Below are 60,948 nucleotides of genomic sequence, written 5' to 3' on the forward strand. Positions count from 1 at the left end.
TGAACGAAAATACGTGGAGAAGACGGTGAACTATGAGCCACTGGCTCGGGAAATCAAAGAAATTTGGCATCTTGAGCGGGTGGTGGTAGTTACCATAATATTGTCACCTACAAGTATTATACCTAAATCCCTCACGGCTTCCCTTGATGTCCTAGGACTTTCGCACAGTCTGGTTCAAACCATGCAGAAGGACACCATTCTGCATACGTGCTCGGTGTTGTGGGGAGTTCTCGACGGATTCAAAGCATGTGTTTCAAAGCATTTTTATAGGATTATCATCAATTATTGACGATGTAAAATTAGTATTTTTTTTAACTATATTTCGAGAGTGAATTTATACAGGGTGCGGCAGCATAACTTCCTTTTTTAAAATGCGCGCCACTCAGTTAGTTGATGTCATAGCGGAGCGCTAGTGGTCTCGTTCAAGAGGCGATACTGTAAAGTTTTGTCCCGACACGGTTCAGTGGCCATCATGCATTGGAATAGTAAGGAGCGTGCCTTTGCCGTTGAGGTTTACTTTTCAAGCGGATGTTCGGTTATTGCAACACAGGGTGCATTTCGGAATCGCTTTAATTTAGCCCCGTTGGCTCCCGTCAGACAAACTGCAAGTGCGATAAAAGGAACAACTGGAGTCCCTCGGCCCGTTAGATCACCTGAGAACATTGAAGCAGTGAGAGCGTCAATGTTGCGATCGCCACGGCGTTCTGCGCGCAAACATGCATCTGCCCTTGGACTATCCAATCGTTCTGTGAGAAGAATTCTTCGTGATGATCTTCATTTTCATCCCTATAAGATGGCGATAGTGCAGGAACTTTCAGAACGTGACTTCAATTCTCGGATGAACGCGTGTGAGCTTCTTCTTGATGTCGTTCCCGAGGGTGCTATTGTTTTTTTTAGCGATGAAGCCCATTTTCATTTGTGTGGGTCGGTTAGCAAACAAAACATGCGCTACTGGGCTGACACCAACCCTCGAGAATTGCATCAAAAGCCTTTGCATTCACCCAAAGTCACAGTGTGGTGTGCAATTTCCTCAGCTGGAATTATTGGTCCCTGGTTTTTTGAGGAAAATGAGGTTACAGTGACAGTGAATTCGGACCGGTATGTAAACATGCTACAGAATGGGGGACACTTGGTTCCAACAAGACGGTGCAACAGCACACACTTCAAGAGCATCGATGGCTGTTTTGAGGGAACACTTTCCAGAGCGCCTTATCTCAATTAGAGGCGATTTGGAATGGCCGGCACGCTCTCTCGATCTGTCCCCTTGTGATTTTTTTCTATGGGGTTTTATTGAAATCCCGTGTTTATGTGAACCGTCCAAGAGGCCTACAAGATTTGAAGACCAACATCCAAGAAGAAATTGCCAACATAACACCTGCTATGCTAACAAGAGTCATGACAAACGTCAGAAATCGGTTTACACAATGCATGGAGAATGGGGGACGTCATCTAACAGATTTGATCTTCAAAACAATGTAAATAAAAACTTTAGACATGTACCTACATTATAAAAAATAAATAAATATTTTCCGATGCATACAATAGTTTTTATTGAGTTTTGAAAAAAGGAAGTTATGCTGCCGCACCCTGTATAACATCTTTCATACACGTCACACATTTTTTGCAACCATAATAAATGAAATACACCTTCCTCCCCACCACCGGCCCCGCTATCAAGATAAACACTTTATTCACAGTGATAGCTTTACAACTCAAACAATCTTTTTAACTGGCACAATGCTCAGATACAGCTGTGCAATCTTAATTGAAAGATCTACTTCCAGATATTGACTCGTCCGAAAATACCAAGCCATTAAAACGCTGATACTCTCCACCTCAGACGGTTCAAGAATCAACCCGTTCCAAATCGAAACGCTCATTTCTACTGGAATCTCTGTATTCTGTCCAAAAGACTGATATCATTCTGAAATGTAATGAGATCGATAAGAACCGAGAGTCAAACGGTTATCAAAGCTGCACATTCATAAATTTGTCCGTCAAGAGTTATCGCAAATGAAAGAACAGAACAAAAAGAAGCAAAAATGTTGGCAAAATTATATTTGAACGGAAAATGATAAATACCACAGAATTTTTACATTCGCCTTACACACGTCTATACAAAAGAAAAAAGATAGCACAGTATTCGTTGTTGGCGGAGATATGCGTCCATTGGGCAAGTTGCAGGATGATGGCATTGTTGTTTGATGTTGGATAAAAACTACGAAAGTATTCTACACGATAGAAATGTTACTTTAATATTGAATTTGTTTTTCACTTAATAAAGAAAAAATCTAAATCAATTGTCATCCCTCGTTCTCGTGGGCGCACGTCCCTAGATTTTATCTGTTGTCTTATCGCTTCGTTTCGGGTGTCTTTTTGTTCTGTTGAATTTTTGGATGTGTGCTCAGTTTCCCCCGTCTCCCATAAAATCTCAATAATTATTCTTTCCGTTGTTCGCCATTCACCCTCAAGCCAATATAGCAAGACGAAGGACGCGATGAAATAGATCCTTAAGGTGAAATGAACCCATACGAAACCCGTTCCCTACTCCAGGCCTAAAGCCCAATTGATTCCTTGAACTAGAAAGAAAATTAGAGGTATCCACGCGACTAGCCAAAGGATCCAATCCAAAAGGCGGCCATACAGCACGTGGGGCCGCTCCCATCTGAAATATAAAGTACATTTGAGAGTTAAAGCTACTGAACCGTGTCCTAGATGGTCTTGCTGACAACTTACGGATTCTTGAACATCTTCTTCAAGTCAACCTTCTCCTTACAGTACGGGCAGGTTTGCTTCTTGCCCACTATGCACCAGCCACGAATGCAGAACTCATGAAAAACATGATTGCAGGACAATTTGTAAGTATTCTCTATGACTCCTTCCTCGTTTTCACTAACTATGATGTGGTTCCCACACACCGCGCATATATTACTCTCTAAGCTTCGTGTCGGCATTCCTTGCGGCGAATAATACTGGAACGAAGCAAACGTACTGAACACGATCAAGTAAAAATTCAATAATAAAATCTACCCCTATGTGGGCTGCCATCTTATCTGTACAAATTGCGGACACATCGCGGCCGAGAACGCCAAAATACAACCCGTAGAACACGAACAAGCCGCCGACGTCCATCCAAACGTTCGGCGCCTGATTGAAAATGAAATTCAAGCCGGAAAATGTCGCCATCATTATGATGTAGCCGATTATCCCTAATCCGTAACTTAATTTATAAATAAGGTAGAACCATTTGTAGACTAGTCTGGAAGCGGAGAAAGGACAGACAATGAAGGATCACAGCCAGGATAAAGTTGCTCGTGGGGACTTACCTCGGAGTCGTACCCTTTATAGGTTTCTCACTCGCTTTCCACATCACAAATGCCGTAATGACTGTCAAAATAGCCCAGCAAAACACGAACCTGAACCAGTAGTTTTTCACAGCGATTATTAATGGAATGATCCAGAGGGCGATCAGTGAGGTCATCTGGAAGGAAAGTCGAGGTTTCACTTAAAGATTGTCGGTTGTAACTTAAAAAGCGTTCGCTGCGCGCATTCCTACCGAGTATGATTTGTAGTGACGCTTCTTCCACTCGACTAGAACTATTTGAGCGACAATGAGGGTGACCAGAAGGACCAGGACCATCTCCGAGTGCATCGCCTCATGACCTTTGTGCTTCTCGTGCAGCTTCTGGTGCTCGTACCTGAAAGGAAACGGGATTTCAATTGGCTACCCCTGCAACTGGGAACCAGATGTAGTCATCCGAGTGATTACCTCATCCGCTCCTCAGGAGTCATATCCGCTAACGTCTGTGAAGATATTTATAATCTAATTAGACCCAACTCGACAAAGCCGCCCAAGAAATACCCACGAATTACCCACCTTGTTCGGATTAACCGGTTCGTGCAAATCATGCTGCATTTCCATGGCGCAGTCTGCTCCTTTGTCACTGTCCTTTCGTTAGAGAAATCGATGCTATGGAAACTGATCGGCAAAATTCCTTATCACTGTCATGCCGCAATCAAAACACTGCCCTGACCATCATTCTGCTGCCACCGTGATCGGTCTTGGACGTCAAATTGACAGTTCATGTGCCGTCAGCTTACCAATGGCAGGGGGAGAGTTTTCTTGTTCTCTTTTTCCAAATATTTTCGTTGAGTTCTGTGGCTTGGATTCTAGTGGTGGAAGAGCGGGAAGCCTATTTAAAATATAGTTTGAAAGGTTTTACCAGAAGGGTCGTTGAGCTATAAATGCGTACGAGCTTTCTTCGGCGAAGAGGCTTTTTGGAGTTAACTTTTTTCCCCTGCTCCGTATTCCCGCGTTCCCCCCTACCTCATGTTTAGGAGGCGTCACCTGTACCTCTCGTGTCCCACGTACTCGAGGAGGGCGATCAGACCCGAGTCTGCAAGGGACTCATCTGAAGTGGCCTCGAAGCCTCACCGGAGGTTATCTGGTACCATGGGAACCGGGATGGCCCTCTGAGAGCATATGCTCCAGGAGAATTCCTGGAGGATGTGTTCTCGGCCCGGTTATTTGCGGTTGGCCCCCTACTGGGAGTTTCATGGTGGTTGTGGTTATGCCTACATCGCGGGCAGAGCTCCTCGGAGCTCAAGCGTGGAGTTGCGCTGTACAACTCGGGTGCCGTACCCCTTAGTTGCGGCAGAGGTGTTAGATAGGCCTCGCATCCACTGGTATGAATGCTGAGCCTGCACTCAGTATAAACCAGGACATGCAAGCACAGCGGGGCTCTGATGGTGGTCCTAAAATCAATCTGTGTCCGAAGAGGACCATGGGATTATGCCTACACGGCAGGTACTCACGTTAAACCCCCAGGACTTTCATGTATCTCTCGCGTAATTTTGCCACATGACGTTTGGAAGTTTTTCTCCTCCACCGCCCTAACTTAATTCCCCGTATCAGAGCTCTGACCTTTTGGTGGATATTCCGCCTCTCCCTGATGAACCCGCAGAGTTCATTTATGCGTTCCCCCAATGAAACAAACGCTGTTGCAGTTTGCTGCCTTCCACGCTCGTTCTTTACGGCATCGGCATTATGTTAATCCCGAGACTATCCAAGTTCCTCTCCCGGTCCCGCGACGAATCTCGGGGTAATGTTGGCCTTCCAAACTCTGAGCTCTTGCGAAGAGGATTCCGTGTTGATATCACTTCTACTCCACTAAGATCTCCAGCCAAGCTTCCTACTATAAGGCATTGCGGTCGCTGGATATCGACGGCCAGTAACCCGCTTGCCCACATCCAAAAAACCACCGGTACTAAGCTTTCGAAACTCTGCACCGTAAAAAAACTATGTTTCCTGTCTTCCATATCTGGTTTGATTTCTGGGTGTCCTTCCCATAGCCAATTTTTATCCAAGGGTGAGCGTTTGCTCCCACCTACCCTGCCTGTCACATCCTGTGAAATTCCATCTCTTATGGATGATATGCAAATATGGATTGCTCCTCCGAGTAGAAACGAAATTATATTTACCCTCATCATTCTAAAATGGAGGAAAGCTGCCGCCCTTGGCAGTCTCCTTCCGGAAATATTACTCACTGCAAGCTCTACCTGTCGCAAAGAGTGAAAAGAGAGAATAGTCATTAAGATTCCAAACATGGACAATTGCCCAGGGGATGAGGTACCACCTGCCAATGATAGAATCATGAAAATATTGTAAGAAGAATACGATTATCAGGTGGATCCTGCCTGGTAGCGACACGCCCATTGATGTAATTTATTCGTTGCTCATCGATTGGTTTTCCCTCAACACAATCGTGGGCAGTAGAACATAAGACTAATGGGAGAATCATCCAACCCGAATCAGTACAGATACTTCCTGTAACTACCAAACCCTGACATGAATTGGATCCCGTAGTAATTAACCTCGGCGTGTCCGTTAAATTCACTGTCCAATACGAGGGGTCGATCTGTGAGCCCAACCACTGCTCTCCCACTGTTGTTGCCATTTTTCCAGCGACTCTTTTCCTACGATTGGTAGGCAAGACCGCCTTCGTCGGAGCATGAGAAACTTCAGTAAAGTGCTCATTCCGTTGAAACTGAGCAGTCAACAACGGGCAACCCAAGACAAAATTAACTAAGGAAGAGGGTAAATCAGTCGACATACCTATTCTGTTTGTGAATTTTGTATAGGTTAAAATGCAGAAACTGCGTTAGTAGTGATGAGCAATTCCGTGAAGGGACCGTCCAACCCGCCGGAACTCCACTTCTCGCTTCGTAGAGTTATTACTTCCACTTCTACTTATCGACATAATCCATGTCAAGAAAAAACGGGAGTGGGGAGCGAGCGAGTACCTCCTACACTTCAATTCTCTGGCACTTCGTACAGTCACAGAACATACCAGGTGACATTATGAGGCATACGGACAAACACCTTCTCTAGATCGAAGTCTTTGGGACTGGAAGCCAACACAAGGATATAGATGAAATGTGTCGTCTAAGGGGGGAGCAGGTGGCATTGAAGTCGCGCTTTAAATGCCTTGGCTTCGGCCACATTGCGGATGCATGCATCTGTTCGAATTAGAGATCGAAGCAATGCAGGAGGTGTGGAGTGGAAGTTCATATTACAGGAAAATTGGTTACTGCGCAAAGGAATGGAGGGTGTGGACTGACACGTTATGGGCTGCAGCAGGAGCACGAGCTACAGGAGAGCTCTCAGTGAAAATCGCAAATAAAGTTAATGCAAAACAACCTCAACCATTGCCAGGCGGCGCAAGATCTGCTTCCACAAACCATTTGCGAGAAAGCCATTGATGTGACCATAACTAGGCAACCATATCAAAATCACATTGTTCGTATTTGGGATAAAGACCAAAAAGATTAAACAGCGCTACGGGCTTGCGGAAAACAAACCCTCTAGAAAATAATGTAGCATCTGGAGGGGGGATTCATCAGAGAGAAGGTGAAAGCAGTTCAAATATAAGACTGCTATGTTTCACCCAGCGCTACACTTGCCAAATATGAATAGATTCGGAGCGTTTTGATTCTGAACGTGAGAGGATGATCACTAAAAATTGTAGTACCAGATTTTGACTCGTGGGCTCTTGAATGGGGCAGTTCTACAACGAATGTGAAAGGATGTGTTCTGACCAAATCATTTGCGGAGCCAGACGTGGTACTCGCGAATGTCGGGACCTCATACACTTTATACACTTTCAGAGGAAGGAACCTGTTACGAGTAAAGTATGGCGTTGCGGCGTTCACATTGGCACCAACAGGGACACCATGTCGTCTGGCCCCCTGTCCTAAGAGGGAAGCAATATTCGAAAACCAAGAACCTCGGCCCTCACCTTGTCGAACTGCTAGCATTCGGGTTAGCTCCAGCAGGCGCAATCGGTATTCACAACTGGCAAACGTGTTAGTGGAGTTTGGTAAAGTACTGGCTAGAGAGCCGGGCTGGCTTGGCGGATAAGAAAACGAAAGCAGCCTTAATGACGAACCGTAGAAAGACGATGTACATACGGTCGTCTTGAAGCCGGCTATCCGAAACCTGAGGATGACGATTGACACCAAGTTGAGTTTTATGGAACATCGAGAATATGTATGACCAAAAGCAGGTAGCGACACTGTAGCACTTGCAAAAATGTTGTTGAAACACTGTTGGAGATTGCTTCTAACTGCAATGGTGCATCACCTGTGTGGTGGTCAGAGACACTTACAAACTCTCAAAGAAAAAGACAGATGAATTTCTTTTGCCGGTCGACGGATCCACTTGAACAACAACATTAACGTACTCCTCACTGGACACAGTGGTTGCTACAGGCAGTATCTACATCGTTTTGGGTTAGACGATTCGCCTAATTGTCCTGGATAATGTTGCATAATGGAGGATGGTGTTTTACTGCCCAAAGATCATGCCATAAAAAAGGAATCTGAACCAAGCCCTGGGAAGGAGCGTGAGCCCGGAGAATATAGTCGTGGAGTTGCTGAAGTTAATGGAGAACTATTTACTCTTCCCGACAATCGTAAAAATACACGACGAGCTGTTCCATGTGGTAACAAAGAAGAAAGCAGAAAGGAGCAAAACCACAAGTGCCTAAAGGAAAATTCATTATATCTCAATTGCGTCTTACTAACTAGGTAACTAATGTTTAGCGTATATGCAAAGATTTTTGTGGCTCAGACTAACTTGTTTACGTTCTGATTCGGTCTATACATGGAGCAACCCCGCTTATTCCACGATAAGGCCATGACCAGCTCTAACACGCCGATTGAAAGTGAAAATGGTAGTAAAAAAGTGAAACATTAAGAAAAAGTTGCAACTCTACTACAGATTATGCCATGCAATGGAATCCATTATCCCAGTATTGCCTTCAAGGGTGTCGCTATTGAACCGTGGGGCGCAGAACACTTGAGGAAGAGTATAGTCCAACAATTGAGGGAGAGTGAAGCCTGCAGGCATACAAACTGCCTTCATCCAGATCGAGTAGGTGGCCCGAGATCTGCCTAAGATGGAACGATGCAATAGGCTAGGGCGCCAGGCAGCTTTTAGGAAAGTAGAGTGGGTGGATCTCGGCGCAAAACCGGGATATCTGGAGTTCCTCATTAATGCAGTCCTAGACCAGATACCGGTTGTTGAGCCGTTGACGATGATCAAGCATATTACTAAAAACCATTGGAGGGTGTCGGACAAACCCTCAATGTCTGATCACAGGATAATCAGATTCGACATTGAGGGTAACTCCGAAATAAAAAGAATAATAAGGAATCCCAACAGAACGGATTGGGAATCCTACACAACGCACTTGAGCAACAACATTGCCCACCTTCAAGGGGGCGGTGACATCAGGAGCGAATTGGAATTAGAAACGGTGGTGGAAAACCTCAACACAATCGTCATTGACGCATATGAGGCCAGCTGTTCGGCCAAGACAGTCAAGTCATCAAGGGATGTACCATGGTGGAACAAGAACCTAGTCAGAATGAGAACAGAGGCACGAAAACTCTTTAACCGGGCAAAACAAACCGGGGACTGGCAGAGGTATAAAAATGCACTGACTGCGTATAGATAGCAACGCGGTTAGGGAAGCGAAACGGAACAGCTTCAGGGAATTCTGTGAAGGGATCGAACAAATCACAGAAGCAACCAGGCTGTACAAGGCTGTAGTCAAAGACGAAGGAATATCCTCTGTCTGCTTGAAAAAGGAAGATGGGACATTTACCGAGAATGAGGAGGACAGGAGGAAACAGGTATGCTCAGAAGCTAGGCTAAGATGGGCAGTGGAAACTTTTAAACCACTGAAATCGCCCGGAGTAGATGGCATTTTCCCAGCACTTATCCAGAGAGGACTAGGAATTATCTTAGAGTCTCTTCTGAGGGTGGTAAGGGGGAGCATAGCACTGGGTTACATACCAAGGGCATGGAGACGGGCAAAAGTGGTCTTTATTCCGAAAGCGGGTAAAAAGGATCCTTTTTACCCTAAATCTTTCAGACCAATCTGCCTAACATCGTTCGTACTCAAAACGGTGGAGAAGGTCATAGACAATTATATTAGAACTAACGTTCTAAAGCGTAATCCCCTACATCACTGTCAACACGCTTACCCGGCAGGACGGTCAACTGAAACTGCTCTGTTTTTGGATATCGAAGGAGCATTCGACAACACATCGCACACAGAGATACAGGATGCCCTGAGCCGCAAAGGAGTGGGAAACACCCTGGCACTCTGGATGGGCAAAATGCTAGAAAGCAGACAAATAGAAGTACAAACAGGTACAAATTCTATTATCATGAACACCACTCAAGGCTGTCCACAGGGTGGAGTACTATCGCCGCTGATGTAGAGTATGGTAGTGGATGAACTCCTGGACGTGTTAACTAATACTGGAATACAAGTCCAGGGCTACGCGGACGACATTGTTTTAATCTGTATGGGCAAATATGAAGATACCCTATGTGATAGAATCCAAACTGGATTAAGAGTTACTAGTGCCTGGTGCAGGAAGGTGGGACTGCGGATCAACCCAACCAAAACCACCATAGTACCATTCACTAGGAGGCGTAAGCTGGATCACCTCAAAACCATAACATTACATGATATGGAGGTGAAACGAGAAGCAGAGGTCAAATTTGTGGGAATCACGCTAGACCAAAAATTACTCTGGAAGATACATGTTGGAAACACTTGTCGGAAAGCTACGAGGGCTCTGATGACTTGCAGATCCATCGCAGGAAAAAAATGGGGTTGCAGCCCGAAGATACTACTTTGCATATATACTGCAATAGTAAGGCGAATGATTACCTATGGAGCGGTAATCGGCAGAAAGAACCCAACTCAGCACACAAGCCAGGGAATTACATAAGCTCCAAAAGCTGGCTTGCGTGTGTATCAGTGGGGCAATGAGGACATGCCCAACGGCATCCCTGGAGATCCTTCTGGGATTAACCCCTCTCTATCTGCACATACAGATGTAGGCAAGGAGATCAATATACAGGATGGCTGGTAGTATGAGTGAGGTGGGGAGCTGCCTAAATCGATGGAAGATTGATATCCTTTCTAGGCGGTATCCCGAATTACTGATACCGAGGGACAACATGCCAACGAGGTTTCACTTCGATAAGAAGTTTGAAACACGTTGGAGTAACAAGGCAAACTGGGAGAGCGTGGCTCCGACATACGGCTTAAACCAGCTACTGATTACTTGGTACACTGACGGATCCCTCACAGCAGAGCGAGCGGGTGCCGGTGTCATTGGTCCAAGGAAAATGTACTTTGAGCCAATGGGCAGATACACTAGCATATTCCAGGCGGAAATATACGCCATAGACAAATGTGCCTCTTTTAATCTGCAAAGGAACTACAGGGGGCAGAACATAGCTATTCTCACCGATAGCCAAGCAGCGATCAAGGCACTTAGGTCCAACCAGGAGAACTCTAAACTGGTGTGGGAATGCCTTGAGAGACTGAATACACTCGGCTCATCCAACAAGGTCTGGATACTTTGGGTTCCAGGTCATCCTGGGTTGGAAGGCAATGAGGCAGGGGATGAACTAACCACGAAGGGAGCAGGGATGCCTTTACACGGGCCAGAACCCTTCTGTGGAATCGGAAACGGTTTCATGGCTATGAATCTAAGAAATGAAGAGAAACGGTTGAGGGAACTATATTGGGCGGGCCTACCAGGGATGGAGCAGTCCAGGGTGCTTATTGGGGGATACGAACCCATGCGTACAAAGGATTGCTTAAACCTCACCAAAAAGAACCTCCGAATCATAGTGGGAATATTCACTGGTCATTGTCGGCTGAACTATCACCTAGGGAAGCTAGGGATATCTACGGACACTGCCTGCAAGTTTTGTGAGGAGGAGGACGAAACCTCTATGCACGTCCTGGGACAGTGTCCAGCACTTGTGCAAAGTAGGTCGATACATCTTTTTTTTTTTTTTTTTTTTTTTTTTTTTTGTTGAGGAGGTGGAAATCTTCAAAAAGACACTGGTCTGGACACACCAGCGTGTGGGATTTTTACCCACTAAAACCACCCCCGACTCCCTCCCTGCCCCGCGGAACCACCATAAGGTATTACATCACGGGGCGGAGTCAGCTCACTCTAGCTTTGTCACCTTTCTTCTATACGCGGCGCACGTGACCGCGTTTTTCTCCTCTCCTCTGCTTTTCGCAATTTATTTTGGATAGATGCGATCATGGAGTTTACCGCATCCCAATTCTCTTGATGTGCTAGCATTTTCGGCACCAGATTTTCTGGTACCAGCACCTCCCCTAGAGTCTCCTCTAGATTCCTCCTTTCTTCCACAAATCTCGGACAGTGGAAGAATACATGCTCTGGGTCCTCTGGGACTCCATTGCAATTTGGACAATCGGGTGAGGTCTCCAATTTAAACCTGTGAAGGTATTGGAGATATCCTCCGTGCCCCGTGAGAAACTGGGTGAGATTATAATTAATCTCACCGTGTCGTCTCTCCAACCACTCCCTGATGGCAGGAATGAGCCTGTGCGTCCACCGGCCCTTTCCCGAGCGTTCCCACCGCTCTTGCCATCTATTTATGGATCTCTCCCTTTCAGTCTTCCTCGTCCGCGATGAGGAAGAGGTTGGCTTTGCATTGTATATGTTCGCCATCTCATCTGCCAAGATGTCAATCGGCATCATTCCAGAGATGACGAATGCTGCATCATCTGAGACAGTCCTGAAGGCAGAGCATACCCTCAGGGCTGCCCTCCTGTAGACTGAACTCAGTTTGGTAGCGTTCCCTGACATCCACAACGCCTCCCTCCAAACTGGGGTCGCATAGAGCATGATCGAGGTCACCACCCTGGCTATAAGCAACCTAGAGGTATGCCGTGGCCCTCCAATGTTCGGCATCATCCTTGCCAGGGCCATGCTTGCAGTGGATGATTTGTCGCAAACATACCGCACATGTTGCTTATAGCTAAGCTTCCTGTCTATCACCACTCCCAAGTATTTGATGGTCGGCTTGGAAGTGACGATATGATTCCCGATTCTAATACAGGCGTAATCTCTCTTCCGGCGCTTAGTGATAAGGACCGCTTCCGTTTTTTCCTCCGCAAGTGTCAGACCAGAGCTCTTTAGCCAACTTTTAACAGCACCGATTGCCTCACTTGAGTATAACTCAGCATCTTCAAGATGCTTTGCGACAACAACCAGCGCTATGTCGTCAGCGTAACCCACTACTGTGGCTTCCCCCGGAAGGGGAAGATTAAATACATCGTTGTACATGATGTTCCACAGTAGTGGGCCCAATACGGAGCCCTGCGGGACACCCGCGGATCGATACATCTGGGAGAACACTTAATACCAGATGCAAAGCTGAAACATCTGGAAGTGGGAAACATACTAAAGTTCCTAACGGTTACAGGCCTGCTTGAGATACTATGATCAATAGGTACACTATTACCAGTAAAAGGGGCACAATAGTTCTTCAAGGACGCGGTGCGACTTTCCCTTAACAGAATAATAATAATAAAAACCACATATACATATAAGTTCAAAATCAAAATTCAACAAGTATTAATTCCTTGGCATTAGCTCTAAGTACAAAAAAAACTGTAAACAATCGAGCTTGCATGTAGGATCGGAGTGAAGTAGATTTTTGAAGTGCCTAGGGGAAAACGCAAAGGCTCCCCCCAGCTCCGATCAGAACGACATTTGATTAAAAATATTTTTCCCCAAGTCATACATCATAAAATTGCCGCTCACGAGAAATATATCCCCAAGAAGAAGTATATTTTCTTAGAAACAGTCGGCGTACAAAATTTTCTTACTAAACACATAAACTCGACAAATAAGTTTGTGCAAAATTTTATTGAGGAACAAACGGAAAATCAATTCGAATCAGGCATCCAACATTCAAACCGGAAACGAACACCCGCCAAGTAACGTGTGTACGCGCTGCGAACCGGTTTGCCCGCTACTACGCCGAACGAAGAGGCCAACGAGGGGAGCGATAGGCGTACGAGAAGGTCAAAGCCGAATCTACGATGACAGCTCGACTCCGAACAAAATAATCTCGCGCGAAGTGATCACACAGAGGAAAACACGACAAAAATAGCGAAAAGCAGCAAAGGAGCACGCACGTCGGAACCGAGGGACACACAACACTTCAAATTTAACCTATGAATTGATTTTTTATTTATTTATTAATTAGTTTTATAAAGTAAGCGCGTTTGGAAGAGTGTCGCGACCCTCAAGCGAGGACGGTGGATTCGAAATCAGTTGGGAACACCCGTGAAGATGATCACAGTGCTACAATGTAGGCAGAATTGGCGAATATTCCGGTGCGTGAATTACGCAAATCGACAAATTTTCTCAGGTGAGTGCCGGCGGAATGTGTTCTTTGTAGGTTAGATGCGGACTTGGGCTGGTTTTGCGGAATTTCGTGGGAATTTGCGAGGATGCAGCCATGGGACTACGTGATTAGCTGCACCAACTTGCAACCCGATGGAGGTGGTAGCGAAATGCAACCTCGCTTGGGAACTACTGGCTCTGAGCCGTTGTTTGCTGAGATGTGACTCTTATCTATGCAGAGGTATTTAGGCTGACGGAGCTGTTATGAAATATGGAATGTTCGAGGGATTTGGAGTAATATTTTAAGGCCTCGAATTTGGCCTTGAAGTTGTGTGGAAAGTAAATATTCGGTTAAGGAAGTTGGTAGCATGCATCTGGGACAACAGGATTGAGAAGTGAAATTACGCCTGTTTTCCGTTATATCCGTAATAATAGACTTCCCTCCATTCACTAACTACACTTACCAATCGTAACTTAACGCCTCCTTTGCCTCGTACTATTATTGAAACTATGTGGATTGCCTAGAGTGTCTTTTCGGATGCCTCCAGGCATTCTCTGTTTGTACGGAGCTGGAAAGGTTGGCTATTAGTCTAGGGTTCCTCCTCCTTGATAACTACCCAATTGTCTATGGAAATCCTGGGGATTTGAAGGCACAGGGATTGGACGAGCTTGTCGTTTTCCATGGTGATCTTCGGCAACCAGATGCAAGCGGCCGGTCTCCTGGGATCGTCACCGTAGGGAATAACTTTGAGCTTTACTCCCTCTTAAGTGCCACTGACCTTAGCGATGCACGAAACGAGGATGTCCTTGGAGAATTGGTCCTCGCAAGCAATAACGTGGAAACCACGGACCTCCTAAGAGGAATCAAAGCAGGGGATGGATCCCGTGTGTTCGTGAATATACATGGCTTTCTGGTACTGGCTCTCGAGCAGGACTTCAGTGGACCTTCGCTTCTTAGCGGGTTTCCGGTGGCCGACGTTCTTGTCAGTCTTTGCTTTTGAGGCGTCCCCCAATGTCGACATGTTTGAGTTAGGAGTACTATGGCTGGTATTCACTACACCCTTCTTGACGTCAGTGGATTTCGAGCTCAAAACCACTCGTCTGTCTGCCGGCTCGCTCCGGGAGGTCCGTGCGGTTGGTTTCAGCACAGTGGTGCTAAAGCTGGCACCAATTGTATTCCTCTCGATGGCTACTATCTCTTTGGTGGATGCCGGCGGCTCGTCCTCCGATGATGCACCTGGCATCCTCTTCTTCTCCCGTCGGTTCTTTATTTTTATTTTTGTTAATTGAGTCCTTCTGTCTAGCCCGTTCACCAGAACCCCTGGGGGACATCCTCTAAATAATGGCCTAAGGATGTCAAGGATGGTAGGGAACCTCAGAGGGGACACGCCTGAATAACTATCTGAGGCAGAATAAACAATGATCGGGACTATGATCCGTCGTGGATCTTCCCTCTCGACCGTGGCACTCGGGTCTGGAGACCTACGGCTCCACGCGCGCGTTCGATCCGTATTTTTTCATTTTCCAGTTTTAGCTCGCGTTCTGGTATTTATCGTTAGGCCGTCGCGAATGTCTTTTCTTGTGGTGTATTTCTAAATCCGGTGCGGACGGCGAAAGGCTAGTCTATTGCTTTGACAGACTTTTCCAAAGTAAGTCAGATCTCTTTCGACCTTATGATCGCCACAAGTATATTCATAGGACTCACGATTCTTTCAAGAACTTGGTTCAGATTTCTTCTTTCCGTCGTGAATCTTAGGCAGTGAAACGTCAAATGCTTTGCAGCCTTTTTTTCTCTCCATGCCTACAATAGTTTGAGTGCTGCCTCCACTTGTAGGCTAATAATGGCAGTTTATGTTCCATCGTAGGCTTTTCTTAGCGTTTTTACTGCCACCTCTTAAAGTCTGCTAAGCTTGAACTTCTTTTCCAAAGTCTGGCAAGTTCCTGTCTTAAAAAAAACTTCGAATTTGCCTCAGCAATTTGGGCGCATGGTCGCCGTCCACCTTACTTACTGCGCTTTCTTGGGAGCTGAATCTTTTTTAAGGTTCTATATGAAGCAAAACCTTTTTATAATCGAAGCAATGCCTGTTTGTCACACCCGATTTACACGGAAACGAGTGACGCTGAAATTTGATGAAGGCGTGTGGACTATGAATCTCTTTACTTCCAACGAATGCCATCATTTTGTGGCGAATTTAAGAACATGGTCATGTTGGGTTTCAAATGAAAGGGCTCGATTAGTACCTTTGAAACTTAAACCAAGCGATTTCTGGAGATGGGTGAAACACAGGGAAGAGAGGGCCTAAAATGTGGGCCAGCCAATGTGATTAACGCAATTTATCCTATTTTTTCTGAATGATTTTCTCTATATTCTCCACTACTATTTCTGATTGATTCTATTCTACATGGTACTATAGGCATATTGTAGCTAACAATATTTTTACCCTGTTTGACGGTGTTTATCGTTGCCAATGTGGCATCTATTCACGGTTCTAACAATACATCATTGTTCCGGGTACAAATCTACATATGCATATGTATGTAGGTCATATTCGCTTGCAAAATATTTCTAAAAACAGTATGGAAGATGGATGGAGCTCAAAGTGGATCATTTTCTCGCCCATACTTCAACCATCTCACTTCAGAATATCATCCCCCCCCCTCCTTATCAGACAGCCAGTCTTCGCAAGCCTCTTTTCAGGCAAACTTAGTAGCACCAAGAACGTTTTGCATGGACCGGAAGAGATGGTAATCACTTGGTGCCAGGTCCGGACTATACGGTGGGTGCGATAGGACATCCCATCCGAGCTCCCGTACCTTCTGGCAGATCATCAAAAATGTGTGAGGCCGAGCGTTGTCCTGGTGGAACAGAACACCATTCCTATTGACCAATGCTGGCCACTTCTCGTCAATCGTCTGCTTCAAACGGTCGAGTTGCTCACAGTAGAGGACCGAATTGAGGGTCTGGCCATAGTTGAGCAGCTCATAGTGGATGACTCCCTTCCAATTCCCCCAAACACACAGCAAAATCTTTCTGGCCGTCAATTCGGGCTTGGCGATGGTTTGAGCCGGCTCGCCGCGCTTCGACCATGATCTTTTTCGCTTGAGATTTCCGTACGTGATCCACTTTTCATCACCAGTCACCATCCGTTTCAAAAATAGGTCGAATTCGTTCCGTTTCAGCAGTACGTCGCAGGCGTTGATTGGGTCCAAGAGATTTTTTTTGCGTCAACTCGTGTGGCACCCAAACATCCAGCTTTTTTTGGAATCCAATCTTCTGCAAATGGTTCCAAACGGTTTTATGGTTCTCACCCAATTCCAGGCCAATCGAGCGAATGCACACATGCCAGTCTACTTGGATGATTTCGACGATTTTATCGGTTTCTACGACGATTGGCCTACCAGTACGGGGTGTATCTTCGACATCCACTACACCAGAACGAAATCGATCGTATCGATCGATCGGACCCATAAATTTCACAAATTTGTTTGCCCGCCTTCGTTGCATTTTTACCTCTCAGGTAGTAAAAATGTAATATATGAATAATTTCTTCCTTGGGGGACTCCATCTTTGACACGCTATAACTTGAGACTGAAACGTACGATCATAAAACTGTCAAAGAGACACCTGTAGCCCAGATTGTCGTCTTCAAATCGCCGTATAGTATGACCCGATGCGATAAGTACAACACAAGATATGTTTAAGTGTCGCCATCTAGTGACAAAATACGACATTACTTTTTCCCCAACCTAATATTTTGTCGGACTTGTGCCGATGATGCATTCTTCATTTTTGAATCTAGCTTTTAGTTCGCCGACAGAGACTACTTTGCTTCGGCTTCCCAGAGATAATATTCTTTCCAAGTTATCGACCTATCTTTAGGTCGGAGTTGCAATTAGTTGGGCTTTGTCAATACACATTAGGTAGTTCCTATTTTTTGGGCTTAATTTTATTCCTATTCATGTCAGCGACAGGAAGGAACGATCAACGACAAATATGGAAAGACATAGTCGGCTTTAAAGGAAGTGATGTAGGTAACGGATGCAGACTTACCTTAATCCTTGTGAAGACGTTCTGGAAATGTCAGCATGTAACTCTTGTCTCATTATCTGGGATTCGTTCTCATTTTCAAGCATTAGAACGTTTAGAATTGAACTTCATGTCACTGGTGCTAGTGACATCTTCTGGTGCTTTGTTCAGATTGAAAGCTGAAAACCGCTAGCATTTCTCTGGCAGGAACACGAAAAAGGCGAATCAGCTACGCGAAAGGTTAGACCCCCCTTCGAAACCTTATACCCAAATGTTACTTTATGCTAGGAGATGATGGGAATATATCAAATGTAGCTAAAAGTTAATCAAAACTCATGTTTCTTACAAATTGAAAGCCGAGATAGCGTCGTTTTTGTTAGGACAAACATTCTGATTCGCATGTTTTTCACTTACTGGAAGTACAACTTTGCATGATGAAATGCAGTTAAAAATTGTGTTTAAGTGCTTCACAAAGACTTCTTGCTTATCGTCAAGGATAATCCCACCCAAACCTGCAAATGGCCAATCATGGCACATCAACCCCACTCGTAATCATCATTTGACCTTATGTGCCTTATGTGCTGTACAGGATATGCTAGCTGCTGGATCGTATGAATAGAGCACAAGACGTGGTGGACTACATTCAGGCAGCTTAATGTTTCCAGTTCAACTTTTCGGCCATTTGGTTATTCAGCAAAACGCGATATTGCTAAATGTTAGCTTTGTTTCGGCTCCTGCTGAATTGTTAAAAAATACGTCTTTATCTAAAAATTTACTGAAAAATGAGAAATGTTTTATGAGATGGGGCTTAAGAAAATCCTCAAAGGCGTCCTGCTGTCGTGAGAGACGCCTACAAAGGATAGAAGCTTGTGGGCTATCAAACTTGAAACTTTTTTTGCTACCAAAACCTCAATAGTGCCTCAGATAGAGACTGATCTCCCGGCTACGACCTTTGGCTATCGAAAACGAACTATGATTGGTTTCTGAAATGTGTGTACGCTCCTCGATAACGGTAGCGACGGTTTTCAAAGTGCTTGCTCTCTCCAATTCGAGCGGGAATTCCGGCTGGGCATTCATGATGGGACTCTGGAGAGTACTCCTCTCCTTCTTGCGGCAATGTGCTTTTGTACTCTCGAAAGTCGGTTTCTGACAGCTACCGCAGGAAGCAATTTTTGACAGACTTCTGACTGCAAGTCCAAGTTAAGGGGCACTACAACAGTACAATGCTGTGCACTAACGCGGCTTTCGAAATAGTGGAGAAGGATGCTTTCTACGAGCAATTACATGCAGGTTAGGGGAGATTATTTGACGTTGTCATTGTGATGCGTGATCTGAATCCCAAGGTGGGCTTTGACAGCCCCGTCGATGACGAACAACTGAAGAGGTGAAAAGAACATTTTACCACGGTTCTTAATTGTATTAAATCCGATGAGATTCCCCCTCTTGACCAGCCACCGTAACATGCGGATACGGATTGTTCCTCCAAGAAGAAAAAAATCATTTCGACTATCAATGCACTCAAACGGAATAAAGCCGCTGGGCTTAATAGTCTCCTCGCATAGTTATTTATCCCTACAACTGCATATCTGCTACTTCCACTCATACGGAAATCTTAGAAATCCTAGATCTTTTCCAGAGAGTGGAAGAAGGGGATGGTCATTAAGATACTAGAGAAGGGCACCCGTTTTGACAATAGACTCCCCGCCCAATTTTAATGACGGAAATCACTTCTATGGTGCAATCTAACAAATCTCCCAAAGACCTTTTTTGAAATTATCAGCATTTTAAATTTCAACAAAATTCCACCAGACTGAAAAGCCCGCGTTATCTTGTGTGACGTCATAACTTGGGCCAAGAAATTTTAGTAGCCCGGCAACTGCCAAGTATTCATAAAAATATAAAACTGAATATTAATTTCCCGCGTGAAATGCTAAGGAGGACGATGAAATATTGTTTCGTGCCTTGCTACACAAATAGCTCCACAAAAACTCGGCAGAAAGGTTTTTTGGCGGAAGAAGTGGATCGCCGTCCGACGGAATCCAGTTTCTTTGGAGTCAGGTTTAAATTGTGATGATTCTCACATCCTCAATGTGAGTTAACATTTTTTAAATTTTAACTCCAATCTTAATTGATAATATACGATTGCGTTAGAATTTTATGTCACTATTGTTTAAATTCAAATCAAGTCACAAGAGAAGAGATACCGGACAATATTCAACGTGCCCAAGATTCTAATCGCGCTCAATGGAAGTCCATTTTTTTGTGGTCTGCCTTTCAGAAACGTACATTTTATCGCCGTTCAGGTAAAAATGTCAGAATTTGCTATATAGCTTGTTACCCTTACTGTCGAAACGGAAAGTAACTTGAAGGATTGTCCATTCATGTATCAGCTTCCCAAAGTAACAAGTAATAAACACTGAACCGGATGTCTTCACGTAGATCAAATTCAAATTGCCAGCTCGATGACGTCACCGCATTTTCTTTTCCGCGTTGTGAGAATTTAATTTTTAAATCATTAATAAGTGAGCGTCCCGAATTGTTTTTTTTAACGCTGGCCTAATACTATCACAAACGAAGAATCTGGTCGACCCACAGAACTTCGGGTCGGAAGTGGTAGTGGATAGGTCGCACGTTAAAGAAGGGAGCAAATTGCATTGGGGGCTGCATCGTGCAGTGGACTCCACTCCTCCCATGATGGCCGATGATTGGGTCGCTCTAAGGGAACTTGGCGCAGAACAGTAGAGAGGAGGGAGTGCAGACATCTCAGGAAATTTTGAAGGAACTTAAGCACATTTCAAGTCATCGCGAACGATGGGTCGTCGATGTAGTTGACGCGCTAAACCCCACAAAGGGGCAATTGACAACCATATATATTGGTACCCAACACTGTTGTCGACTTGGAAATTAAAAATGTATTTTTACGTATTTGCAAATTCGAAGATATATTTACATAACATTTTCGATATTTGTATATCATCATCACTGACTCCAGTATCAGATCATAAGAATATATGACTTTGCGGTTTATTCGATTGCTAATATGATCTCGTTTCTGCTTTCCGGTGGAACCCAATCTAAATCCGAACGATTATAGATCTTCCTGTCATTTAATAGCTGCTCAAAATCTTTCCATCCTTCAGCAGATTATTAAAATAAAAAATCCTACTTACCAGGTTTGTCCAAATTAAACTTATTTTAATCGGTGGAAAGAATTTTTCGCCATTTTTTCTTCCGGCGTGCTTTTTTTGCGAGCACGATATGCTTCGATTTATGGGCCGCTGTAAGCGTTGGTTAGAATACTAAAAAAGGAGCTAAATTTTCCTAGAATCCCGAAAATCAATAAAGTGAGGAAATGTTGACTGAAGGTACTCAATAAAGTTTGAAAGAGATAGTTGCGGAATTTTTTATGTTCCAGGAATCGGCTCGTATCATTTCACATATTTGTTTGGGTGTGAGCATAGTTTCGAAAAACTCAAATTTTCTTCAATCACGTAGAGGTAGCTGACGTTATGCCAGAACGAATCAATTCCGATTCCATATTGATAAAACGTATTATAACTGGTTGTGAGGCATAGGCTTTTGCCAACAGATTCGGGATGCCGATTTCCAACGGAGGAAAAGGCCGACTTCACACGGAGATACGGTCGTTTAAAGTTTTCCAAAAGATTCCCCTACTTGCTGGTCATTTTTCCATTTTCCATTTTTAAGTGGTTAGAACCACCATAAAAATAAGCCGAGACGGTGTTGGCCAGTATTTTTTACACATGAAATCAATAGAAGATTACCTCGAAAAAACTGAAATAGTTGCAGGACATTAGATTATATTATTGGGTCGAATAAATAAGAGATCAAGAAAGGACGACCGCGATAATAACACATCGTGAAATAAGTCCCGGGACTAACTATGAAAACACCATTTTATCGGAAAAATTCTTTATTATTCATCAACATAATCTCCTTCAAGTGTAATACAATCATTCCAACGCTACTCTAACTTTTCAATGCCATGTTTGTAGAACGATTTGTCTTTTGACTCAAAATGAGCCTCAGTAGCAGCGATTACCTCCTCATTTGAGCCAAATCTTTTGCCCTGAAGCATCTTTTTGAGATCCGCAAAGAGCCACTAGTCGCTGAGGGCCAGATCGGGCGAGTACGGAGAATGAGGAAGCAATTGGAAGCCTAATTCGTTGAATTTGGTCATCATTTTGATTGACTTGTGACACGGTGCGTTGTCATGTGTGGGCGTTTTTTCGCTATTTCGGCTTTCAAACGATCCAATAACACCATGCAGTAGTCGCTATTGATGGTTTTTCCTTTTTCGAGCTAGTCAATGAAAATTATACCATTCGCATCCCAGAATACGGACGCCATCACTTTGCCGGCCGACTGTTGTGTTTTTGCACGCTTCGGGCGGCTTTCACCGGTCGTACGCCATTCAGCTGACTGCCGACTTGACTCCGGAGTGAAATGGTGAATCCATGTTTTGTCCGCTGTCACATATCGACGCAAAAAATTCTGTTTATTGCAAGTAAACAGTGCCAAACAGCTCTCCGAATCATTGATACGTTGTTGCTTTTGTTTCATTGTGAGCAAACGCGGCACCCATTTGGAAAAAACCTTTTTCATAGCCAGTTTTTGGTGCAAAAAAGTAAATGCACTACCAGTTGATATGTTCACCATCTTAGCTATCTCGCGCACTTTTATTTTGCGGTCACCCATTACGGTTTTCAATATTTGCTTGGTGTTTTCGGGAGTTACTCCCTCATTTGGCCAACCCGAACGTTCCGCATCATTTGTATCAGCACGACCGCGTTTCAAGTCAGCATACCACCGACAAATGGTTGTTTTCGACGGAGTAGAGTCCGGATAACGTTTTTCAAGCCATTGCTGAGCTTGAACAGTGTTTTTTCCCATTAGAAAACAATGTTTCATTAACACACAAAACTCGTTTTGGTCCATTTTTTTCACGATTGCAAAGGTAGCGTCACTTTAACCACTATAGCTTTCTTGGTTATGTTTCGAATTACATCAAATTTTGACACATCTTATCTGAAGGTTGGTACTTCTGAACCTTGGTATATAAATGGCATTATTAGCGCCATCTCTATGCTAATCCCGGGACTTATTGAACGATGTGTTACGCTAGCTCATAACTAGAGCCATTGGTAGTGATCGGCACGTGGTTTCCTTCTTGTAAACTTCATTAGTTTTCAGAAAAAGTCACAATTTCTCTTGTGAAAAATTGTCTAAAATAACAAAAGGAAACAACGCTTCGATTAGTGGATAACACTATGGAAGAAAGCAATAGCTTCCAAACATCTACGTTATAAGCAACCAAGTCATCAAAGAATTCGCATTTCAACAATATTATTTACCAAATGATGATTTACAACCAATGAGACACCGTATATATTTTATTTCATTTTTTTTTGTCCAAAAATGTACACCACCTAATAACATTCATCTCATCCCACTTTCAGGTTTTGCTGGAACTCTAAAATGCATTACTCGACGAAATATTTACGATTCGGTAAATAAACGAGCTCTAGAAGCCAGATCAAAATTGAAACCAACCAAAATATCCCAGGATCCTCTTGTTTCGGATACGACCCGATTGAAGCTATTAGCAGTTGCGTCCTTTCATTACCTATTTTCCTTCTTTCAATTCCTTCCCTCCCACATTGAATTTAACAAATTAGTATTGCTTCTTACTTTGTAACGTTGAAATTCTTTAATAGGAACAAGGTAGCTTATGCCCTCCACGCGATCAGCCTCCGCCACCGCCATTACAACAGTTGCCGAACAGATCAAAATATTGTAAACCACCAGCTGGAAAAAGGCCAGGCGTCCCGCCAGGTGGTAGCAAGCCACCGGGTGAAGACAAGAACTTACGAATACTTATAGGGTTGCTGGCACTTGGTGGTGCAGCAGCGGCTGTAAGTATGCCACGTATTTAGATGAAATGCTTCAGTCAAAACGTCACATTGCAGGCTTACTATTTGAGCAATCGGGGCTCGAGGGAGAAAGGTGGCCAAGAATCGTCGGGCAAATTATTGCTACGTAAGTATCCCGCTAATTCTGAAGGTAGATAAGTGAATCGACTCGCATATGCGGTAATACAATGAGAGATTTTTAGTCAAAAAAGGATACATCATGCTTCTGGCACGAGAATAAAATTTCAGCACAAAAAAGTCGCACTTATATTGAATTGTATTCTTTGTAGCTGTAAAAGTGCCTCCAAGCTCGGATGATCTACCGAAAGAAGTTCCTTATCTATTGGTTGGTGGTGGTACAGCAAGTTTCTCAGCATTCCGTGCAATCAAGTCCCATGACCCCAAAGCAAAGGTACTACCCCAATCCATATTGCGATTCCAGAAGGACACATTCCCCATCTATTCCAGGTTTTGGTTATTTCGAACGAATTCGAACGACCATATATGCGACCTCCTTTGTCCAAGGAACTTTGGTATCATGCAGAGAAAAATATAGTTCCAGCTGATTTCAAATTTAAACAGTGGAACGGCGCAGAGCGAAGCTTGTATTACGAACCAGCCGAGTTCTACATTGAGCCTACAAAACTAATGCAGAACGAGAATGGTGGAGTAGCCGTGGCGCAAGGTTACACTGTAAAAAAGGTCGATGTTTGCGAACGGAAGGTCATATTAACAGATGGTGCAGAAATTACCTATGGTGAATGTTTATTGGCAACAGGTAGGAAAGCATCCGTTGAAAATGAACGTCCCCAGGGTGTAAATATGGGAGCACTCAATCTATCACCATTTGCAGGTTGTGTACCGAAAAATCTTGATGTATTCGAATCAGCTCCTCTGAATGTGAAGGAAAGGGTCTCAGTATTTCGCACAACACAAGACTTCGTAAAGCTCAAAGAAATTGCCGAATCAAAAAAATCGATTGCTATAATTGGAAGTGGATTTTTGGGTAGTGAATTATCCTGCGCCTTAGCCAAGCATGGTAAGTCGTGAGCAAATACTGCTGGGAGAAATACGGAAGCAAGATTTAATCGACAATTGCTTTCTAGGAAGTGAAAACGGTTTGCAAGTTTATCAAATATTCTTCGAATCAGGCAATATGGCGAAAATCCTGCCTGAATATCTCAGCAAGTGGACGATGGAGAGGGTGCAGGATCAAGGTGTATGTGTCATTCCTAAGACGCAAATAGATGAGGCCAATTTCCAGAACAATCAAGTCAAATTACAGCTAAGCAATGGGAAAACAGTTATGGTCGATCATGTAAGTGGTTTTATGTTTGTCGTTTTGCTCACATTACGACATATGTTTCTGTAAATTTATTTAAAGATTGTCGTCTGCGTTGGATGCGAGCCAAACACTGCCATCGCGGAAGTTTCGGGGCTGGAGACAGATTCTAAATTAGGAGGTTTTGTGGTAAATGCTGAACTTGAAGCAAGAAGGCATTTATATGTGGTAAGAAACGTGTCCCTTTTTTTCATCGAACTGAAATTTTTTGACTCAATTGAAACATAACGAGCATTCGAACAATTCTGTTTCTTCCCCCAGGCTGGTGACGCTGCCTGTTTCTATGATCCCTTACTTGGCCGACGAAGAGTCGAACATCATGATCATTCGGTTGTATCGGGTCGGCTTGCTGGTGAAAATATGACGGGAGCGAGTACGGCTGCGACGTAAACACAACTTGAATTCTGTAAACTAAGCATATTTTTCCTTATAGAAAAGCCGTACAAGCATCAAAGCATGTTTTGGTCAGACCTGGGGCCACAAGTAGGTTTCGAAGGTATTGGAGTCGTGGATTCAGCCCTGCCGACTGTCGGTGTATTCGCTAAGAAGTCAGCGAGCGATGAAGCGCGACAAGTGGCAAACCCACAACCTGTTGACTTCAAACACGATGCCCAGGATAAGGGTAAGGAAGAAGAGGATGCACCTAATGACGAGTATGACAAAGGCGTCATATTCTATCTGAAAGATGGGAAGGTCGTTGGCATTCTGCTCTGGAACATATTCAATCGAATCAATGTAGCACGGAAGGTTATCAATGAAAACAAGAAATTTGCCGATTTGAATGAGGTTGCGAAACTGTTTGATATTCATTCCTAACTCGTTGAATGTGGCACACATACACACTCACAAAGTAATGAACACACTCTAATGTATTAATTGTTGATTTAAGCGCAATTCTTTTCGTTGAAATGGAAAATTCGAAAGTATATCGAATGAATGATGCATCTCGTGCGTGTAAAGAGCATTTAAAATATAATTTTTTTGTTGTACATTATTTTCCTCGTCAGTTTTTAGAAGAAAACAAATAAATAATACTTTTAAGAGTTTACATGATCCTAGAACTAAAGGTATTGTATCGAACGAAGAGAAAAAAAGAGTCCAAATGAGGAATATTGGTTAATTATACTTTTTATATTAATACAACAAAGCAACCTGTGTATTGTACATTTGGCGTAAAAGAAAATAGAAAATGATGAAGAACTTTGAGTGCAGTTTTATTCTTATGTCGTTGATCACTGGGTTGGGGAAAATTACGATAAAGGACAAAGGAGCTTCTGTAGACGAAGCTATCAAAAGCGAGAGAATTTTCATGTTCATGGGAGCGCTATGGTCAGGATTTAATTAAACAATTTGTTGGACTGTCAATTGGGCGCCGCTTTAAGTAAGATAAGCGCTCTTACGGGGGGATATGATCCTTCTAATGAGTCGACCCATTTCGATACGTTCTCCTTACATACAATCAATACAAAAGAATCAGTACTATTCTTAAAGCCTCACTCATAAATTATCCATGTTTAAACAGAACCTCGTCTGGACACGAAAACATGAGAGAGCACATACGCGTGGACAAACATCCATGGTCAAGCATCGTTTTAAATCCAGACGGCGATCTTTCTGTCGAACTGTCGAAAGTTCCTGATGCTATTCAAGTATTTACTACTGAGAATATTGCCAAGTCCAAGGTCATCTGGTGCTGCAGGGTGGGTCGCCACCTGGGTAACAAGAAATATGCACGTGCCGACGGAACACTTCGATGAAGCCTCACTATTTACGGGCGGACCTTCACAGCCGGTTCCGCCCCACGTTGGGCGGCATTTGTAATGAAAAAACAAGATTGGTGACGATCAAAAAACCATCCAGGTAGCCGGACCCGATCAAAAAGGGAGAGCTACCTCAAAAGAACTATGAGGTGGTGTAATTGACCATCAAGGTCTGTCCGAAAATATTGAAGCTCGACACGACACGTGTTGGCATGCCTCTGCTAGCCAAGCAACATGGGACCGAACCCACACCTTTTCTACGCCTCATTTCTCCTCGCGCAGCGGTCGAGCCGTTGTTTTTGTTTTTTTGTTAATTTTCATTTTTTTCGCCAATTCATCTTTTGGCAGACTCGCGTGAATCCCCCTGTTTGTCGAATTTTCAGGATCCGGTGAGAGCCAACGCATTGATCAAAAGGACGCGTGAATTTTTGTATGATGACATGTGAGGGATCGAAGTACTCAAAGGGCCAAGGTCACATCTTAACTTTGGCCCGTAAAAAGTGAACTCTGGGTAGTAGTCACCCCAAGTTTCACCTAGCCTTTTCTCACCAAAAAGAGGCTTTGCTGAAAATGACTTAATTTTCCCGGTAAAACTAATACCATGGCAGCCAACTACGATAAATCGAACAGTATAAAATTAAAAGGAGACAAAGTCAGAATTGAATTTCAATCATGTCGATCCAATCCTGAGGGAGGGGGCAACCCTGAGCTGAACCTTAGACTCAGATTTTCCACTCATTCAAATGGAACTCAGCCCTTAACGGGCGAACCGAAGCAGGTTTCTTCTACCAGCTAGAGCTAAAGTATTAGGCACGGCTAAGGATCTGTCTTCGAACAAACTCCGGGCCAAGGATGAGTGAGAAAGGTCGTCCTCAGCATCTGGGCTAAGGAGGGCAGCGTTCTATGATAATCCCTACTCCTCAGTCCAAAGACCAGTAAAGAGGTTGTTAACGGCCAATTACTATAGCGAGTCGTGCGGAATGTTCAGAAGTAGTTTTATCCTTAATTTAGGAGGAAATTTCTCCTAATTGTAAAGACTGAATTATCTCACGCAAAATGTTACGACCAAACTCGGTTTAAACCTGCTCCTGGTGGTTTCAAAAGATCAGGAGGTAATCTTGAATAACGACCTACATATGTGACCACAACGGTTAAATTAATCATAACAAATCAGGAAACCGGAAGTTGGACGCTTCAGGTATGAAAGGTTTTGTGTATTTCTTTTATAAACACATTTAAGTGGACTTTTATTGCATTAGTAAGTACCTAGCACATAATGTATATGGATATATTAGGAGAGAATATTCACTTTCGCGTGATATCAACACTCAGAAGCGACAACTTTAATCTATTGTAACTTTGTTATTAATATTATGATTTTCTCCAAACTTGGTAGGATCATGCTTTATGTTGCAGCCTATATCGCTGTTTCATGATTCTAGGATGAAATGAAGGGTGGGGGGTTCTACAGTCAATTACTAAAGCGAATAGTAATATACTATTATTAGCTTTATTTGAACAGATATCGACACCATCTAGCATGCAGTGCCAGCTTCTTGATTTTTTTCGGATTTTTTGGGTTGGGTAGTTTCTGAGAATGGGTCTGTGAAATAAATGATCACTTTCGATCCCCCGCACTCCCCACCTTTCCAACAAATGTCAAAACGAAAAATATTAACCGAGAGCTTTCATTTGATATGGCACATAGCTATATTTGGTGGAAAAAAATTACACCCCCTTTTGCATATATGGGAGTTCCCCTTAAATTCGACGTAAAATAACGTAACTCGCTGCATGCATGAGCGTTCATTCCCCCAACCCTCCCTCCCTTTTTCCTCTTGAATTTAGTGTCAATCGCTATAACCATTTCTGAGAAAAATACGTATGACAAACATACAGACAGTGGGACAGACAGACAGTAAACTAATTTTAATAAGGTTTTGTTTTACAAACCCTAAGAAATGAACAGGGAGATATGAAGATTGCGTATCTTCAGAATTCGCAATTCTCAATTTAAGTAATAAATCCTCTTTCTTTAATGAAATCAGGTGAGAGGTCATCGACATCACAATAGTATCTCCTGATATGGAGACTCTTTTTGGAGAGTAGGTTCGGAATTCGCGGAAGACAAATTGGGCGATGTACAAAATAGAATTGGAGATGCAGATTATCACAACTAGCATTTTAAATGCTTTTGAAAAGAATCGTTTTTTTTCAATGCGCCATAGAAGGGTGAAATACTATAGTGAAACTCAGATTTAGGAAAATAGAGGAGAAGATAAGGCTACTTCTCAAGCGAGCTCTGGAGTTCCTCTGTTGGCTGAAATTGGTGCAAAGAGACTCTGAAATCTCTAAAGAAGGTCATAAGATCGACTAAATGATTATCATGAAGACGTTTTTGCGAAAGGGCTAACTCGCACGCGGCGACCTCGGAATTGAAGCACACCCTTGTTAAGAAACGTAACCTGCAGCTGGGTAACAGAAAGAAATGAAACAAAAATGGCAATCCACTTACTTGAAACGAACTTCCCAGCAGTATCCAAAATTTCATCTCAGGGCTAAAAACCGCACGCATCGAAGATACCTTCAATTATATCTCTTTCGGGGCAATTTGTGAGAAAGGACAATATAGAATCATTCGCTGTTAATCAGTTGGATCTTTCACATTCTGGAGTGGAGTAGTTCTGTCTCCTCTGTTGTGGTTTCTGAAGATTTACACCTTTTTTGGCTTTTGGCAATTGTCTTACGGTGGTCAAAGTTCAATTTTGTTAACAGCAGGGAACTGCTGGCATATATCCATAGTTGCGTAAGTATGACTGGAGCGATGAGTACTACACCAACCTCAGCACTCGAAACTATTCCAAATCTACCCCCATTCATTTCGAGGCTAAACGGAAGGCTTTTGCCGATCAATATAGATTTGATACCATTTATGGGTGAAAAGGCGACCAATTATACAGTAATACCTCCATCTGGAAATCCCTTGGCATTCATTAGGAAGCTCTGGTGCCTGCTATTCATATGATTACTAGATTTTTTTTTTATGGATGGAGGTGGAAATCTTAGAAAGACGCTGCTGCGTCAGGTTGCAGCAGTGTGTGGGATTCGCACCCACCGACATGGTTCACTACACCAGCTCCATGTCGCGTCTCCGTCGCGCCGCCTTCCGAGCTCGATCCAACTCCAAGAGTTTTGTCTGCACCACGACTACTGCCTCATTTATCGCCACCCAGCTTTCCTCTTACGACTTCACCAGGTTGGAGGGTTCGATGACCGTCCCCATGAAGCTGTTCAACCTCTTTTTCTGCTACAGAAATCTGGAACAATGGAACATAACGTGCTTCGGGTCCTCGGGTGTAGCACCGCACTCAGGACAGTTGGGAGACTCGTCCAACTCGAAGCGATGAACTGTGTCAGGTGATAATTCAATTCTCCGTGCTTTCGGTCGATCTATTCCTTGTCCTTGTCGGAGTTATCCCACCGTTGTTGCCACTTGCCACACAATTTTCTTCTGATGGCTTTTCGGAAATCCACATTCACCTCGGCTGGATTTGCCTTCCGTTTTTCGTGGAGCCAGTGTGCCTCGCTCGCTAGAAGATCTGTTAAGTGGTGAAATCGAAATGTGTAGAAAGCTAAAACTGAGACAAAATATGAGCTCTATGTCTCTCACTTATTTCGTATTCGGAATGTGCAATGAGAGTTAAAGTGTCTCTGACTCATTGATTATCAATGCGCAATCGGATGAAGACTATGTAATTACATAATTGTCGTGGAAGAGGTTTAGTTAAACGGGCAGGACGAGCATGGTAACACGCAATTAGTAGACGTACTAACTTGTTACCATAACTTGCAATCCTACACAAATGAGAAAATTGGGAACAGATCTCGACGGAGATCTTCCAATAATACATGTGTGTGGTGAATATGTGCGTGTGAAAACAGGTTTAGCTTGAAACCCTTCCGCTTGTCCAGTTTTACGCTTTAAGATAAGAAAGGATCTCAATCGGAGATACGCCGTGAAAGAGTTAGATAAAAGAAGATTATACAAGAGTGAAGATCTCGGTCGAATATCGAGCACGAAATAAAGACAAATTGACGGATTTCTTTTGTTTTAATATTTGTGCGTTTAAATACTTTACAAGATCTATAGGGATCATTCCCGCGATGACATACACCGCCTCCGTCGACGCTGTCTTAAATGTGCTGCACACCCTTAGCGCAATTGGCCGGTATGCCGAACTTATCTTCGTCCGGTTTACAGCGTGGTTCAACGCTCCCGCCCGGATAAGGGCCGCGTATAGCAGGATCGACTTCACCACTCCGGCGATGAGTAGCCTGCGACTATACTTCGGCCCGCCCACGTTAGGCGTCATCCTTGTAAGTCTGTCCGAAAGGTAACTGTCGATTAGCCGAGCCAAGTAACTAGAAACACCCAGTTTGGCCAAAACGCCTTATTCTAGCCCCAGTTGGCTGAGTTAAAAGCATTTTTGACATCCAGCGTCATAAGAGCACAGCATTTGTCCATGGCCATTGCTTTTCGAGCCAATTCCACGACCTTTGCTACTGCATTGACCGTAGAACGGGTTCGCCGAAACACATATTGCCGCTCTGAAAGACCACCCGCAAGCTCGATCTTGATGAACGGGTGCAGCCTGTTGTATATCATCCTGTCCAGCATCTTCCCTATGGTGTCTAAGAGACTAATAGGGCGATATGAAGAGGGCAGGCCGGGTGGTTTTTAGGGCTTCGGTAGTAACACCAGCTTCTGCCTCTTCCACTGGGCGGGAAATACTCCTTCCGCCATGCACGATTCGAATGTGCTTGCGAATCACCTTGGTCTGGCCTTGATCGCCAACTTCAGAGCCTTGTTCGGAATTCCGTCCAATCCCCCAGGAATCGAGAAGACGTCCTGCTGAGCTGCCAGTTGGGGTTCACTTTCATCCTGTTCCTGCTGTGGGCAAAGACAAGAGCCGTGGGCATGTCATTTGAGGTAATTTTTGCCGGCGGATCTTGTTCATTACGACTTGGTAGGCTGTACCTGTAAGATCTGAAGGCAGCGATCCCCTGGTTCCACCTGTGATTTCCAGATTTGTTTTTGAGAAAGTACACTCTGTGATAATCAGAGAAAAGAATGGTCGACAAATGGTCACAATGTCTTTCGGATTACAGAGTCAAAAATCTGCAGTTTAGTCATAGAAGGTGGATGGGGCTCAAGAGTATTCCCAGAAAACCCGATTATGGAACTGGTCCGATCAGTCGGGCAGCGTTATCAGTACAAAATAGCAACAATTGACCCCAATTGCTGCTGAAGTTTGATTGACTAAACGAAACATTCTTGACGTGGTGACAGGGCACTCGGTCATCGCTGGTAATGAGGAAGTTGACATACTGGTTCGCCAAGTGCTTGGTTCCACAGTGGTGGGATCAGAGCCACCATTTGTCAACTCTATTCTGAAGATCTTTTACCCTTAAGAAAGGCTTTAAAATAGATATTCTTCCTTAAATTATCACGTGGAAAAAATTGGGGTGGTGACCTCAGCTATATGTAGCGAATTTGAGAAGGAAGAGGGGATGACTGTGCACTTCATATACCGCTGCCCCCTCAGGTCTCACACGGAGATACTTCAGAAAGGGTTTCTTCAATGAATAATCTGTTCACCCCTCGCCCCCTGGAAAATGTTCTCGAATTCTCAAAAAACTGAAAATATCGCAGGCGGAGGACATTAAATGGGCGATTTTAGAGGACAGTATCATAGGCCTAAGAAAGTCCTGATTGATTAGAGTTTCAGCTCCACTAACCAAAGTAAACTAACTGGGTAACTTGAATGTAAGTAATACCATGCATAGACATATTTCCCAGAAAAAATGATTTCACTGATTAATTGTTCTCTAGAAAACGATATAATTGCAAAATCCACGCAACTGATTTTCGTAGATTTCACATAAATTCTTCCATCATGGCACGCACTGGAATATAGTGTATTAGGTCGAGCGTTGAATTTCCCAAGGCTGTTCTCGTTATGTATGCACTCTGCATGAGCCCATCCGAGAAAATCGATACTGTCGAGAATAAACAGATACTAACCACTCCAAATACACTCAGTGTGGACTACCGCGCTGGCAGCCTCACCGGAAAGTATTGACTCTTACCATTCGAACGTGAAGTATTTCTGTGCCAGGATACTACCAAACCTTCCCTCCTAGGCATAGGGGTGGATATCTAGGAACTTTGTTGTGGCCTAAAATATCGTTGGCAATTTGATACCACGCAGATACGAGTATCTAGGCTACAAGTAGTTCTTTCTCTGCGTCAGATTAACTTTTATAAATAATGTGTTTAGTGTCTTACGTGGGCAGTACGTAAATTGGAAGAATATTTTGATGGCACCATTGTTTTTGTACTCCACGTTCTCCTCAATGAGTTAATGCGGACAAGAACGACGAAGTGTAGAAGTCTAGATCGTTTGAACCCAGTGCTTCCATGCTCAACACAGTCTGCATTCAGCTCCAGGCGAAGCTTTTAATTGTATAAGTTACGATGTGAAACGGGAAGAAGCAGTACGCAATCGAGTATCGTCTTGAAAATATGTATGTACGCCTCATTTACGTTGAAGTGTTGCTCCCGTCTGTTACCGGCTTTTAACCGATGCGCAACAGGACGAATGATAGTACATTGTATGATGCGTTAGCCTCGTAACATTCAAGTGTCCTCTAACTTGCACCTTTTCTTTGTTTGAGTCAATACTAAAAAGCCTGAAAAATCAATCTTAACAAACGGGTTATCATCCTTACTAATTACGGAGCCAATAATCGTATCCGTGACTTAACAAAATGAAGCGGAAACTGAAAATAACGAAGCGACTTGGTCAACGAAATGATAGTGAATCTCAAAAAAGTTACATTTCGAAACTGGGAGGTGATGAGCCACGGAATAGTGTGTCCGAGGACTCTTTGAAAGTGTGGAGTGAGTTACCCGCAAAAATTCGGCAGGACCCCAGCTTGGCATTATTCAAAACAGAGCATGAGAAATTGCATGGTAAGTGCAGGTTGCGATTTATGGTGGTATCTTTTGAGTGCGACATAAAAGTTCATCTCGAAGCAAGTGTTTTGTTATATGAGGAGTGAAGGGTAGTCAGGGGTTGAATGAAGCTGCAATTGTTTCGCTTATGGAGAATATCGAATATGATCATACAAAAACTTTAAGTAGTGTAAGTACTATATGTGAACGGAAATGGAGCTCTCTCAGCGGTCAGTGAACGTATTACGAATATTTGGTTCCCAACTAAAGAAGCTTATTATTATTATTCTGTTAAGGGAAAGTCGCACCGCGTCCTTGAAGAACTATTGTGCCCCTTTTACTGGTTATAGTGTACCTATTGATCATAGTATCTCAAGCAGGCCTGTAAACGTTAGGAACTTTAGTATGTTCCCCACTTCCAGAAGTTTCAGCTTTGCATCTGGTATTAAGTGTTCTCCCAGATGTCTCGACCTACTTTGCACAAGTGCCGGACACTGTCCCAGGACGTGCATAGAAGTTTCGTCGTCCTCCTCACAAAACCTGCAGGCAGTGTCTGTAGATACCCCTAGCTTCCCAATGTGACAGTTCAGCCGACAATGACCAGTGAGAATTCCCACTATGATTCGGAGGTTCTTTTTGGTGAGGTTTAAGCAATCCTTTGTACGCATGGGTTCGTATCCCCCAATAAGCACCCTGGACTGCTCCATCCCTGGTAGGCCCGCCCAATATAGTTCCCTCAACCGTTTCTCTTCGTTTCTTAGATTCATAGCCATGAAACCGTTTCCGATTCCACAAAAGGGTTCTGGCCCGTGTAAAGGCATCCCTGCTCCCTTCTTGGCTAGTTCGTCCGCTGCCTCGTTGCCTTCCAACCCAGCATGGCCTGGAACCCAAATTATCCAGACCTTCTTGGACGAGCCGAGTGTATTCAGTCTCTCAAGGCATTCCCATACCAGTTTAGAGTTCACCTGGTTGGACCTAAGTGCCTTGATCGCTCCTTGGCTATCGGTGAAAATAGCTATGTTCTGTCCCCTGTAGTTCCTTTGCAGATTAAAGGAGGCACATTTGTCTATGGCGTAAATTTCCGCCTGGAATATGTTAGTGTACCTGCCCATTGGCTCGAAGTACATTTTCCTTGGACCAATGACACCGGTACCCGCTCGCTCTGATGTGAGGGATCCGTCAGTGTACCAAGTAATCAGTTGCTGGTTTAAGCCGTTTGTCCCAGTCACGCTCTCCCAGTTTGCCTTGTTACTCCAACGTGTTTCAAACTTCTTATCGAATTGAAACCTCGTTGTCATGTTCTCCCTCGGTATCAGTAATTCGAGATACCGCCTAGAAAGAATATCAATCTTCCTTCGATTTAGGCAGCTCCCCGCCTCACTCATACTACCAGCCATCCTGAATATTGATCTCCTTGCCTGTATCTGTATGTGCAGATGGAGAGGGGTTAATCCCAGGAGGACCTCCAGGGATGCTGTTGGGCATGTCCTCATTGCCCCGCTGATACACACGCAAGCCAGCCTTTAGACCTTATGTAATTCTCTGGCTTGTGTGCTGAGTTGGGTTCTTTCTGCCCAGATTACCGCTCCATAGGTAATCATTGGCCTTATTATTGCAGTATATATCCCAAGTAGTATCTTCGGGCTGCAACCCCATTTTTTTCCTGCTATGGATCTACAAGTCATCAGAGCCTTCGTGGCTTTCCGACAAGTGTTTCCGACATGTGTCTTCCAGAGTAATTTTTGGTCTAGAGTGATTCCCAAATATTTGACCTCTGTTTCTCGTTTCACCTCCATATCATGTAATGTTATGGCTTTCAGGTGATCCAGCTTACGCCTCCTAGTGAATGGTACTATGGTGGTTTTGGCTGGGCTGATCCACAGTCCCACCTTCCCGCACCAGGCACTAGTAACCCTTAATCCAGTTTGGATGTCGTCCGCGTAGCCCTGGACTTGTATTCCAGTATTAGTTAACACGTCCAGGAGTTCATCCACTACCATACTCCACATCAGCGGCGATAGTACTCCACCCTGTAGACAGCCTTGAGTGGTGTTCATGATAATAGAATTTGTACCTGTTTGTACCTCTATTTGTCTGCTTTCTAACATTTTGCCCATCCAGAGTGCCAGGATGTTTCCCACTCCTTTGCGGCTTAGGGCATCCTGTATCTCTGTGTGCGATGTGTTGTCGAATGCTCCTTCGATATCCAAAAACGCGCACAGTGCAATTTCTTTTGTTTCTATGGCGTCCTGTAGTACCTCTGTCAGCTGATACAGAGCAGTTTCAGTTGACCGCCCTGCCCGGTAAGCGTGTTGACAGTGATGTAGGGGATTACGCTTTAGAACGTTAGTTCTAATATAGTTGTCTATGACCTTCTCCACGGTTTTGAGTACGAACGATGTTAGGCAGATTGAGGAAAGGATCCTTTTTACCCGCTTTCGGAATAAAGACCACTTTTGCCCGTCTCCATGCCCTTGGTATGTATCCCAGTGCTATGCTCCCCCTTACCACCCTCAGAAGAGACTCTAAGATAATTCCTAGGCCTCTCTGGATAAGTGCTGGGAAAATGCCACCTATTCCGGGAGATTTCATTGGTTTAAAAGTTCCCACTGCCCATCTTAGCCTAGCTTCTGAGCATGCCTCTTTTGCTAGTTTCCAGCTCTCTTTCCTTCCCCTTTTATTCGTTGTTGGGGTGTCAGGCAGATTGTTGTCGCCTGCCGCCGAGGGGTAGGACCCCGGGAAATGAGTTCTGAGAAGCAGGTGTACCCTGTCCTCCTCATTCTCGGTGAATGTCCCATCTTCCTTTTTCAAGCAGACAGAGGATATTCCTCCTCTTTGGCTGCAGCCTTGTACAGCTTGCTTGCTGCTGTGATCTGTTCAATCCCTTCACAGAATTCCCTAAAGCTGTTCCGTTTCGCTTCCCTGATTGCGTTGCTATACGCAGTCAGTGCATTTTTATACCTCCACAGGTCCCCGGTTTGTTTTGCCCGGTTAAAGAGTTTTCATACCTCTGTTCTCATTCTGGCTAGGTTCTTGTTCCACCATGGTACATCCCTTGATGACTTGACTCTCTTGACCGGACAGCTGGCCTCATATGCGTCAATGACGATTGTGTTAAGGTTTTCTACCACCGTTTCTAATTCCAGTTCGCTCCTGATGTCACCGCCCCCTTGAAGGTGGGCAATGTTGTTGCTCAGGTGCGTTGTGTAGGATTCCCAATCCGTTCTCTTGGGATTCCTTATTATTCTTTTTATTTCGGAGTTACCCTCAATGTCGAATCTGATTATCCTGTGATCAGACATTGAGGGTTCATCCGACACCCTCCAATTCCTGACCATCCCGTTCATTAGGGTATTTCCTAGAGTTATATCTAGTACCTCTTGTCTGGTGCTGGTCACAAATATTAGAGTGTTCCCTACGTTGTATATTTCTAACTTATTGCTAAGAATAAATTCGAGAAGGTACTCACCTCTACGATTAGTGTCGCTGCTTCCCCACACTTCGTGGTCGGCGTTGGCATCGCAGCCGAGAAGAAGTGGTAACGCCCTCTCCTCGCAATACTCCGTCAGCTTTGCGACTTGTTCCGGTGGAGTCCGGCTCTCGTCTCCTGGGAAGTATCCCGATGCTACAACTGCCTCTCGAGTGCTCCTCCCGGCTTCCAATGAGACTTTGATAGTCACAAGGTCCCCGGTTAAGAACTCTGAAAGACATATGTATTTTAAATTACGTTTGAGAATTATGCAAGCTCTTGGTTTTTCGCAAGAGGAGTCCCAAATTACCTGCATGTCTCCTCCTTGCAGACCGCGAATCTGCCCCCGGTACATCCACACTTACTCTTACAAGATACTTTCCTTGCTGATAGATTAAATATTCTCCCCTTCAGTGCAGATCGGTAGATTTCGACTTCAAGTTTGGGGACATCAATCTTGTTGATGTTGTTCTTAAAGTGGGTCCCATTGCCTTTTCTTCCGTAGATATTTGCATCCATCGCTTGACGAAAAAGCAGATATGTAGATGTCATCAGTACAGTCGAGACGTTTGAACTCTTCGATTTCTTCCAGTAAAGACAGGAGAGGAATGAGATCAGGGAATATAGTTTCGACGGGTTCTATTCTGAACATGAACGATTAAGAGCCGAAGCCAAGTGCCCCGTTCCAATTCTTCCTAATGAGTTCAATATTGTAGTTATGAGCGTTCGAATGGAGTAAAACCAAAGGCCATGACAGTCTCCCTGTCGAAGTTCCAAATGCATTCCTTACAGTATTTGCAGAGTGGTTACTAACCATCATTTGCAAATCTTGGGAATCTGAGGTCTTTCCCAACAGATGATCGTTAAGATTATGAAGAAAGGCACCCATCTTGAATGCGACAATTAGATGGGCATTACTGCCGTGAAGATATTACCTAAAATCATCCTGCAACTCATAAAAAAAAAAATCTTTGGAAATTTGATTGAGAGAGGAATCGAATTCCCACTACGAAACTCCCTGTATCGCTTATATTATATCTTTCTGATCATGCGTGGCCATGTACATGTCATATTTTGTATTAGCAAATGCATTTTTAGCATCGATTTCGGGCTATTGCGAAACCAGTTCTCTGACGATACTCATACAGACGCCAGTTTCGGCCTATGTGTGCCGACTGTCAGTTTTTGAGCACTGGGCCCTGTGCTTCCAGACTCGTTGTAGATTAGATAGTCCACATATGTTTCCATACATTTTGTGACGACACTTGCAAGCACAATTGTGTCGGAGCCTGTCCAAACAGGCAGGACTTATGTTACATATTACTAGTTCTAGATTATGTATTATTGCCACTTCATGCTTTGCTATTATGTCAGCTTCTATTCTCACATAATATATGGATATATTACGTGCTACTTACTAAGAAATACACAAAACCTTTCGTACCTGAAGCGTCCAGCTTCCGGTTTCCCGACTTGTTTGATCTTCTCTTTGCATGACCATGTTTACTCCAGTCAGTTCAGCCGAGAGGACCGTCATTACTTGTATCCTGTAGCCAGCTTTGACTTGAGGGTGGTTAGAGATTACCGCACAGCTGGAGGTCACAACCGATGTTGCTGCATCAGTTCCATATAGGGCCCTGCTCCTGAGTTCGATTATTTCATTTTGAATTTTAACTACTCAGTCGATCCTGTTCCCGTTCTTCCTCTGCCCTGACCCACTCCAGACCAGCAGGTTTCTCACTCTACTTTCCTCCTCATAGATTTTGAAGTTATTAAAGGCTTGTTGGAAGTTACCGGTAGACCATTTTTAGCTATAGGATTGCCTATGCTCAAACTATAGGAGGATGTGTTCATACAATTTCGTGCTTGTTCAGGTATCATCAGGTAAATAGCTATGTCAGATCAAGGCTTATGACTTGCCTATGGGCCGCAACGTCGACGAAGCACTACTTTTAGTTCAAGTCCTGTGAACCGAAAATCCGGGGATAAAATCACGGTAGACGATACCAACCAATCAATCCAATCCGTCGTCGATCTTCCCTCCCTATCGGGGCTCTTGGGTTTCGAGTTTCATGGCTTTACACACGCACTCGAGACATTATTTTCTAATTTTCAATTTTAGCTTTGTGAGTGGTTTTCTATAGGCTCACGCATTACTCCTTCTTTTCTATTTTAGGTTCTGTCGCGATCCCATGTATCGACTAAAAGACACGTGACATTTTCGCAAATGACACATGTGTTCAAAAAGAGCCGCTCCCACATTCCTGAGCCTGGCTAGCGAAGAGACCTGCGCACAGTTCATTGGAGCTATAGCCTTTGCGGGCGTACCTTCATAGTCAATTGCGCCAACTGTTTATTTTGGAAAAAGACTGGCTTGCCCACCGCCTAACCCAACTTTATGAGAGATTTCAAGGTCGTCGCATTCTTTCTATTTGAATTTATGGACAGAAAGTCTACAGCTTTAAACTTGCTGTTGTTGGAGGTATAGTTAAGGCTTAGCTGTTTTGTCCAAAATTTAGAAAGGCTAGACATATTCAAAGTTGATACTGCTCCATGTCAATATCGTCTCTGCACTTTTATATGGGAATAGTACATGGAAAGTGACCATCGCTGTCACTCGGAAGCATAGCTTTCATAAACTCATGCCTTCATCATGTCATAAAAGTTTTTTGAGCCGAGACAATAACACATGAAGCATTTCGTCGACGCACAGGCCAGGTACCTGGGAACGTGTTGATTAGAGAGAGGAAATGGCAGTGGATAGGTCAAACATTAATGAAGAGGGGTTCTTTCATTTAATGGAACCCACTTTTCCAGGATGGGTGACGGAAAATGTTTTTGTTTGAAATATTCAGCGGCCGCTTAGGCGAACCAGAACTGAGTAATTATCTTGAGGGTTTCAGTGAGTATGCTGTTATGGTCCGGAGGAGATCAGGATATGTGATTTGTGCAAGTGCACGATCTTTGAATCTTACCATTACAACTCTGAAAGCGCTTGCCCATAGGATTACATCCAACTCTGTCTGTTGCCTGGAACTATTCTCGTTGCTTAGAAATGCAGTTAGTTGGAAGTTCATGCGATTTTACTTATAGGTAAGCTACTTAACCTTCTGGCCAGTCCTTCCTTCGATTTCTTTGCCGCTCATCTGGAAAGGTGGCATGTTGACCGAAGGTCTGACATCCCGTGTCATTTTACAAAATTAACGTGTGTATATTGGTGCGTGGGTTGAATTTTTGTAAAATGACATGTGAGGGATAAAAACGCTCAAAGGCTTCCCCCACATTCCCGAGCTTGGCTAGCACAGAGGCGTGCAAATATGTGTCGACAGGGCGCTTGGATGAAAGTCCTGGGGGTTTAACGTGAGTACCTGCCGTGAAGGCTTAATCCCATGGTCCTCTTCGGACACGGATTGATTTTGGGACTACAATCAGAGCCCCGCCATGCAAGCACAGCGGTCCTGGTTTATACTGAGTGCAGGCTCAGCATTCATACCAGTGCATGCGAGGCCTATCTAACACCTCTGCCGCAACTAAGGAGTACGGCACCCGAGTTGTACAGCGCAACTCCACGCTCGAGATCCGAGGAGCTCTGCCCGCGATGTAGGCATAACCACAACCACCATGAAACTCCCACTAGGGGGCCAACTGCAAATAACCGGGCCGAGAACACATCCTCCAGGAATTCTCCTGGAGCATATGCTCTCAGAGGGCCATCCCGGTTCCCATAGTACCAGGTAATCTCCGGTGAGGCTTCGTGGCAGAGCCACTTCAGATGAGTCCCTTGCAGACTCGGGTCTGATCGCCCTTCTCGAGTACGTGGGGACGGAACTCCCCAACGGGTTAACTGGAAGCGCTTGGATGGAGTATTTGTGGGCAGACCTTAATGGTCAACTTAGTCAATTTCTTGTAGGCTCTCTATCTTAGGATAGCTCTTCCCTCTAGGTCGTCTCCAGCCACTCATGGTTGTCATTTGACCATCTCAATACCTCTTAGTCATTACAAATTTCAAACCTATACCTTACTAGCAATGCTCTCCTTATAACACCCTCAATAGCGAACTACAGCATGCCGTAAGAGTGTCACTTAAGTAATTGTGTACCCCTCTCTTCTCCATTAGATTAGATAGAAAAATTATCTCTTTCGACATCGGAAGTCAACATTTAAACGATTGTATAATAGTTACATCTTGAATATGTTTCCCATAGCGCCGATAATCTGACAATTATGGGAAGTGGAATTATCTTTGTCAACATAAATACTAACTGTGTAATTATTTCAAAATTTTAGTCGTACCTATCTTTAAATCAATCTTTAACAATTATTCCACTCATTAACTGCGATATTCTGTTGATTGGAATCATACAGGCAAACCAATAGACACAGAAGCCGCAAATGAAGTGACCGACGAAAGTGAGAATCCAGATAACGAATATGATCATGATAACAATGAACACACGACAGACAATGACGATAACACAAAAGAAACGGAATTCGTATCAATTAGTCCTAATAGAACTATCGGCAATATTCCCGTCAATAAAAAGTAAGTCTGTCCAGTAATTACCGCAAAATTGATTTAATTTTCAGTGTCCGTTCCCAAGATTTACATAATTATGAATTTATACATGTCTCATTGCGTCTAGGGTTTCAATTGTATCTGCTCAAGTAGTCACCCAACCGGAAAGATACAGGAAGTACGCAAGGATGGTTTCACTTTTAGTAATCTGGCTCATTGTGACTTCGATATTAGCTACAACGAGGGAGAAGACCACCGAAGGGACCCAGATTGTGATCCCGTCGATTGGGGTTAAAGGTTGTATTCGAGGTATCGGGATTCTAACTTCGAAAAGGAATAACAGTTTTTGCTCGTCCTTACAGAATTCACTCTTGGCAACAGACCTTCCAATAGCCTCTTTAAACTAACTTTCCAAGGAGCCTTTTTGAGTCCTCTGGAGATCGAAGGAAATGAAACGAATTTTCTGGAAGTTCAATTTCAAATTGTGGACAAAAGTAACGACTCATTTCTACTGGTATGTGCTAACCTGAATCCTGGAACCTGGATCACTTTTGTATCCTAATTAATTATGTTCTAGAATATTTTGGATATATGGAAGGTACCTACCGTGCGGCCGCAATATTATGAAACCTCGAAGCTTAGGGCCATTACGCGGCGCTTCGAGCTATCATCCTTCGAACAAGAGATTCTTGATCAAGGATCTAGGGTCATACAACTATCGATTTCAAAACAGTCTCAGGTTCAAACGTATGACTTGTTCGCGATGGAGGTTTTCTATAATCCCGAAATAGTTGATATTCCAACCGGGGCTTTGTTCGGGGCATTGATCCTGGCCATAATGTATATATTGATTATCTGGGAGGTAAATGAGAAATTGTCAAACTTTTTGGCTTGTCAACGTGACTAACTTTGATAAATTTGTGGTGTCTGCAGATAGTCCACAGAACTTTTGCTAGTATAATTTCAGCTACGATGGCTATTGCTGTTCTGGCGGTCTTTGGTGATAGACCGACCATGGAGGAGATAGTGGTATGGATGGACACTGACACGCTACTTCTGCTGTTTTCTATGATGGCCCTTGTGGCAGTTCTCACAGAGACTGGAATTTTTGATTATTTAGCAGTTTTAACGTTTGAAGTGAGGAGATAGCTATACCAAATTTCTTTAAAAATTGACTCCGATTAAATCATAAACTGTAGATATCCAACGGCAAAATCTGGCCTCTCATCCATTGTCTATGCTTGATAACATGCTTGGTCTCAGGATTTCTGGATAACGTTACTACTGTGCTTCTGATGACACCAATTACAATAAGGTAAGGTAGACAACAGTTTTCCCCAAAGGGAGCTAAACTTGAAAACGTAATTGAAAAGCGCACTAAACTCATACCTTAATATTACTAAATAAAATATTAAGATAGGATTACTATTTCAATTCAAAATTAGACTGTGCGAAGTGATGAAACTGGACCCTGTTCCTATACTAATGGCAATAGTCGTGCACGCCAACATCGGAGGAACTATGACGCCCATCGGAGATCCACCGAATATAATTATAACGAACAATCACTACATTCAAAACAATGTAATTTTCCAGAAACTTTCCCTCTGACTCATAGTATTCAATTCAGTTTATCTAACATAAAAAGAATATTTCATCCACAGGGCGTGACGTTCATAACATTCATCGCACACATGGTACCCGGAGTAATCTTGGTAGTTATCCAAACCTCCCTCCATTTCCGATATATTTTCCGTGATATTCACAATTTACGATTAACTGAATCTGAAGAATTGAAAAATCTACGACGTGAAATATCTGTTTGGAAGAGAGCGGCAGGATCAATAAATTCTTATTCGAAAGATGCAGATGTTGTGAAAGATACGTTACTGAAGAAGGTACGTGTGTTGAGACGTCGTCTGAAAAAAATGGAAACTGCCGGAACGGTCTCAACAGATGATTATAATCATACTTTGGAAAATTTGAGATCTATGGTAAGTAGGTGGTGAAAGTTTGTAATTAGAAAAAGAATAGTATTTTATAGATAGAGCGGTTGGCTATTATCCTTAAACAAATTCGACGTAATCATCTGCGTATCCACTAATCAAGTGAACTTGAAATGAAAGATTGCCTTGGAAGATATTTTACCTTTTTATTGGCTAAAAGTATCTAATCTATACAAATACGTATTTCGGGGATCAACTATCCCCTTCTTCAGTGTTTTATCTTAGATAAATCTGTACGTATTTCGGGGACCAACTATCCCCTTCTTCAGTTTTATCTGAGATCAAACACTGAAAAATGGGACAGGGGACACTGTACGTATTTCGGGGATCAACTGTCCCCTTCTTCAGTCCAAGATTTTTGGCTGAGGATGGAGGATTCCGCAGCCTACATAACGCCGAAATCTATGAGCGATACCACGACCGTTGTGAATAAAATCCGGCTTAATAGGTTGCGGTGGGCGGATCACTTAATCCGTATGGATGAGGATGATCATCATCACCATCAACGGCGCAACAACCGGTAACCGGTCTAGGCCTGCCTTAATAAGGAACTCCAGACATCCCGGTTTTGCGCCAAGGTCCACCAATTTGATATCCCTAAAAGCTGTCTGGCGTCCTGACCTACGCCATCGCTCCATCTTAGGCAGGGTCTGCCTCGTCTTCTTTTTCTACCATAGATATTGCCCTTATAGACTTTCCGGGTGGGATCATCCTTATCCATACGGATTAAGTGACCTGCCCACCGTAACCTATTGAGCCGGATTGTATCCACAACCGGACGGTCATGGCATCGCTGATAGATTTCGTCATTGTGTAGGCTACGGAATCGTCCATCCTCATGTAGGGGGCCAAAAATTATTCGGAGGATTCTTCTCTCGAACCCAAGTTTCCGAGGAATACATGAGGACTGGCAAGGTCATTGTCTTGTACAGTAAGAGCTTTGACCCTATGATGAGACGTTTCGAGCGGAACAGTTTTTGTAAGCTGAAATAGGCTCTGTTGGCTGACAACAACCGTGCGCGGATTTCGTCATCGTAGCTGTTATCGGTTGTGATTTTCGACCCTAGATAGGAGAAATTGTCAACGGTCTCAAAGTTGTATTCTCCTATCCTTATTCTTCTTCGTGTTTGTGTTTGACCAGTGCGGTTTGATGTTGTTGGTTGATTCGTCTTCGGTGCTGACGTTGCCATCATTGATGTGCAACCCAAGATCTCGCGCCACACTCCGCCTGCTCGATCTGGATGAAGGCAGTTTGTACGTCTCGGATGGTTCTTCCCATGATGTCGATATCGTCAGCATAGGCCAGTAGTTGGGTGGACTTGAAGAGGATCGTACCTCTTGCATTTACCTCAGCATCACGGATCACTTTCTCGAGGGCCAGGTCAAAGAGGACGCATGATAGGGCCATCCGCTTGTCTTAGACCGTTGTTGATGTTGAATGGTCTTGAGAGTGATCCTGCTGCTTTTATCTGGCCTCGCACATTGGTCAGGGTTAGCCTAGTCAGTCTTATTAATTTCGTCGGGATACCGAATTCTCTCATGGCCGTGTACAGTTTTACCCTGGCTATGCTATAATAGACAGCCTTAAAGTCGATGAATAGATGGTGCAACTGTTGTCCATATTCCGACAGTTTTTCCATCGCTTGCCGCACAGAGAAAATCTGATCTGTTGCTGATTTGCCTGGAGTGAAGCCTCTTTAGTATGGGCCAATCAAGTTCTGGGCGTATGGGGCTATCCGGCCTAGCAAGATAGCGGAGAATATCTTAAAAAATGGTACTCAGCAACGTGATACCTCTATAATTGCTGCACTGTGTGATATCTCCCTTCTTATCTATGAGACAGATAATGCCTCGTTGCCAATCGTCAGGCATTGATTCGCTGTCCCATACCTTGAGCACAAGTTGATGAACCACTTGGTGTAACTGGTCGCCTCCATATTTAACCAATTCGGCTGTAATTCCATCGGCTCCTGGCGACTTATGATTTTTTAGTCGATGAATTGCACGGACTGTTTCTCCTAAACTTGGTGGTGGCAGTATTTGTCCGTCGTCTTCAGTTGACGGGACCTCCAACTCGCCGATGTTCTGGTTATTCAGTAGCTCATCAAAGTACTCAACCCATCGCTCTAATATGCCCATTCTGTAGGAAATCAGATTTCCCTCTTTGTCTCGGCAGGATGAGCATCGAGGTGTATAAGGCTTCATCCTGCTGACTTGTTGGTAAAACTTGCGCGCCTGGTGCGGTTGCTCCCTGTACTTTTCCAGTTCACAAACTTGTTGGTTCTCCCAGGCTTCCTTTTTCCTTCTGTGAAGTTGCTTCTCCGCTAGACGAAGTTCGTGATAAGTCTCTGCGCGTGCCCGCGTTCTTTGAGAATGCAACATTACTCGGTATGCGGCATTCTTCCATTCCATTGCTAACTTACATTCATCGTCAAACCAGCCGTTCCGACTCCTTTTGCGGCTGGGGCCAATTGTCTTTGTGGCCGTATCAATGATAACGTTCTTCAGGTGATTGTGAAGATCATTTGTTGATGTTTCATCTCCAGGTCCTCTGTTGACTGCGGTTATTGCGGCATCCATTTCCCTCTTATAGGTTTCGCGGAGGGTTGTGTTGTGGATGGCTTCAGTGTTCACTCTCACCTGATTGTCAGAGGGGATTCTAGGTGGTATTGTTATTCGAGCTCGGAGCAGCATGTCAACGAGATAGTGATCCGAGTCTATATTGGCCCCCCTCCTACATGTTCTGACATTCATCAAGGCTGAGAGGTGGCGGCGTTCGATCAACACGTGGTCAATTTGGTTGAAAGTGGTCCCGTCTGGAGAGGCCCACGTATGTTTGTGGACCACTTTCCGCGCAAACCAGTTACTTCCAACAACCATTTCGTGTGACCCTGCTAATTGATTTATCCGCAGTCCGTTATCATTTGTTTTTTCGTGTAAGCTATGGGAGCCAACGTATCGCCTGAATACGGGCTCTTTCCCTACTTGGCGTAGCGGCTCTTCTCCAGGAAACCGGTCCCTGTCCATCGCATCTCTTGTAACGCTGTTATGTCAGCCCTATATTGGGACAGGGTGTCGGCTAGCTGCTCAACAGCTTCATCTCTGTACAGGGAGCGCACGTTCCATGAGAAAATGCGCAAATCGTTGATCCGTTGTCGTTGCCGGGTCCGTCGTTTTAAAGTCCATCCTGTCCGAGGCTCCATAACTTCGGTTTTCCGTGTAGGGTTGTCAGCCCTACCCAACCCCGAACCTGGAGGACCAGTTGGTACAGTTTGTCCCGTTTTTAGGCGGGGGAGACTCGCCTTCATCTTTATCCGTCTTCAGCCTTTCGTTACGAAAGAGCTCCCAGCGGTCACCACGTGGAGGTGGAGATAGGGTTTGGTAGTAGAGCTGTTGGTGTTGGTTCAGCAGGCATTTCCCAGGTTTTATGCTCCATCGTGGGTACCAATCCGCGTTTCGCCCTGGGACCTATACTACCCTTTGACCACCCTTCAGTGTTTAATCTTAGATAAATCTGTACGTATTTCGGGGACCAACTGTCCCCTTCTTCATATGATATGATTATTCAAGATGACATATTCCGCTAGCTTTGATCTGAAGTCTGTCCCTTTCTTTTCATAAATTTTGCCTCCTTCAGGTGCTCTCCTAGATGTGTTTCCACATTCCTTCGTGTCTGTTCGATGTACACTTTTTTTTGCAATCTGCGCAGAAAATTTCTCATATACCGCACCTGGCGATTTGGTCGATTGGGTCCTTGGTTGATCCCAAAACAGTTTTGAGCTGGTTGATTTGGTTAAATTCCAATGCTATTCTCCTTTTGGGCTGTTGATCTAAATTCAGCTTAGTAAGCGCTTGGCGTCGAGGCATCCTTCTTCGTTCGTTGATCAAGCGGCTGATGGTCAAGTCGATATATCCATTCACTCTGACGACATAAAAAATGTGCCCTACACCTTCCGAAGAAATGGGAAAGGTTAACATCCGACGGTTGAAAGAGGCAACTTTGTGCTGATGTGCGTGATTTGAAGTCCTGGGGATAAATCTTCTGGTATCTGTCGGTTTCATGTAGATCTACAGCTGTAATTTCTTTTGTTTTCTCCTAAACAACAAATCTAAGGACTATAGTGGACATTCTTTCCCATCTCCTCTCTGTTGGCTGCCAAAATTGGTTATCAGAGGATCATTCCTGAGTCTTCTGTAAGGTCTTTTCTCGAGCTTGTCCTTCACCCAGTTTTTATAGTTCTCTTTGTGAACACCTAAGCTGATTGGAGAAGCGCGCCAGGAAAGTTGCAGTTAATTCCTCGGTCTAGTCTAGAAAAGAGTTCCTCCTACGACTTCAAGCAGGGTTGAAGAATTTTTCTGTTGGCGTTTGTTTTGTTGCCATCGTATTGCGAATAATCGGGATGAAAAGTGGATACACCTTTGCTTTCATGCTTACGCATACTATCCAAACAGCCTCCACTCTTATTCAGCTCTAACTAAGATTGTGGTTCGGGAATCTCGGGTATACTTGACACCGTTTGTTGTTGACCTTCAAGGAAATTATCAAAGTCATTTTTGTTGCGAGTGAACCTGCATAAGACGTTTATATCTTAGTTATCTCCGCAGTCACACCGCTGATGAAGATAAAATCCTCCATGACTTCTGCTTCTTTCTCTTCATCTTTGTCTCGTTTAGAATCGGCGCCAGGTGTCCAGGTGTATTCTTAGGTATTTTACCTGTTTAGACTAAGGAGTGGCTACTTCGTTAAGCCTAACTGGGGCACATATTCTTTTGTTCTAAGTGAAGCTGAGATCATTGCACTTTGTCTTTTTATATTTACTGTGATTCTCCAGCGGACCAACCTCCTGTAGTGTTTCCTTTGATGATAGCACTTCTAGTCCGTTTTCCCCCTCCTCTGGTGTGCCACAAGGATTCATTCTACCTCTTCTATTTTTATTCTTTATTAACGACCTCCCTTCTTCACTGGTCCTTGCTTGTTAAATGCCGGTGACCTCAAGCTGTTTTCCTTCGTTTCATTACTAATGAATTGCGCTTCCCTGCAGGCAAATCTGAATACTTTGGTTTATTGGTGCACAGTTGATAAGTTGGCTCTTAATGTCAGCAAATGCCATTACTTTCTTGGTGGTTACTCTCTGTCGTATATGAATTTTATCCTCGACCTAGTGTAACCTTCTACAATAGAGCTCGTTTTGACAGCAACTACTTCGATATCACCAAACTTGCTTCAAAAATGTCAGGTTTCGTACTGCGTTCCTGTACTGATTTCGTCTCGGTCTAACCCTCCATAATATTTTTTAACTTCCTCGTGAGAAGTATCCTTGAGTATTGTTCCGTGATTTGGTCCCCCTTCTGTAATTGTGATTGTCTTGCCTTAGAGAAGATACAGCGCAAATTCACCCGCTCGTTCTTCTTTAAGATGAACCTTCCCCGTATTGACTACCCCGCCCGCCCGCACAGTTCATCTTGGAGGCCAACTGATAAATTTGCGAGGTCCAAGTATTGTGGTAGCTTGGATAATAGTTGTTTCTTGAATAATTTTGGTAACAGTGTTAGCAGGCTTATCGATCTATAGGACATGACATGTGTTCCATTTCCACCTTTCTCCGGAATCATCATTATTTGTGAAAATTTCCGGCATTTAGGAAAGTAACCAAGGCATGTCAGCTCGATCATTTTGCTTGTAATAAGGTGGAAACCAAGAGCCTCTTTAAGATTATTGAGATCTTCCGAGAATCTGTACACTTCGGCAACTTTGAAACGAATCGATTGGAGTTCATCTTGGCGATTGGAAAGTGGTCATTTTCCCCCCGTTAGCTGTCAGTTTGATTGAAAAACGCCACGAGTTATCCTCTTTGGAGAAGAAATCCTCACGATCCTCTTTATGCACGAATTGCAGACCTCAACCAAAGCCCCGCTATGACTGGCAGAGCAATACCGATTTATACTAAGTGCAGGATTAGCATTCATAGGGGTGGATGCAATGCCTACCTAAAGCCTCTACCGGAGCTAAGGGGTACGGTACCAGAGTTGTGAAGCGCAATTCCTCGGTTGAGCTCTGTCCGTGATGTGGGCACAACCACAGCTATCATGAAAGGGGGCCAATCGTAAATAACCGAGCCGAAAACACATACGTCCGGGGCCACTTCAGATGAGTCCCCTGCAGAATAGGGTATGATCGCCCTAACTTTGCCTCTGAGCGTTAGCCTTATGCATGACAACTAGCAAGTCAATATGAATATAGCTTTTCTCGGTGTCATATTTTGGAGGTTCTCTTTGGACACTTGGTATTGACTTAGCCGGCAGGTTTGCTACCCCGTCCCTCTCATCGCCAACGTTCGATTTTCAAGGAAGCACTTTAGATAGTTAGGTTTCTCCTTTTTCTCTTTTCTAGTTGATGTCAGCTGTCGTTTGTTCTTATGAGGTGGTTGATTATTTTTGAACATTTTGAAGTATCTGAAACGGGACATTGAGACTTCCTGGGAAATGCTCAGCTTGATAGAGTTCGAGGCTTGATTTCAAGGACATGTTTGAGAATGCTATGAGGACGGGCGAGTGATCCGAACTTAGATCAAAGTAAAGTTGTGCAGATTGTCGATTGTTTTATATTCCTCGCTTTCCCAAAGTCAATAAGATCGCTTGATAAAATATCAAATTGATAGTTTGATGATATGGAAGTCCAGAGAGTTTTGCTCTAGTAACCAGGTACAACATTACCAAATTTTATCTGGTGAGATGAGTCTCCAATATCGATCCCACTGTTGACGAGACATTTTGTTTTATGTTGACTAATAATATTCGTATTCCAGTGGCAGATTATAAAAGAGTTCATTTTTTGCGAGAAGGTTTTAAAGAATTAGCGCCTGGTTCAGCAAGAGTTCTTGTATCATGTGCTCCATTGAGGCCGTGATTGGGTGAGACCATTGTAGATTCTAAATTAGTTGAGGATTCGACACACTGCGTTGATTCGGGACGTTTGAATTTCACAGGATCAGCACAAGGACCGGTCGACTGAGTTTGGTAGGCATACGTCTATCCAAAGCGTTGGAAATAGAGGTTGGGTTTAGATCGTATATCAATGCTCCTTAGCCGATGGTCGGAATCTTTGACTTACTTCAACGTACACCAGACATCCTCTGTAATTGTTAATGTGGTTAACATTGATTAAACCTGGTGGCCCCACATAAGTGGCATGGAAGGCACAAAAATATAGATTTCGTCGTTTAAGTAGAGTATCTTAGCTTAGTATCGCTTGCAGGGGGGTAGACAGCGACGCAAAGTTTGAACTGAAGGAAACAGCGTAAGTTCCTTCCTGAAACTTTATTATACTTAGATATGATCGGGGCGGATCCGAATCCTTCCACCACCTGATTCAATCTCTTATGTCATTGGTGCTACGTAAAGAGTAAAGAGATTTGACCACGTGAATTTTTTGGGCGCCAGTCGAGCTTTTCAATCCTCAATGACTCTTGTACCCTGGCGTGTGCAGAAACTGCAAAATTAACCTTTACACTCGGCCCTCTTTCCTTTCTAGAGCCAAAAGATTGCTCGACTTTGAAAAGCAAATCTCAAGTTTGGTGAATAACGCTTCCAGATCCATTGAAAAGGAAATCTCAAGTTTGGTGAATAACGCTTCCAGATCCACGTCGTCTTCACGAGGACGGACGTCACTTTCTTCAAGTATTTTGACCATGATGGACCCCACACCAGTCAATTCGAAGGGAGAGTGATTATACGACACATTGAAATCAACGAAGCGGGCAATAAATGAATTGAAAATTGAACCCTGCCCATACTCTGCCTTGTCTGTCGTAGACTGACTGTACTCAGCAATCTCAACCTGAAAATGAGGAGCGAATATGGAGGTAGATTTGTAGTTGAGACATTGGTGTTTTCTCCTTTGCATTTAATGTGGTATATCATGCCAATCCTATATACTACAATGCAGTATTTATCACCCTTTGATCACATCTTTAGCAAGTAGTAGGTTCCTGGAAAACTCAGATCCTTTTTGATACGATACAAATTTTGATATTAATAGAAAATGTGTTTTCATTTCAGTATCCACTCAAAAACAAGCCCCTACTTATGAAGTCAGCATCAGTTCTGGTTTTTATTATCGTCTTGTTCTTCACGGAATCCATCCCCGGTTTGCGTCACTTATCACTGGGCTGGGTGGCCTTAACGGGGATGATTCTCCTTCTGATTATCTCAGGTCGCGATGACATGGATTGTCTGCTATCGCGAATCGAATGGACGACTCTCCTTTTCTTCGCTTGCATGTTTGTCACTATGGAATCACTATCACGACTCGGCTTCATCACGTGGATAGGACAACAAACGGAAAGTATAATCCTCAGCGTTCCGCAGGATTCACGTTTGGCCTGTGCTATCTTTCTTATACTTTGGATTTCGGCACTTTCTTCGGCGTTTGTGGACAGTGTTCCGATAACAGCGATGATGGTGAAGGTCGTAGTCACGTTGGCAGAAAATGAGAAGTTAAACTTGCCGCTGCAGCCACTGGTGTGGGCTTTGACTTTTGGTCCTTGTCTAGGAGGTACTGGTACCTTAAATCTATTTCTATCCTATTTAGACTGGTTGCTATTATAGGAAATGGGACAGTCTACGGTGCTTCGGCGAATGTGGTGTGTGCTGGAATAGCCGAACAACATGGTTATAAGATTTCCTTCATAAAATTCTTTAGGTATGCTCTTTTTTCTCACAGATTTGGAGAGATATTTTCTTTTACCATTTAAATTTAGATAAATTGTAAATAATATGTATTAATTTGATTTCTTTTGCAGAATTGTGTTTCCCATGATGTTGGCGAGTGTTATTGTTATTACTGTTTACCTTCTGTTTTCACATGTTCTTCTCGATTGGCATTGAATTTCCAAGTTTCTCTTTAAGGCAGCGCGTTATATTATAGTAAACACTGTTCGTGGAAAACTATGTCCTTTGATGTTATGTTATGTTAATTTCGTTATTGAATAAAAGTCAGAAAATAAGAGCGGAGACTGTTTTACTTGCTCCACATAAAGGCGCATCACATCCTCTGGTTCCTCCGCTGTACCACCCCCTCCAGAACAATTCAGCGAATCATCCAGCCCAAAGCGATGCGGATGTTGCCAGTAGCAGCCACTGTGATCTCCCCGTTTTTCCGCTCAAGCCATAGCCTAATGTTCCAGCTTTTTTGCCAGACATCATTCAACTCTGACCGCATTCCTGCGTCCCGTGTGTCCCTTCATACGTTTTGCATGAGAGAGAACACTTATTTCTTTCACCAGAATATCGACTGGGATCATGCTCGCCACCACAAATACTGTCTCATCTCATGTGGTTTTTCAAGCGCTGCAGACCCCCAGAACTATCAACCGGTAAACCGAATTCACCTCCTTCCTTCTCTGAAAGAGCATGGTGACACTAGCTGCCTTTTGACATGCATACTCTAGGTGTTTCCTAAAACTCAAACTTGGTAATTGAGGTGACCGTATGTCTACTGACTCGCACTTTCATTGTGTTCTTCTATTTTCTTACCCACCAGGGCCAGCCCGGGTCTTTCTAGCCAGAACTTTACCATTCTCTCGTCTCGGCTGTGTAGACCTCCACATCCTTGGGGATCTTTACTGTACAACTACAGTCAAATCATCGACAAAACCGACAATCGCAGCCTTTTCTGAGCCAGCAAGAACAAGCAGTCCATTATACATGACATTCCATAGTAGGGAACCCAGTGTCAAACTCTGTAGTCCCCCATCCAAGAAGTCTTATGCCGGCCAATGCTCCAATAATTCTGTTTTAGTTGACGGAGTTGTATTGGTTTTTTACATCCAATGCCAACAGAATGCAGCAGCAAAAATCAGGGCCAGATTCATCACCGAACCCATACTGGCATTCTGGCAAGCCATTACCGCTTCCAACGCCGGAAATAGAAACTTGTTAGCACTGGTGAAGGGAACAAGTGGTTCCCGAAATATTGGTATTTGCAAGAATAAATATCCACATCAGGAAATAGTCTGTTATAGATTACCCTTTCCATCACTTTTCCCTGTTGGATACACCAACAGACAAATCCGGCCATATAATGCTGGATCTACAATTGGTTTATTGGGTTTGTCAAACAACACTAATTTGGGCTTTCTCTACAGAGCAGCGAATATTTCTTCTTTTAGGGCCAACTTTTCACTGTCAGCTTTAAAACAGTTTTGACAATGAGGAACCAGAGTAGCAGCAATATCTTTCAGAAGGGGCAGGCAGATCACCTGATGTTTCTTTACCATCCTGTAGACCCCATCCAGCGTATTAGCACAACTATTTGAAGGAGTTCTCCTTGTCCTTCTGAGTAGCCTCTTTTAAGTGGCATCGCAGATGTCTATGTGCCTCCTTCCACCGAGCTTTCCCCGAAATCTCTAACAAGCCTCCTTGTTCGGAAACTTGTGGCAGACAAAGTTGGGTTCTTGCACCAGTAATTGGGTTGAAAACTGGGGTTTTCTGGGCTGAATAGGATCGCATGCTTCCGTCACCCATTCAATAATTTGAAGGAGGATATGTTGGGCTTGAGTGCCGCGGAAAATCTGTCCCCCATAAAAGCCTTTAACGTCCGCTCGGGCATCCCTCGCAGCATTCTGCGAGAGTTCTTTTTCGAGCTTGACACGCTCTTGTTCTGCTTCCGAATTGTCTAGTGGTCACTGTGAGTATAGTAAGATTGCCAAATCCTGCCCCGCCCAAGGTGAAGTGCCTCCCAAAAATGCAATGGATTTAGGGAAATTATACGGCGATTTGAAGACGACAATCTGGGCTACAGGTGTCTCTTTGACAGTTTTGGACAGATGGAGTCCACCAAGCAGGAAATTCGTCATATTTTACATTTTTACTACCTGAGAGGTAAAAATGTAACGAAGGCGGCCAAAAAAATTTGTGAAGTTTATGGGCCCGATACTGTAACGATTCGCATAGCACAGCGTTGGTTCGATCGATTTCGTTCTGGTGTAGTGGATGTCGAAGATACACCCGATACTGGTAGGTCAATCGTCGTTGAACCCGGTAAAATCGTCGAAATCATCCAAGTAGACCGGCATGTGAGCATCCGCTCGATTGGCCAGGAACTGGGTAAAGACCATAAAACCGTTTGGAACCATTTACAGAAGATTGGTCAATAGGAATGGTGTTGCGTTCCACCAGGACAACGCTCGGCCTCACACATCTTTGATGATCCGCCAAAAGCTACGGGAGCTCGGATGGGATGTCCTATCGCACCCACCGTATAGTCCGGACCTGGCACCAAGTCATTACCATCTCTTCCGGTCCGTGGTAAACGCTCTTAGTGCTACTAAGTTGGCCTTAAAAGAGGCTTGCGAAAACTGGCTGTCTGAGCTTTTTGCAAATAAGGAGCAAACGGCGCATATTTGACTTAAATCGGATAACTCTAAGTATGTTAAATAAAGCGTCAAATGTTGATCGCAAATACGACATTTCTTTTTCCCCAACTTAATATATTAGGTTGGTTGGGAAATAATATTTGTGTCTTTATGGTATATTGAAATAAATAATTGGTAAAGGCTGAATTTTTAACTTCATCCCCGGAAAGGTTGGAGAGCTTATGGCGGGAAAAAGCAAACGTCCCCCTTCTTCAAGTCCGGGGAAAAATTCGTCTTGGTTCTCTCCCCCCCCCCCCCCCGCTCTCAAAGTGTGTTTTTTTTAATATCATTATGGTAAAGTTTGAATTGTCAACCCTACCTCATGAGGGAAGAAGGATGGGAAGAGTAGACCAGAGGGTGTAGAAGAGTTCTCATCTTTATCCACGTTAGACGACCATCCCCCTTTTTTCTCGAAACTGTATGTTGAAAATCGGTTGCCACCATAGCGCAAAATCTATCCAACGAAATTCTCTGAAATTTTCACGACTTATTCAGAATATATTTCTACGGTCCGCTAACTAGGATAATTGCGATTCATTCAGTAGTTTTTTTTTTATTCATTGAAGAAACCGTAAAAAAACACCAAAATTCAAAAAAAAAAACTTTAACAAGGCACCAAAAATTGAGTTTTTAATATTTTTTAATAATCCTAGTTTGCGGACTGTAGTTTAAGCCTGTACGTCAAAATGCCGTCTACTTTTTTTTTTCTTTAAAATGATCGCAGCGCCCTCTAGCGTGGCAGCAGAAAAACACCTTTTTTTTGGAGATGGGTGTATAAATTGCTCTGTACTTCAATAACGAACTATGCGATCGGACTGGAAAAATTACTATGATTGCTCAAGATATCAATAAATCCATAGTGAAAGATTCGTATTTGTATCTTCATCCAGTTCTTCACAAAAATTTTTTAAAAAAAGTCAAAAAACGGTCTTCACACGAGATGACCCCCTTAATTCATCTCAAATTTGCATTTTCAAATTCCAAAAAAGTTGCAGAAAATTTCATTTCCCATTTATTTATTCTTTCAATTTCCTGACTAGGCCTTATTTGTACATACAATAGCATGTTAGCTTAACGAGAGTACAAATCATTATTTATTCAAGGAATTTCTCATAAACGACCAAGATAAGATACTTTGAGTCGAAACTAAGAACTAAATCTTTGACCTTTTGTTTCTATACTGCAGTAGTGGCAAAGTATCCAGCATTGATGTTAAGAATACTCTATCAACTGGTCACCATGCTAAGCCATTTCCACGGAACATTACTCTTAGTACGTATGACGTCCTTTATTTGGACGAACAACTATCTTGAGCGAACTTTAAATGTTACTTTTAACTCAAATATTTGGTTAACATTATTTGGGTCAATTTACAATCATAGCATTCTCATTTATTGCACTTAGCAGGCTCTAAAACAGGTTCGCAATCCAGTTAGTAACTCAGACAAAAATATACATACCAGTTAGTACCAGCAAACATGTTTCCATGTAAACAGCCATAGATTATTGCAAATTATCTGAAATTTATTACCTTTTCTATCTGTAGCCCGGTCAATTTTAGCACCTACGAATGAAGTCGTTTAGCATCTACAGACATGAATTGTGATATATTTAGATAATTTGTTAAATCTGTGAGTAAATTAAAGCTAATCCAGGCAAATAATGAAGTGACCGATCCGCTTGTGATTCCATGAAACATTAAGTACTTTTCACGATTTATTGTGCTCATAGAGTGGAAATTCTCCAACCTGATGTTTGCTTAGGGATCATATTGAACCTTGATGATATTCAACTGATATTTTGCTAGTATCTAATACTACTAATAATCAGATACGAGCAAACAATGTCAAGTCGCCAGACTACAACTGGCAGACTTCCGCGGAATACAAGATTTAAGATGTGCCAAACTCGACTAAATATTTATTTAACACGTTAGATAGATAAATAGAAGTAATAATTGTTATTTATGAGTTTCAAAATTTCGAATGACGTTAGTATGAGATGGTTTTTGCATTCATAACTTTGTAACATTTTTTGCGAAATCGCAACTTTCAGCTATCTTGAAGATCCAACGTTATCTTTGGTGATTGCATGATTTCTACTCCCAAAGGATGTATGGGAGTGAACTGGTATAACCAGAACGTATCATCCATTTCCCAGTAATTGTTACTTTCTTAAAAGGAAATGATCGACGGAACAATATTCGAAAGGAAGTGACGACATCACAAGACATCACAATACACAAATTCTAGATATCTCCACTTCCACGTGCAACACAATGAATCAAATTAAATATGTTCGATTTCTCATAATGCAGAAATATTGAAAACTCCATGGGAACTAGAAGAAATGTTGAGGACTGAACAATTAAAACGCTCATTGTCTGAAATGTAGGAACACCCTGAGAGGAAGACGGAGAACAAATGGGCGGACGTTAATACATTGCACATAATTGAAATGAGTGGGAATTTGATATTTTATTGATCGCTTCCTATCACCTTGGATGTCTTCAAATACAATTATACTATACTTTATGATGGCAGGACACTGATAAATTGGGAAACGGACGTAGTTTATTCATGAAAGAGTTTTTACTAATTCCCGGCCTGCTTCAAAATACCGTCTATGGGCTGTGGTTATTGATAATCGATAGGTCAATTAGCTCAGGACTTCTTTCAATGGCTGACAATTTTGGGGTAAAATGATTTACTACTTAATGTCATACATACGTATCTACGAACGTCTGGGGGTTTTATATTTGTGCTGTATTTTGACTAGGGTATTGGTAGCATGTGGTATTTCAGAAAAGAACTAACCACTTTCTATTTGAATGAAGGAAATGTGGATAGAACTTTACATGTCATAAATATTAACAAGTTTTCTTCAAGAATTCTCCACTGGGTAGAATGTGAATGACTAAAAATAGATTTATAGGAGGTAGCCCTCTACCTGTACTCGTCAGATATTAGTCCCATCATTTGTCCTGTCAATTGAATGTAAAGTCGATGTCAATAGGCTGAAATATTTCACCAAGCGACCGCATAGTATAAATTGGAAGCTATCAGGAGACTACATCACGTAAGTCCCAGCAAGCCATAACATTGGACAGCTTCTGTTTCTTAGCCTTTTACTAAGCCAGTGCTGAAAATAGAGAACCCAGTAACCTGCCCCTATCAGTATATCTATTCTTCCTGATTTTTAAATTCTGGGAGTTAGAACACCAACTGACTGGCAAGAACCACAGTTCCAATATGGAAAAAGAAACGTAGTCCAGTAAAATCTTCAAATTACTGGGCGATCCGGTTGTTGTCCGGTACCTGAAGATTTCTGAACGCATTCTTGACAACCGTATGTGCGAAATCGTTCTGTGGCGGTGCTAATTATTTCCGGACACTTGTCAGGAATTAGAACTTTTAATTACCTTTCTTTTCTACCGAAGTGGTCTACTCCTCCTGCGTATAGCAGTCACTCCGTTAAAGAGACAGTCTACCCCCAGCTCTCTCTTTGTGAACACCAAAATGAGAAGCGGGATCGATATTGGATTTAAATAAACATACCACATATATAAACACGACTTTCATTCAACTCCTACTATCAACCTAACCTGGCGATTACCAAAGTAGTAACCCCGAATTTAAAAAAGGAAAATTGCCGAGAACACCCCTGCATATAAGAGTATGACTCCGACCGCAGTGAACTGCGTACCAAGTTTTCCAGACTTCAGTCCCCATGAGCTTGAAATTTGGTTTAAAATCGTGGAGGTGAGCTTTGTAACATAAAGGACCCACACCAAGCAATATTTGCAAGCCATCACAATGCTGCCACCGCTATATGTTACCAAAGTCCGCGACATAGTTCATGACAGCTTGCTCATATAACCACTTACGTGTGGAATTAATAATGCCATTCTGTGACAGTCAGAAGGAAAAAATGAGACAGCTAATGGAGGCCACATATATCGGTGACGAGAAACCCTCCCAGTTTCTCCGCCTGCAGTGTCTTGGCGGTACTAAAGTTCCGGAGCCGCTTATCAGAAGTGTATGGTTAAGGCACCTACAGCCTGCTCTTCAATCGATTATGGCGACGATGGATGGCCAGCTACTGCAAACTGCAGCCGACATAGCTGATAAGATCTACGCCCCTCTTCCGTGGAAATAACATCCTCGCCCTCAGCAGGGGGACCAGTTTAACGAAGCCAGTCGAACAATTATCAAGTCAGCTTGCAGAGCTGTGAATGGAGCTACACACGGTCAAACAGGAATCCTAACCCGAGAATTCTTCCGAACGTAAACGTCGATACTATAATTCTCGACTGCATTCTTCATGCCAGCTATTTATGTTCGACAAAAATACGAGACCACGGATCGTCATAGACATTGGCGCCGATATATGCGTTTATCCCCGCTCAAAATTCCAAGGACCATATAGAAAGGCACGGTTCGAGCTTTGGGCTGCCAACGGAATACCAATTGCCACATACGGAATCGCTAACCTCACATTCAACGTCGGTCTTCGACGGTATTTGGAGACCAGTTGCTTTTAAACCCCGACGATTAGCTTCGGGCAAGCTGGATCTCGCGAAAAAGGAACTCAATACTTCGTCAAATAGTCTGTGGGCTGCACCCTTGCGTATGGTGCCTAAAAAGAACAATGAGTGGAGATCGTGTGGCGATTATCGCGCAATCAACACTCGGACTTCCGCCAACAAGTACCCAGTTCGGCACATCCACGATTTGGATCGATTGGTCAGAGCATTTGACCAGATTCCTATAGCTGAAGAAGACATATTAAAGACTGCCATCACCACACCGTTCGGCCTTTACGAATTTTCGGTCCATCTATTGACTAAATACGACATTTCTTTTTCCCCAACCCAATATTTATTTATTTATTTAATTTAACGGACAACAAACAGAGTAAATTCCAATTAATTATTGTTCTCAGGAGGAGGAGAAAGCAAAAAACCTAACCTAACCTAAAACCTACGTTTAAAACTACTTAAAGTAGGGAAGTGAAAAGGATCAAGCTGTTCTGCATTATAATTTCGGCTAAGCCTAGGAATCGGGGAATGAAAGTACACTTCGAGCTCTGCGAAGGGCACGTTGAAAATATCTGCGCTACGTGTGTTATAAGACGCAGGACGGCAGGTGATCTCGTCAGCGGCGGAGCAGTTCATCAGATCCGAGGAAAGTTTAAAGAATGTGCATAGATCCAGATAGGATCTACACTGTTGTAGGACGGGAAGGTTCAGAAAGCGGAGCTGGGAGGGGTAATCCACACGAGGGAAGTTTTTCTTAAATGCCTGAATTTACGTTGCACATTTTGAAGGGCAAGACAATCACACTTACGGGAGGGTGACCAGACCACGGAGCAATACTGGAGGGTATTCCTCACAAAGGAATTGAAGAGAGCTAAGGAGGGTTGGATGGAGTCAAAATCAGAGGAGGAGCCAAGTATAAAGCCTGACAATTTTGCTGCTCGATTGATGACATCGAGGCAATGGGTGTCAAAGCGGAGCTTATTGTCGAAAGTGACTCCGAGGTCTTGAGTGGAATTTAAGCAGGATAAGGAACGTCCGTTAAGAGAGTAGGAGAAAGAAGTGGGTGAGGATTTTAGAGAGTAGCACATAGAGTGACACTTTCTGACATTTAGCACTAAACCATTAGTCGAGCACCAACGGACCAGAGTGTCCA

The 60,948-nt window shown here is 43.5% G+C and overlaps 3 protein-coding genes across 4 annotated transcripts; 2 read left to right on the forward strand and 1 right to left on the reverse strand.

Annotated features, from left to right (window-relative positions):
* Positions 1 to 2,044: 2,044 nt before the first annotated feature.
* On the reverse strand, positions 2,045 to 4,085 carry LOC119646153 (RING finger protein 121). The gene is made up of 7 exons (XM_038046524.1): positions 3,878 to 4,085; positions 3,770 to 3,804; positions 3,557 to 3,698; positions 3,327 to 3,481; positions 3,031 to 3,259; positions 2,737 to 2,972; positions 2,045 to 2,665 (listed from the first exon to the last, which is right to left on the reverse strand). The coding sequence occupies exons 1-7, from the start codon at positions 3,920 to 3,922 to the stop codon at positions 2,545 to 2,547; spliced, it is 963 nt and encodes a 320-aa protein (XP_037902452.1). The 5' UTR covers positions 3,923 to 4,085; the 3' UTR covers positions 2,045 to 2,544.
* Positions 4,086 to 13,102: 9,017 nt separating this feature from the next.
* On the forward strand, positions 13,103 to 26,275 carry LOC119661318 (putative apoptosis-inducing factor 1, mitochondrial). 2 transcript variants are annotated; one of them, XM_038070610.1, is made up of 11 exons: positions 13,103 to 13,795; positions 23,278 to 23,426; positions 23,536 to 23,733; positions 23,788 to 23,857; positions 24,021 to 24,142; positions 24,199 to 24,508; positions 24,584 to 24,769; positions 24,837 to 25,048; positions 25,115 to 25,240; positions 25,334 to 25,445; positions 25,506 to 26,275. In XM_038070610.1, the coding sequence occupies exons 1-11, from the start codon at positions 13,717 to 13,719 to the stop codon at positions 25,886 to 25,888; spliced, it is 1,947 nt and encodes a 648-aa protein (XP_037926538.1). In that variant the 5' UTR covers positions 13,103 to 13,716; the 3' UTR covers positions 25,889 to 26,275. The 2 variants fall into 2 exon arrangements, with proteins under 2 accessions (XP_037926538.1, XP_037926539.1); XM_038070611.1 differs by having other exon boundaries at positions 13,443 to 13,795; positions 23,278 to 23,327.
* A 6,662-nt stretch (positions 26,276 to 32,937) lies between these two features.
* On the forward strand, positions 32,938 to 52,848 carry LOC119646873 (P protein-like). Its single transcript, XM_038047500.1, has 12 exons — positions 32,938 to 33,868; positions 41,685 to 41,862; positions 41,963 to 42,132; positions 42,198 to 42,349; positions 42,413 to 42,697; positions 42,769 to 42,972; positions 43,035 to 43,150; positions 43,281 to 43,419; positions 43,500 to 43,829; positions 51,900 to 52,395; positions 52,449 to 52,542; positions 52,643 to 52,848. The coding sequence occupies exons 1-12, from the start codon at positions 33,664 to 33,666 to the stop codon at positions 52,725 to 52,727; spliced, it is 2,454 nt and encodes an 817-aa protein (XP_037903428.1). The 5' UTR covers positions 32,938 to 33,663; the 3' UTR covers positions 52,728 to 52,848.
* Positions 52,849 to 60,948: the final 8,100 nt, after the last annotated feature.

This window comes from Hermetia illucens, chromosome 1 (assembly GCF_905115235.1).
Source record: "Hermetia illucens chromosome 1, iHerIll2.2.curated.20191125, whole genome shotgun sequence".
Classification (NCBI taxonomy): domain Eukaryota; kingdom Metazoa; phylum Arthropoda; class Insecta; order Diptera; family Stratiomyidae; genus Hermetia; species Hermetia illucens.

Excerpts from the sequence above, each read along its gene's own strand:
- LOC119646873 (XM_038047500.1), top strand. The coding sequence starts at position 33,664 with ATGAAGCGGAAACTGAAAATAACGAAGCGACTTGGTCAACGAAATGAT. Across the intron at positions 33,869-41,684 it reads AGAGCATGAGAAATTGCATG|GCAAACCAATAGACACAGAA; the intron begins GTAAGTGCAGGT and ends GGAATCATACAG. Across the intron at positions 43,420-43,499 it reads ATCACTACATTCAAAACAAT|GGCGTGACGTTCATAACATT; the intron begins GTAATTTTCCAG and ends TTTCATCCACAG.
- LOC119661318 (XM_038070610.1), top strand. The coding sequence starts at position 13,717 with ATGATCACAGTGCTACAATGTAGGCAGAATTGGCGAATATTCCGGTGC. Across the intron at positions 23,427-23,535 it reads CCCGATTGAAGCTATTAGCA|GAACAAGGTAGCTTATGCCC; the intron begins GTTGCGTCCTTT and ends ATTCTTTAATAG. Across the intron at positions 25,446-25,505 it reads TGAAAATATGACGGGAGCGA|AAAAGCCGTACAAGCATCAA; the intron begins GTACGGCTGCGA and ends TTTTCCTTATAG.
- LOC119646153 (XM_038046524.1), bottom strand. The coding sequence starts at position 3,922 with ATGGAAATGCAGCATGATTTGCACGAACCGGTTAATCCGAACAAG. Across the intron at positions 3,805-3,877 it reads AACCGGTTAATCCGAACAAG|ACGTTAGCGGATATGACTCC; the intron begins GTGGGTAATTCG and ends ATATCTTCACAG. Across the intron at positions 3,482-3,556 it reads GTCACTACAAATCATACTCG|ATGACCTCACTGATCGCCCT; the intron begins GTAGGAATGCGC and ends CTTTCCTTCCAG.